The sequence below is a fragment of the Cibotium barometz genome, chromosome 47, assembly GCF_041138505.1.
Source record: "Cibotium barometz isolate CiBa-2024 chromosome 47, ASM4113850v1, whole genome shotgun sequence".
Taxonomy (NCBI): domain Eukaryota; kingdom Viridiplantae; phylum Streptophyta; class Polypodiopsida; order Cyatheales; family Cibotiaceae; genus Cibotium; species Cibotium barometz.
Genome location: NC_141092.1, coordinates 44,938,079 through 45,010,167, shown reverse-complemented (window position 1 = coordinate 45,010,167; position 72,089 = coordinate 44,938,079). Strand labels below are relative to the sequence as shown.

Genomic DNA, 72,089 nt, shown 5'->3' with positions numbered 1-72,089 from the left:
ATGCAGCCTGCTCCGTTCTAGATCCAGATGGTTGATCAAAGAAGGGTTTGGCTAGTGGAATCATCAGGGGAGAGCAAATTGAGGTGGCAAGATGTCTGTTCACTACCATGTTTATAGCCCTGAAGATGACTGAGATTGTAGGTGCATATTCCATGTTGTTGGGAAGATTGTGGCTCAGAAGTGGAAGAATCAAACACAACTAGGAAACGAACAGGATTACAATCTGGAGAGGAAAAAAGAAGGTATGCATCTCGGTTGCAAGAAAGGACAAGTTAAATCTGGCTAGCCAACCGTTGCATGTAGATGGCCTAAACTACTTGTTGGAAGGAGTGGAAGATGACGAGGAAGAGTAGGTCCTAAGAGAGAATTCAAACCTGCTTTCACTCTTCAAAGTAAACATAGAGCAGATTGTCGAGAGGTATGATCCAGAATTCCTGGTCACACAACCTGAGGTGATAATGAATGAAGCAAATAAAAAAGAGGACGAAGAAGATAATCAAGATAGGATAGAAGAGATGCAGGCAAAGCAAGAGAATGCCATGTTTACTCTGTAGGAAGAAGACAAATTGAAAAGGCATAATGTTAGAGTGCAGGAAGATGAGCTTGAGGAGATAAACCTAGGAGATGATCAAGAGCCTAGAATAGTCAAGGTCAGGGAAAAACTGAGTCAAGAATTCAGAGAAAAAATCTTGGAGCTGTTGAGATCCTACAAGGATATATTTTCATGGAACTACTTTGACATGAAAGGGATTGATCTCAACTTTTATCAGCACAAGATCAATTTGAAGGAGGATGCAATTCCTATAAGGCAGAGTAGGTACATGATGAATCCTAACTACGCCAAGCAGGTCAAAGAAGAAATAGATAAGCTATTGAGAGTGGGATTCATCTATTCGATTGACAGAGTAGAATGGCTATCACCCATAGTCATTGTCCCCAAGAAGAATGGGAAGCTCAGCGTCTGTATAGACTATAGAAAGCTGAATGCCTCCACCATATTGGATCCATTTCCTCTGCCATTCATAGATTCTCTACTGGATGGATTCAATGTGTACAACCAAGTGCGCATGGCTCTAGAGGATAAGAAGAAAACAACCTTTGTGATGACCTTCGGGTTGAAGAATGCTCTAGCCACATTTCAAAGAATGGTGCGAGAAATATTCTATGAATATTTTACCACCTTCATGAGGGTTTTCATAGACAAATTCAGTGTGTTTGGAAGAACAGAAGACCATATAAAGCACATGATAATGTGTCTGGAGAAATGGAGAACAGCCAAGCCGAGTCTCAACCTAGCTAAGTGTGCCTTTGTAGTCAGCGGATCTCTATTAGGGCACATAGTGTCCGTAGAAGGACTAGCAGGTGGATCCGGTAAAAGTCGAGATCATAGTAAAGCTGCAATCGTCTAAGAATACCAAGGAGTTAGCTAGATTCTTGGGATTGATCAAGTGGTACAGCAGGTTCATGAGGTTCTTGGCAAACGTGGCAATATGTAGAATATGTCTGGTCAGGAGTCTGTCATGAGGTTCCTGGCAAATGTGGCAATATGTAGAATATGTCTGGTCAAGAGCATGTCAGGAAGAATTCTGGAAATTGAAATGGATGCTGTCTTCGGCACCAATTCTCTAGCAGCCAAATTTTGAGCTAGTATTCCATGTGTTTGTGGATGCTTCTAACTTTTCCATAGGAAGTGCTTTGATGTAGGAGTCACATGAACGCTAGTTCAGACCAATATATTATGTAAGAAAAAGATAGTCTCAAAGCTAGAGAGGAATTATTCCACCACGAAAAAGGAATCACTGGGGATGATCTATTCAATTAAAAAAATCCAGGCATTATCTATTGGGTAATGTTTTTGAATTTCATGTGGACCATAAAGCACTCTTGTACCTGGTGAACAAGCCAAACTTGGCAAGAAAGTTAGCCAAATGGATGCTGTTTTGTGCAAGAGTTTGAGTTCACCATTAAGCACACCCAAGGAAACAAATATGTAGTGGCAGATTTCCTATCTAGATTGGAGTCAGGAGAAACTCTAGATGGGGTGGAGGATGATTTCCTAGATGCTCACCTCTTTATCATAGATGGAGAGAGACCAAGTTGGTATGATAAGATGCTGTAGTTCCTTTTCAACTTGTCTTTTCTGGAGTACATGTCCAAAGATTAGAGGAAAAAGCCAACTCTCCGGAGAAAGCCGTTCATGGTGGTGATAGGATAATTATATAAGACGAAAATAGACCAAATTTTGAGAAGGTGTGTTCCTGAGCATGAATAGCAAGCTATGATGACAGAGACAAATCAAGGGATTAGTGGAGGCCACTTTTTTGGAGAAATCACGGGAAGAAAAATGTTCCAGGTAGGACTATGGTGGCCAACAGCATTGAAAGATGCCCACAAGTTTGTAAAGGAGTGTGACATATGCCAAAGCAAAATGATTTAGACAGAATGCCTCACACCCTGATACTACCACTCGAGCCAATCCAGAAATGGGGTTTGGACTTTGTAGGGACATTCAGGCTAGTAGCTCAAAGAGCAGGAAACAAGTATATATTGGTGGCTATAGATTACTGCACAAAGTGGGTAGAAGTAAAAGCTTTGGAGGATTGTAGGGCATCGTCAGTGGGTGGTAAAGTTTCTATATGAAACTATCATAACAAGATTCGGATGTCCGATTGAGATAGTCAGTGATCAAGGAAGCCACTTCCTTAATGAAGTGATCAAGAAGTTGATAGAGAAACACATGATTACACACAAGAAATTGACGGCTAACCACCACAGGCCGATGGTCAGGCAGAATCCATGAACAAAATCCTAAAAGGAATTCTAGTCATCAAGATAGTCAATGAAACTAGGATAGATTGGGACACAAAATTGTATTTTACACTTTGGGCATTTAGGACAGCTTACAAGAATACAACGGGATTTATGCCATTTAGAATGGTGTATGGACTGGAAACAGTTTGTGTCCATGGAATTCCTCAGGCAAAGTCTTAGGATAACCGCAGAGACATTATCTCTGGAAAAGTCAGGAGTGCACAGAATTGAGAAACTCCTTCAATTGGATGAAAAGAGGCTACATACTGCATGGACAATTGTGATCATGTAGAAAAGAAGAAAGATCTAGGTGGATAGGAACACAAAATTCAAAATCTTTGAGGAAGGAGATGCAGTCATGTTATTCTCATCGAGAATGGGACCTCACCTAGGAAAGCTGAAGATGAGATAGACATGCCCATTCAGAATTGTTAGGAAAATAGGAACAAGAATCTTCGAAATGGTAAGCATGGATGGAGAAAGGTTAAAGAAATTGGTGAATGGATATAGGCTGAAGCCTTATAATGGAAGGATGCTAGAATGGGAAGAGACCCAAGCAGGACAAGCGCGTCTAGATTCGGAAAGTGTCCAAGGAGAAGAATCTGAATCCAGTGAGGATCAGGAATGGGAAGTGGGACAGGATTCTGGAAAGAGAAAAAAGGAAAAAACATAATAAAAAAATAGAAACTGTAGGTGTAAATATGATTTCAATATGTATAGAAAGCAAGGAGCTAGTTGGCAACTGGATGGAGGTGGACGGAAAATCGATGTTGCCGCTCCGTAAGCGGGTGCATGGATGGAAAGGGAATGGCATCACATCAAGTTCGCCCCACCACTCCCTGGCCATAAATGACCTCGTGGCTCATGCAATATAGTAGACACTAATAAACAAATTTGAAAAGGATTGGGGAAAATCATGGAAATATCAGGCAATTATAGTCGTACCAAGAGGAGGCATGCACCATGACAATGGCCGAGAGACACTTCACTTTCTCACTCGAACGCCTGGTTTGCATGTTTCTATTATGCAAAAACTATATTCCCTACTCTCTTCTTTGCTATGCTACCTTTCCTCTCCTTTGCTAAGCTTTGTTGTAATCCCTACCTTCTCTCAACCTAACCTAGCTATCTGTTGCTTGACAGGATGGAGGAGTTTAAATACATGTTTTCCACTCTGTACAAGGAAGTAGAAAAACATACAGAGTGGCTAGAAAAGATGGGCTTGAAGGAGTTCATAGAGTTGCCTTGGGTGGAGCTCCAGCATAACTTCAGAGTAGGAGAACAGCTCAAACAGCTCCAGCGTTCTAACATCATTACTTTACCCTCAGGAGAGAAGAGAAAGTTCAACCCCTTATACGTGGCAGAGGTATTTTGCCTTCTAGTAGAAGGTGAAGATGAAATCAAACCAGTAGAACATGATGACCTCAAGGTAGAATTCGGTCCGCTCTGGAAGGAAAATCCAAGGAATACAATATAACTGGAACTGGCAAAATGAGGACAGGCAGAAGAAAATGAGGTTTGTGGTGGAGATGATAAACCTCACCCACAAACCCTACTGCATGTCTAGAAAGATGTTTGGCATGGTGAAGACTGTAGAAGCAAGCACAAGGGTGGCATGGGCAGAAGTACTCTACCACAATCTCAAGGACCAGATTGGGAAGCTCACCATACTAAACACAATGACAAAAATTGGGCCATACCTTGATGCACTTTTCAAACAAAAGGTTCAACTAGGAGCAGAGAAGGAAAAGGAGGAGGTCTCAAAGGAAAATTCCTGACGAGGAAAATTTGAAAGCACAAAGCCCTCCAGAAGGACTTAGGAACCGGCCACCTCGGAACAGGACAAGAAGAGGTTATTTGAATTTGGGGAGAAGAAAATCAGCACCAAGAAGGGAAAAACCTCCAAAAGGAGGATTCCAGGGGAGAAGCGGAGGCACCAAGCGGGTAGTAGATGAAGGGCCGCACTAGTCAGATCTGTGTTGCTATCCCAGAAGCTGGAATTGCTGGAGGCAACCCCCCACTGCAACACTACACTTTGCACCTAGAATTCTCGGTGCCCATATCAGCCCCAATGGTGCCAAGACAGTCTAGTTTTTTGGAATCTATAAAGATGGACTAGGTGTAGGGGTCCTTGAACTACGTGCAACGGTGCATGAATGATGGGCTCAAAGAAATAACAAAGCTGCGATCTATCATCAAGGATAAGGATGCTACATGTGCTTAGAGAACAAAAGCATTGCAAGAACTTAAAAGCTAACAAAAGCCACTGTAGGTAGAGCTGTGCAAAAGGAGAGAGGAAGTTAGTCAGGTACAAGACCTGCGAAGGAAAATTAAGGAGCTACAATAGGCTAACAAAGGAGTGTTAAATTTGCAGCAATGTGATGAGCTATGGTGGATCAAATGCTAGAATCAACATCATTAGCAAAGAGATTAAATAATAATTAAGACTTAATTAGTGAGCAATTAACTGATAGCTTAATGTAGGCATGGATAATAAAAAACCAGTAAATTCTCATTAGGACAATGCCTCAATTTATAGAGTTTACATCCAAGCATCTAATCCCACTGATCTCTCCTTGATTCACTCCACCTCTTTTGCTTGATTCACTCCACCTCTTTTGCTTGATTCTCTCCACCTCTTCCCAGAATATCTCCACACCTCCTAAATCTTCTCATGCTACCCTTTATTCCTCCACCTCTTCCCAGAATATCTCCACACCTCCTAAATCTTCTCATGCTACCCTTTATTCTCTCCCAGTAGATACTTCTCACCTTTTCACAGCTTCTCACTCATTTACAAATTCTCTTTTACATCCTCTTGCTAAGGGCTTGTTCCCGCACACACCCTATTCACTTGTATATTTCAACACCTCCCCTCAAGTGAATAATCCTAGCACACCTGGACCCTATACCAAGTTTCCCTCTTACTTGGTAGTCCGCGACCAGTGCCTCAAGTCCCTAAACTCATAGTCCTTGACACTCTCTCTCTCTATGTGTCCAAGGCTACTACAAGTGCCCGTGACCTTGACTAAAGTGCTCACACATACATCTACCACATGGCCTACATCATCGGTGGCTCAGAGGGGGTTTTACTCTATTGGGGCAGGTTACATTGGGTTGTGGGGTTTCTCTCTCTCTCTCTCTCTCTCTCTCTCAGAAAAGACTCTCTCTCTCTCAGAAAAGATGATCTGACTCCACTTCCTTAGGAGCCTTCATGAAGTTTGCTGATGTCATTCCTTCTCCACTAGGTTTGCTGTAGAAACGCAGTCTCTTGCCATGTGTCCTGCCCTTCCACAGTTGTGGAAGGGCAAGTGAAGGTCCTTCCTCCTAGTCTGCCTCTTCCTCGTCCTCGTCCTTGTCCTCAAGAGATTCCTTCTCAGGTGAAGAATGCATTTTCTTCTCCAGTTGTTGAGTCCAGCCATTTCTTCTCTTTGACCCTCGTCTCTTGCTCTAGTAGAGCTCCTTCTATCTCGTACAGCTTCAATTCAGGTACATTCTTTAATGTTGCTATAATGTTTTCATATTCACCTTTATCCACACTGTTCAGAAGCACTGCTAGTGCCTCATCATCTTCTACTTTTTTGCTAATGGCTGCCAGTTGTTGCTTAATGCTTTTATATTTGTTCAAGTGTGTGATTAAAGGTTCACTTTCCTTCATATCCAATTTATAGAATTGCATTAACAGATTTATCTTTGAATTTTTTGCTTGAGTGCCAAATAATTTATTGAGTTCATCCCATGCATCTTTTGCCGATTGTATCCCTGTGTGATGTGATGAATGATTTCATCATTTAAACTGAGTGCGATAAGTCCTAATGCTTTCTCATTCTTGCTCTTCCGCTCATTTTTCCCACTCACCTCTGGACATTCATCTCTTCCCTCAACTAGTCCCCACAGATTAATCTAGTGTTTAGGTGATGATTACAACAGATTTATCAGTATAAATTCACCAAAAAGTTACATTAAACCAAGGGTAACAAATCTGTACTAAATAGTTGGAGTATCAAACCATCTCTGAATTACAATATGAAGTTATAGGGATGTGTATCAGATACCCAATGGTTAATTTAAGCCCTCAATTGCACCAAAATATAGTGATTAGTACTAATTAATCATCATTGATTAGCAAAATAATCCTCTATTTTGTGTACAAAAAACAGAGTATGCGGGGAGTCCAGATTTCAGGCCTTAGAGTTCAAATGAGCTCAACCCCTTTCAAGGCCATCAATAGCAGTTAGTCTAGTAGAGGATTAAGCCAAGAAACATAAGATTTGACCAAACATTGTATGCTTAATCTCTATTTTACCAAAGTCACCTATAGATTTAATGGAGAGCTTGGATCTCACTGTAGACTTGATGAAATCAAAAACTGTCCACCAGCTTGTAGAGCACCCTTGAAAACCCCTAGGGCCAAGAGGAATTAGAGCAATGTCTTCTGTGGAGGAGTAGATCTACAGTTCTCTGTAGAAAACTGGCACTAGCAAATTTGCGATTTGCAGCTCTGCAGCACTTGGAGGTTTGACAAATTGCGTTGATGGGCTGGAGCATAGGGCTTGAATCTTATTTGATTTATAGATCTTTTGTGGTGCTTACCTCTTATAGTTTATTGCCTCATGTCATGAGATACCCAGGTGATAACCCGAAGGTGCAAAGGTGGATTATGACTCTTCAAGTGCTTGATGTGAGTTTCATCAAAGAGTATAGCATGAGATCTCACATGGCTGATATGCTCACCTATAGGGAAGTTCAGGTAAAGCCCCAGTCTATCAAGGATGTTGAGAAGCATGTTGTACCTAGTCTTAACTTGCATAAGGATGGTATATTGTTTTTTGATGGAGCTTTTAAGAGAAGTGTCAAAAAAGGAGGATTGGGATTTGTTTTTGTTGATGAGAAATGGAAAGAGCTATGTTATGGTTGTCAAGAGATAGGGGTAAATAGAAACAATGAGGCTGAATATTTTAGCTTATGTTTGGGTCTTGAAGAGTGTAAAAGAAGAGAGGTCAGGAGGCTGATCATAAAAGGTGATGCCATGCTCATCATAAGGCAAGTACAAGGCACTTGGAAGGTAAAAAAGATGAGATGAACGGCTCTTTTTTAAAGGTAAGAAAACTTCTTAAAAATTTTCAAGCTTTCCAAATATGGCATGTATCTACTAGGGATGACAACAAGAGATCCCATGGATTGGCAGAGCAAGTCTTTACTAAAGATGTGCATGTTATAAAGGTCCAAGAGCCTTTGTATCAAGGTAGAGAGTCTCTTCATGAGGAAATCATGTTCTTCTTTTATAGGTTTTGCAAGAAAGAACTTGGGTTCTTCAAAGAGGAAAGGGATTGTCAAGAGAGCCATGAGGTATGTTTTGATTGGTGATTATCTTTATCACAAAGGGACTGATGGTGTTATGCGAAGAGTTTTATGTCATGATGAGATTTGGCATTGTTTAAAGGCTTGCCATGAGGAGGGATGTGGAGGCCATTATGGAGTTGACATCACAAAGAGGAAGATCTTGACAGTCAAGTTTATGTGGCCAAGCATGAACCATGATATTAATCATTGGTGCAGGAGTTGTCTCATGAGTGCCAGGCTTTCCAAAAAAGGGTGCTGATTCCATAGCCTATGCATCATATCTTGAGTTAAGGAGATTTTGAAAAGTGGGGTATGGATGTTATAGGACCTCTTCCAAGGACCAGAAACAAGAAACACTGTATTATCTCTGTGGACCATCTGACTAGGTGCTTAGAAGTCGAGGCAACAAGCAGTGCTACAATAAAACAGGTGTGTAAGTTCCTTTATAAGATGATTTGTTGTCATTTTGGAGTCCCTTTAGAGCTAGTTATTGATCAAGGAAGAGAGTTGAGGGCTTATGTGATGAAGGATCTTGCCAAGATACTGAGCATAAAGCACATGTTTACTACTCCTTATTATCCGCAGTGTGCAATGGGCTTGTGGAGAGTTTTAATGGTATATTGCAGAAGTTGTTTTCAAGCTTGTGGAAGAACATCCAAGGGATTGGGATATGTATTTAGATAGGGCTTTATGGGCATATAGGGTGTCAAAAAAGAATGCTATAGGATTCACTCCCTATCATCTGGTCTATGGTGATGAGTGTGTGTCACCTATTAATATCATGCTTCCTTCACTTGATTTTATCTTGTAGCATGATTTACCAGAGGGGGAACAAGAGAAGAAGAGATGGACCAGCTTGAACTCTCTTCTTTTGGATAGGTATGAAGCCACCAAGTGGTATGAGAAGACTAGTCAGAAGAGAATTAAAGCATTCAATGAGAAGCTGGGTAGCAAGGATTTGGAAAAAGGTATGCTTGTGTTGAGAAGAGACTAGTCAGAAGAGAATTAAAGCATTTAATGAGAAGCTGGGTAGTAAGGATTTGGAAAAAGGTATGCTTGCGTTGAGATATAATAGCGCTCTTCATACCACTTTCTAGACCAAATTTAGAGTGAAGTGGGAAGGTCCTTATGTTGTGCATGAAGCTTTTTATGATGGAAGCTACCAGTTGAAGAATGTTGATGGTAGGATGCATCCAAGCAGGGTCAATGGCTTTCGGTTGAAGCCATACCACATCAGAGTCATGTAGAGCAAAGAAGATAGGGTGAAACACATAAAAGTGTTTCACAATGGGGTTGGGGCAAATATGTGACAGGTTTTTTGCACCTATGCAGTTAAGATATGGAAAAACTTAAAGGAGGAAAATGCAGATTGAACAATGGTAGGGACAAGTAGATGCAAAGGTAATTGTGGTTGGCCTCTATGATGCAGTTTTTTGGAAACCTATTTTCTTTTTAGATAGTATCGAGGAGGTACAAGGCCATATACCTGCTAAAAAGGGAAGTTGTTCATGAAGATGGGTGGGGAGAGATCCAGAAGAGAAAAGGTGTCGAAATAGGAAAGTGAATGGGGGATTTGAAGGTATCGGGCGCGGCAAATTCTTTTTAAGAAGAAAGGAAGAAAAAGTCTTCTTTTGGGTTCCATAAAGCAAGTTTTGGGAGAAGGACATGAGAGAATGAGAGGAGAAAGAGAAGAGAGGAAGAAGAGGTTAGAGCAGTGTGAGTAATGAGTGTGAATCAGAGGATTAGCTAAGGGTTACAAGAGGTAAGCTTAGTATCTTTGTTTAAATCGCTGTTAGAACTTGGTGCTACCCACCATGACATGCTTAACTACAGTTTGTGTTTGAAGAAAAAGACAGAGAAAGTGAGTGAAAGAGAGAGAGAAATCTGTAGAAGATGATTGCAAAATCCAACAAAAAAAGAGAGAGAAATATATAGAAGATGGCTGCAAAATCCAACAAAAAGATTTGAAGCTGTAGAGATGAAGACAAAGACTTAGAGAGCTGCCAGACGGAGCTACATGTATAGGTTCCCTTTGTTTTTTTTATGTTTTTTTCTTGTTTGAGCCTAGAGTCTTAGGGCTGTTGAGACTGGTTTTGATTTTGCAAATATGAAGAAAACAGAGTGCTTGGGTTTGAACTTGCTATGAGTGGATGGTTGAGTTTTGTTATATCTGATTTTGCAAATATGAAGAAAACAGAGTGCTTGGGTTTGAACTTGCTATGAGTGGATGGTTGAGTTTTGTTATATGGTGTTTTAGTTGTGGTGGGTATGATGTTTTGATAGAGATTGCTGAGAAAATCAATTGTGAGTGATATCTAAGTTAGTGTTGAAAGTTGGCTGATTGGAGACAAGGTCAACTAAAGGTCAACAGTGATTAAATAGTGTCAGTTGAGTGTCAAGATAAGTTAGTTGAAGGTGTAGAAGGGTAGAAATAATCTTTTTGGGCTGAGAGGAAGCCAAATCTGATAGCCAAAATTTTGTCAGAGTTAGGTAGACTTTTGTGAGCTATAGGATGTCAAAAAGAGTCAGCTAGAGGTCAATCGATGTCAGTTAAGGGTTTGTAATTGTTGGATGGAAGATGCTATGCACAAACTCACATACAAAACATGCACACGAGCTCAGAGAGCAGCAGAGATGATAGCGATAGCTGGAATGTACTTGAATGAGATAATGAGTGAGTGGATACAACTCTAGTAGCCCTAGCACTAGGACTAACATGGCTAATAACACACTAAGGGTGTGTTCTCATGGGAAAAAGCCCTTGCCAGCATAGGGTAAAAAGTGCTCATGATTAACTCAGTTCACACTTGAACTTCTCGAAGGAAAAAGGCTAACAAGCCCCCCTGAAGTGAATGGCATGAACGGATATAGGGTGTAGTAGACTATCTTGGTCGAGGTAATAAGTTCAGAGCTTGTAGGAAAGCTTCAAACATCTCCCTTGAAAGTCACATTGGCATGTGTCGGCACGTAGGTCAAGGCTATTTCTCCAGCATGGAGCCATTCCTTGACATAGTGATGTAGTATCTTTAAGATAGCGGAAGACACGCTTCTTTGCTTGCTAATGCATAGTGCTGAGTACCTTTAAGATAGTGGAAGACACGCTTCACTGCTTGCCAATGCCGAGTGCCGAGACAATGCATAAACTTGCACAATTGTGACACTGCATACTGAACATCTAGACGGGTATTGCACAAATATATAAGGCATATGATAGCTTACTGATAGGTGGATACATCAAAGGGATCAGAAGAGTCCTCAATTGTGACACTGCATACTGAACATCTAGACGGGTATTGCACAAATATATAAGGCATATGATAGCTTACTGATAGGTGGATACATCAAAGGGATCAGAAGAGTCCTCAATTGATAGCTGGAGATAGGGTTCCATAGGAGTAGAAACAGGTTTGCAATCTGTCATTTGAAAGCGTTCCAAGAGCTAATGTATCTTCGTTGAGATAACATGATGCCCTCCTTAGTTGAAACAAGCTGGATACCCAAATAATAATGCAGAAGACCCATGTTGGAAACATCAAATGTATTCTATAGGTCAGCGATGAAAGCTACAATGTGCCCCTCGTCAGGGCCTGTCACAAGCAGATCGTCCACATAAAGATTGAGGATAAGGAGATGATCCCTTTCCTTGCAAACATAAAGAGTGCTTTCAGTGTGGTACTATTCTAAAATAGGCAAGAGAGTAAGTATGCATGTATCTTTTGATTCTAAGCACAAGGAGCTTGTTTAAGGCATGATGCTCTGCACCCTGTTGAACAAAGCTAAGAGGTTGTGTTACATAAACCTCTTCCTACAGATCACCATTTAGAATTGCAGTTTTGACATCCAACTGATGCACATTCCAACCTTTATGTGCAGCCAATGCAAGTCCAAATGGTTGTCATACATGATGGAGGTGCAAAAGTCTCATCATAGTCAATGCCTTCCCTTTAGGATGGTATGGGTACTGGAGCCATTACTTGGATCTTTTTAGCTTCAAGGGTTGTGCAGACGATAATGTTTTTGGGACCCAATTGGGATGGTGTGATAGGTTTTTGCGACCTATGCAGTTAGGACAAGTTTTTGGGGCTCAATTGGGGATGGTGTGACAGGTTTTTTGCGACCTATGCAGTCAAGACATGGACAAACTTAAAGGAGGAAAACACAGATTGAACAATGGCAGGGACAAGTAGATGCAAAAGTAATTGTGGTTGCTCTCTATGATGCAGTTTTTTGAAAACCTATTTTCTTTTTAGATAGTGTCTAGGAGGTACAAGGCCTTATACGTGCTACTAAAAAGGGAAGTTGTTCGTGGAAGATGTGTAGAGAGAGATCCAGAAGAGCAAAGGAGTCGAAAAAGGAAAGCCATTGGGGAATTCAAAGGTATCAAGCGACAATTTCTTTTTAGGAAGAATGGAAGAAAAAGTCTTCTTTTGGGTTCCATAAGCAGGTTTTGGGAGAAGGACACGAGAGAGGGAGAGGAGAAAGAACAGAGAGGAAGAAGAGCTCAAAGCAGTGTGAAGTAGGTGTGGGTTGTGGGCCAGAGCAGAGAGAGTGACTGTGAATAAGAGGGTCAACTGAGGGTCAGTAGTGATCAGTTAGTGTCAGAGCTGAGTGTCAGGATAAGTCAGTTGAAGGTGTAGAAGTGTAGAAATAATATTTTGAGATTGAGAGGAAGCCAATTGGGGTCAATCTGATAGCCAGATGTCTATCAGAGCTAGACAGTTTTATGAGCTAGAGGATGTCAAACATAGTCAGCTGGAGGATGTCAAACATAGTCAGCTGGAGGATGTCAAACATAGTCAGCTGGAGGTCCAGTTGATGTCAGATAAGGGGTTGTAATGCTAAATCATTGTGGGATCTACGGTGTTTGAGGGTTTGTAAGTGTCAGAGGACACATAAGTGAGAAGGTCTGAAGTTAGTCGAGTCAGGGGTGAATTAAACAGGAGTCAACAACAGTCAGCTGGAGTCAAACAGGAGTCAACAACAGTCAGCTGGAGTCAAATAGGAGTCATCAGCAGGTTAGCTGGGGTAAGAGGAGGTCAACTGAGGTGTCAAGACTAAAGATCAGGGTTGTTGAGAGTCAGATCTGACCCAGACAGACATTTTGGTGGGTCACCTGATTTTGGCTGAGGGAGTTTAGGTGTCTGACTACATCAGTAGAGGGTCATAAGATGTTGCAAAGCTGCTGAATGTCTTGAGCTAGGTGTTTTGAGTGATTTAGATGTGCTGTAGAGGCTGGAGTCTTTTCGCTCTTCCCAACGGGTTCCCTTCGTAGAAGCCCTAGGCTTCTAGCAACTTGACAGGGATCTAACGGGGCCCCGGGTTTGGATAGAGCATTGTGGCATGGATCTCCCATTTGGCAAATATCTGCTCAGGGTTGAGTTTTGGGCCAAATATTTTCCTAAAGAGTTATTGAGGTTGAGGTTTGGGGGGTTCGGGCAGTCTTGTTTTGTCAGGCCAACCGCCGCTGCCTCGAGGTGTGCCCTCCAGTTTTCAGTGTAAGCCTCCCATTTCTCCTCTTTTTTCTTATGGATTTGGAAAAGCATGTCCTAGGTGAGAGGTCCATAGTAACGCTTCAGCTTGCTACTACCATTGAAGTATCCTTTTATCTCAATCCCATTCAAGGTCTGTATCTTTATTGTGCCTTGAGGAGCAACCTCTGTCACTCGGTAGGGATGTTGGCCTATGTACTTAAATTCCCGTTCGGTATTCTTGACATTGCACATTAGCACCATGTCTCATATTTCCATACACTTATCCTTGAGTTGGTCGTCAAACCACTTCTTGCGCAGTAGTTTTTCAACTATCATCAATCCATAAGTGGATTGCATTCTTTGCTCACTAGCTTGCTCTAAGGCAACCAACCTCTCTATGAGAGGGTTTCCCTTACGGTTATGTCTGGACACAATTCGGAGGCTTGGAACCAAGTGCTCCAATGGTATGACTATGTCAAGCCCGAGTGCAAGTTGGAAAGGCATGTCATTGACAACCACCTTGTATGTCGAGTAATAGGCCCATAGAGCAGAGTGCAACTTGTGCTCCCAATCGCTCCTCGATGCTTAGTGGTGAGAATGGTGCACAAGGTCTTGTTTGTGCTTTCGACTAGCCGTACTCTTATGGTGGGGGAGTAAGGTGTCAAGTTTTCATGCACCACAAGGAACTCTTTGAGCAAGAAATCTCTTACTTCATTTAATAAAATGTGTAACACGATCCCGTACTATTTCTAGTGGGAAATTGAAACGAGTAATCACATTTTTATAGTAATCACGTGCTCCTAGAGGGTAGGCTGGCGGATCGTCCACAGTCGGAACGTCCAATCCGCAACCGGATCATTCGCCGTTGCCTGACTTTCGGCCTATCGTCTTCGGTTCTGGATCTTGATCCGCCAGCCCGGATGCCGGAAGAACCACCGCCGCCAGACTTCAATTGGCTCCTCTGTCCACGCTCCGGTTAGTCAAATAGACAGATTGTGACGATCGGAGTGTCCACCGAATCTGCATCGTGATCTCCGACAAGATTCACGTGCATGCCTCCATCGACACAGAAAATCAATAACCCGTCTTCATTACCAAAAAAAGGGAATACCACTTATTTCCTTGCCCTTTGTCGTGGTCTAAAGTGTTAGAACTTAGGGACGACACAGCCCTAACAAGGAATTATTTGCAAAGAAAACAGAAAGAAAGAGGGAGATTTCCATTAAAGCTTCCTGCTCCCAGAATCCAGATTCATTCATGTGATATGCAAGGGTACTAGGAATGCGAAAAGGCCTACTAGGAATGCGAAAAGGCCTACTAGGAATGCTAAAAGGCCTAAGGTAAGTCAAGGGTTATGGCGATTAAGGCTGAGTTCACATGGAGTGTGTGTACACACGGGCCAACACATATAAAGCAACCTTACCATGTGCTTAATGTCAAATAGAGAGTCTACAAACTTACTGAACATAGTTGATTTATACTGAAAACTAGTCATGTGTATATAAGTCATTTTTTACAATAAGCAATACACAATCATTCCCTTGTACTAGTTTTCTTGTGAGCTCTCCTTCTTTCATGTTCTTGCTTACTTGCATGCTGTTAGGTTCTTACATGCTTGATGAATGCTTGTTTGAATACGTGTGATTATAGGTTTCCCTCTTCAAGTAGGTTCTTCTTTCCCCACCTTTTATGATAGAGAACCATTGTGAAGGACCATCTCTTCTTGTCTCTATCAAGACATCGAGAGCTCTCACTTCTCCCCTTTGGCAAAAGGAGCATTCTGGTCTAACGCCGTGAGACGGATGAGCTAGTGTACCCATATTGGGAAGTTTTTTTGGTGATTTGCATGAAATTGGAGCTCAAGAGGCTTAGATTGCATTGCTTTGATCCAAGGATTAGCTTATCTATTGGTAGGGAAAAACCTTGCTTTTAAGGTGATTTACATGAAATTGAGCCCAAGAGGCTTTGATGTCATTGTTATGATCTAAGGATTAGCTTAGCAATTGTGATTAGAAGTGGAATCCACTTCGAAAACATGAGCATTGTGCTCCATTAGGTTGAATTATAGTAGGATTGTCAATTTTTGTTCATGCATTTAATATTTTTTTCATGATTTATTCATGTAATGTTAGAATTGGTAGACGAAGCATACTAAACCGTCAAAAAACAATTAAAAACACTTAAGTTGTTGCATCACAATAACTAGGATTATGATCATTGATCACATCCCAAAAAGTCTAAAATCTCACAAAACCATCAAAAACTTGGCTAAACCAGCTCTTGGGTAGGGGACGCAACGAGAACAGTTCCACGTAAAAAGATGTGAGTCTGGAGATATGAGCCTAGAACCTGTATACATAAGTCCAGAGAGACGTGATTCTAGAGGTGTGAAAAACCTAGAGACGTGAATCTAGACAAGTGAGCCTACCAGTAACTGTGAAACACATAATTTAAAAAAAAAGATGTTTGAAATCATTTTCAGACCTGCACCAGAGATACAAGGGACCTTTAATGCGAACCAGAGATGGACTAATTATTGGAAATGAGAATATAGTCAATTGTAGCACATCAAACCACACTTCTTCAAATCCACAAAGCCTTCGATCCCAGTAAACAACCATCACTTAGCAAAGCGCTCCCTTGTTAAGAAGGCTAGACTTCTTCGAATCCACCTCCAGCGAAGCGCTTTGGGAAGAAATGAGCCAATGAAACACATATATGAGTGGAGGACTAATAGAACAGGAGCCTCCTCCAAGATTCGGATTCAACAAATGACTTTAATACCTTTAATTTTATGAGGCATTCCACTGATCTTTGGGTGCAATTCTAGTGAAGGACCAGGAACCTTATGGTTCGTTCCCACCACCACAGGAAGCGATTAAACCGTGTTAGATGCCACAATGTTTCAAACATTTAATGTCGATCATCATGAGCTAGGCTTATCATCACAAGCCAGCCATGACCAGCAAAAACAGCCCAACAAATGCAGTTACGACAGTCAGGACATGTCTATTTTACTATATCACCAGGGACAAATGGCCCACAATACACACAACAATAAGCACACACAATGCAAAAGTAGGAGTTCCGTGGACACGGGGATGGGTAAGGAGACAATGTGAGAGACTATCTCATCACAAAGGGATCCACGAGAACAACCTCATAACGTGTCCCTAGTCACAACTGCTATAGCCTCAAGGACACACTGGCGGAGGACAAGTGCCATTGAAAACCGTGCAGTCCAACCCCATAGGGCAAGAGATCTTGTACCCTAAAATAGAGGGTTTTGTCCAACCACCTCCTTACATTTTGCTACCACATGAATACACAGAGAAGACATGCTGAGGATAGCGTTTGAAATGGGAAAGGGGATTACAACCAATATAGCACCTATATAAGCTTAGAGTTTGGGAAAAACCAAGCCAATCCACATCTCAAGGATGATCACCAAATTTGATGAAACTAGAGATCCCATTCAATACCTAGAGAAGTTCGACCGAATTTGCGAGGCTATGGGGTGGATTAATGATCCCACCAAGATCTACTCATTCTAACTTTACCTTGAAGGCAAAGCATGCTAGTGGTTTAGGTCTCTAAACCCACTAGGCCAACTATGAGGCCTTGAGACACACTTTTATAGTGGGATTCTTGTGCCCAGTGGAGCTAGATGGAGTCCCATCACATAGATCTATAACCTTGAATAAGAGGAGGGAGAATCCATACGGGACTAGATTACTAGAACCAAGTATATTCTCCACATGAGATGCATCACTCACAAAGATTGGATGATTTATTGCTCATCGTCTCAATCAATTTATGATCGAGAGGTTGCACGACAATCTCTATAGGTCTAGGCACTACATCTTTGATGTGTGATGTTATGCCCGTGAGACAATAGACGTAGTGGATAACCTATTAGACAAGGATGTAGAAGTCATCCGCCCGAACCAAGAGATAGAGGATGCATCATCCAAAGCCTCATCGTCGGCCAGAGCCCTAGTTAAGGACATGAGCTTGGACAAGTTGGTGCCCCCGGTACCACCAAGGCAACCATTGGCCTTACTAGCCCCAATAGTCACTCCTCAATAGGCACAAGCTCTAGTGTCTACATATCAAAACCCTTTACCCGTGAGGTATGTATAGAAACTCTCTTAATTGCCATATCCACCTCTAGTACTACTACTCCATCCAAAAACTGCACAAGTATAACAATACTCAGTGATTCTACCCATAGAGACTAAAACCCAAGATGACCAATAAGACCCATATGAGTAGCAACAACATGATCCCTACGCATATCACGAACATGCTTCGCTCATAGACTACACCTTTGTTTGAACCTATGGTGCAACAAAGAGTGAGAGACCTCAATAATATGGTACGTAGGCCACCGATGCACTGTTTCTAATGCAAAGGTCAACACCGTGTTGCAGAGTGGCCCCACAAATACCCTGTACCAAATCCCCCGAGTGCTCCAAGCATTGCGAATCCTATGCCCAATCCCAACGTAATTCCATATGGAGGTACATGCTATAAGTGCGAATTCGACTATGCTTACAAGGATTTTCCCAACAGAGAGACAATGGCCCCCATGGTAGAAGCATCTGCTTCCACTTCGATGAGCCTTAACTTGTTAAGTGTACAAGGATTCACGCACTTCCCCTTAATACCATCACAAGGCTTTAAGCCAAGACAAGAGCAGAAATAGCCCAAGGAATAGGCTACCAATAAGCAGAAAGCCCATGCTTCAACTTTGAAGCAAGTAGCCAAAGAGTCAGAGGCACAAGCCGCAAAGACTACAGTAGCCCCTAAAAAGGCTAATGAACTAGAACCAGAGGTCTAGAAGAAGACCTTGAAGAGCACGCGTAAACGTAATGCACGATCAATTGTCAAACTTAACACACAATCAGTTGAAAGAAATGGCATCATTACCATTAAAAGTGGTTCACGCTAGAGCTCCGAAGCTTCCTCCCTTGTGGAGATAGCTGGCGATCTCTTGCTCAAGCCCGCCACTCTTCCCAAAGAAAAGAAAGGGAACCTCAAAGTTTAACCAAGGCCTCTGCCTCTAGAACTAATCCATCCAAATATTTCCAAATGCATTGAGGGAGGACTGAGGGAGGACTCAGTGGGAGGTGAAAGTTGGCCTTCCATGGGTCACCATAGCCAGACATTAGTAGGACCTAGCCCACCTCAGAGTGTGTATGAACCTAGTGAGCATGAGTATTGCCCGCGGGACATAGTAGGCCTCACAACCTTCTTGTCCTCGGAGGTCCGAGTTCCGATAAGTTCTCTTCTACAAGGGAATTCAAAACTTTGAAAAGACTTATTGGATTGGATGAATGGGAATTTAAGAGCCCATACACTTGAACCCGAACCTGAGGAGAAAGAGGATGAACCATGCTCGACTGAGCACCCTCCCTCTATAGCCAAAACCAAAGGATAGCCAAAAGTGCCCATGAACAAGCTAGGACACTATTTTGAAATCGATGAAATGCTGTGTTAAGTGTCATGTACAAGGGACTTATGGTCTCTACGATCTTAGATGGTGTTGCTGGTGTCAGCATAATCACCAAGGATTGTTGGGAGGCTTGGGGAAGCCCGCCACTAGGCACAAGCCTCTTCGTAAAGCTTATCAATGGGAACACAACCAAACCTTTATATGTCCCCTACAAGATGCAAAGATCAAGACCTTTGGACTAAGTTTCCACCACTCATTCAAAGTGATGGAGTTTCAAAGAAGAGGGCCATATATTGTCAAAACGGGCTCTAGCCCGAGTGGTCTACTAACCCGGGCCATTCTACCCTACACAAACGAATGGACCCGGCCTCAAACCCTGACATCCGTGGTGTTGTGAGTGGTGCAATGCTTGCATTGCATCCCTTGAAAAGGCATATACAATGATCCTCAGAAAACCTTACATGAGAGAAGAAAGAATGGTTTATGATTGGGAAACCAATCACATCTATATACGCAAAGGTAAAGTCCTTGAAGATAAACTTGACGACAGGAAAGACTCATCCCATCGGTAGAAGCATTCTTGCCATGTGTAAATGTCGCAACAAGGTGTTGGATAGTGAAGATGAGAACCAGGACTACGAAACTCTCCTAGAGCCTGACAACTGTGAGGATTGGATCCATAATTTGGCAACCATGGACACTCTTCCACAAAATCTTTGCACGACTGGACATGACAAAAATCACTTCCTTGCTCCACCCCCTTGATGAGTCCAAAGTTTTTCAACATGCTATAGCATTAGTGTGATGGGCCGGAAGCAGTGCCAGTTCTTTGGCAGTAAGGAGCATTGGTCTAGTGAATGTGTGACCTGCAGGCATTGCGGCTAACATGACCATGAAACCAAGGATTGCTTGTACCATGTATGTGAACAATGCAGATTCCAGGGTCACAACTCATGTGTGCCCAAAGGTCTTCCTAAAGCAGTTTGATGATGTGCGTTGCATGTTTCTCAAGCGTAGGAAATCCAAGGATGTTGATCGTCTGTTGAAGGGCAAGAAGGAGCTTCAGAAGTTTATCAAATATGCGAGGCCTGCTTCAGTGTGGCATGTCCAACATTCTCAATGGGGAGATTCTTTGCAGGATGTTGAATGGGCAACATTTGTAGCTAGCCAACTCTTGTTCGATGTGAAGCATGAGATTCAAAATCTGGATGATGAGGACAGTAGTTCAGAGAGCAACTCAGAGAGTTACTCCAAAGCTTCCGATGCAGATCCGAAAGATACTTATGGCTGCCATGATAATGGAGTAGACCAGGCTGTGATTGTAGGTGCAAAGGAGGGGCTATTACACAGAGTTTGGCAAGGGAATTCCTTAGATGTACTTGACGATGTGCTAGATGGTCCCAACGTTTTGGCAGCTCGTCGTGTTTCTGATGCTTCTACTGGGTCTGCTCCTAGAATACTCTATGATTTTTTGGCACTAAGGAAGACTTTGTCTGACATTGGATGTGTGGAAAGTGTTTCTCCTGATGCTCCAGCTGTAAATGATGATGCACATCAGCTTGATTATGTCTTGCATGTCAGTGATGGTAGATGGCATACAGGGAATGAGAAACCCATACCTCTTGCAGAAGAGGATGATGATGCATCAGATGAGGTAGTAAATGAAAGCTTTGTTGAGCCAAATGTGTGGCACAAGTTCTCACCCGAATGGGCAGTGCAGGTTATGGTCAACTTTACAAAGATGTTTCCATCTGCAACTTTGATACCTCCCTCATTTCGACATCCTTATGATCACTCTGGTTTGGGGTACCAATCAGCTCCAATGGAGGTGTTTTTAGGCTACCATTCCTCAAGTGTTCAGTATGAAGACCAGGTGCAGAATGACGGCCAATGGCCTGCTGTGTGATGAAGAGAATCCATGGGGAGTATCCAGCCTATGCGCAGTTCATGGACGATTTGCTAGGTGATCCAGAAGAGGAGGCACTTGTTGCATATGCACAGGATGTGTATGAGAATCATGGTAAACTTGACGTGCCTATTTGTACTTCACCAGTAGTTGTAGCTATGAAGGCTGATGTAGATCTTCTTTGTGGTCAACAGGAATGTGCCTTTGAAAGTTTGATTTCTTAGATGATGAGATGTATGGTGGGCAGGTTGTATGTGCATGGAAGGGAGAGAAGGATGGGGTATCCAAGTGGATTCCCTAGGTGTGCATTACCTTGAAACACCAATTCCTCATGGCTTTGTTTATGGGTAGGATGCTAAGGATGATGTTGCGTATGGTTCATGTTTCTCTGTTCATGAGCGGCGATGTCTTCAAGCCTCATGTTAGGGTTGTTGTGGATCAAGATGATGAGCATGATGTTAATGCCCAGGCTGCTCTGTCACACAAGGGGATAAAGCTATGGAAGTTTGGAGAGGACAACTTGCCATAAAAGATCATGATTTGCCTATTTGGGATCCTGAGCCCGATGATGATGAGGTAGGTCTTTTCGATGTTGAGGATGATGTAGTTCTTGCCACAACATCTCTTCATGGTTCTATGGGAGATGGGGTAGTTTTGGATGAAACCATGGGCAGTTTGTAGATTCTTCCGTCAGTGGATAATGACTTGTAGGAGGAACAACTCGAGCAAAGGTGGCTGGATAGCCATATGGTGCTCAAGATGCAGATGTGCTGTGTACACAACAAAGTCCAACGAATAGCTTTGGATTATAAGCAGATGAGGCATGTTGCCTCTAAGATTGCCATGTGGCAGAGACAAGAAAAAGGACAAAGACACACGCGGGAGAGAGTTCCAAGATGCTTGGATGGATAAGCGGCTGGATCACCAGTATGCAATTATCACGACAAACAAGGTGCAGTTTTGCTCTTGGTTTATCGTTCAGTGCATGAGGGGCCTTAAGCTTTCCAGCCAGTAGTGCTTCATGTGCAATTTGGGATTGGTATATGCATTCATATTGCTTTCTTCTACCATGGATGTGGTGAGGAGAAGAGGGCTTATTAGAGTGTTTCTGTATTGGAATGAGGAAAAGATACCAAAGCATTTGGTTGGAGTGGTGAGATCTATTGCTGATGGGATAGATGCAGTCACAGATGGTTATGGCATGAAGATCGAGGTTGGCAATGTGTGCCAAGAGATATCCTCGACGTCAAATGCCTTTTGATGTTCCCACAAAGTACCACAGCTATGAGGCAGAGAGCTTTCTAGAATTTGCTTTGGTTAGGCAAGTTCCAGTTTATACTATGATGCTGGTGAGAGCTTATGTGGTGATGCATAAGGAGCAGCATGTAGCATATGTTGGTGATTCTTCATTGACATACTTCTTTGATGATAGGCTAGTCTTGGCCTATGATGCAGTTGCTGGAGGCTACATCAACATATTTACATGCCGATATCTTTATGATGGTGTCCAGATGCTGGATACATGGTTTGCTCCATGCTCTTGGAGTGTGGACATTCTAATTCATACATGGTTTTATGTTTTCATTTTATATGATCATGTGTGGATGGCATTGTATTTGATGGGTTCCCAACACTGGCATATTGCCATGAAATGGTTGCATTGTACTTACACTATGATATATATTATGTGCACGACACTGGCAAGACCCTATGCTTGTGGGTTTGAGTCATTGGATTTGCTATCCAACCTACAGGGTGTGCCAAGTGTTAGCCCATGTGTGCACACTCGATGTGAACTCAACCTTAACCGCCATAACCCTTCAACCTTAACTCAATTCTGGGTGCAGGAAGCTTTAATGGAACTCTCTTTCTTTCTGTTTTCCTTGCAAATAATTCCCTATTAGAGCTATAGCCCTAACAATATGTTGCAACACCATCTTATAAAAGTTAAGTGCCCGTTTGAGTGGGTAAGATAGCAAAGTGTCTTACGGCGGTTGGTCGAGCAGATGAAATCATGTTAACCTACGAAGTAGTTCACACAAAGAAAACATGGTTACATCGACAATGGAAAGAAGGATAGGAAAACACGGTTGACGAAAACTTGTTTTATCATAATCATATCATCATGATTGTGAAGATCAATCAATGTATGTTGTTTTATGGTGTGTAGTGTAACAACTCCTTTGCATGCGTCACAAAGTACTTCACACCCTTGAAAGTGATACTTGGATTGCCCCTACGTATCCAATGTAAAATATGGTGTCATAAGAAGGAAAGGTAACCAAGTTTTTATAATAAACGGAATTTTTAGGGAAGCTAGAAAAAAGATTCAAACCTTCCAAGCAATTTCTTTTAAAAGGCCTTGAAAGAGTTCACCTACTATTAAAGCCATCTTATGCCATAAATCAACCCCCACGAGTAAGGTGGAGAGAGAGAGAACTAGGATGATGATATTAACGTCCAAGGGAATCCATATATGGCCTATGGGACCAATTCAAGCCCAATATACCAATTATGCATTGAGAGTCCAAGAAAAGCCACAAGGCTTCAGAAAGAAGAACAAAACGTAGAGTGACATCAATTAGGCACCCATGGGCGAGAAAAAAGAGCATGTCATTTTTGAAGTGTAATACTCATGAATAATAGCTCTTGCAAAAAATCGCCCATTATCCCACTTTGCATGCCATCCACACCTCTATTTCTAATCCCTTATCCTTGAGTTGTGGATTCCCAAAGCTTGGTGCCTTTCCATTTCTTTAGTATTGCCCTTTGGGGAGAGAGAGAGAGACAGAGCGTTCATATGAGTACACAACCCAGCATCAAGATACAAATAATGAACAGTTAAGAAAAGTGGTCGCTAAAATACGTAGATTTAAGTACAAACATCCCAATCATATGTTCATGCATGTGTATGTGTGTGTGTGTGTGAGAGAGAGAGAGAGAGAGAGGTAAGAGCATATCACACATCCAAAAATAAAAGGCTACTTCACCAAAAAGTAGGTTTCAAAATGTACCATCCAAAATATTAATGCCACTTCAAGCAAAGGCCTGAGTTCTGTTGCCATACTACAACCAGTTTTCTTACTTTGGGCAAGACACTGCTAAGACTTGTTTATTTGCCTTTCTAACTTTTCTTGCTCAATTTTGCATTCCTCTAACAACAACTGCAATTTCAGTGAAGTCAGCTTCAGCTCCTCTAAGCGCTGCTGCTGCCATTTTTCTTGTAGACTTCCAAAAGCCTCAGGCTTGTTGGCACCTTGAGGCCTTGTCGCAGCTAAAAACTCATCAACAAAACTGTCCCCCGAAACTGGGGGCTGCATGATGTCCAATTGAGGGATACACCTACCACCCCCCATCCAAGGTGGTGGAGGAGCATGCCTTCCTCTTGCTTCCGTGACAGCATTGTTAATCATGGTCAAGAACTTGGCTTGCAGTTCTTCAAGCACTGCCTCACAACTCTTTTGTAGCTCTTTAAGGAGGGCTTGATGTTCGGCATGAAACACTCCGAAGGTTCTTTGGGTGTCCCCTTTCATGGTATGAGTTCTTTGGGTGTCCCCTTCCATTGCATGAGTTCTCAATTTTGATGCTAAGTCTCCGGCAGTCTTCTCTATTTGCTCTTCAGAGGTTTCACCGGCAGCATTCTCTTCATGCCCTTGAGAAGATGGCACTCCAGGATGAGAAGGATGGTTTAGAGCTTCACTAGCTGCAGTCTCTCCTTCCATGTTGAGCTCAGGGATTTCACCTTCAAGACCTTGCTGTGAATCATCCTCATGACTGCCAACATCATCTCTAAATCTTCTCTCCAGTTTACCAGGTAGCAAGTCATGTTCTTCCTCTTCTAAATGTAACCTTAAAGCTCCACAGTTTCCCCAAATTTTTTGGGACAAATTATAGATTTTTTCCTCATCAGCATTCTTGAAAGGATTGAGCTTCCCTTCACTTATTTTTTGGTCTACAGTTGAGTACCTTTCCTTCAGGCGCCTTGCTTTCTCGTACATCTGAGTACGTGTGAGATCACAATCCAACCTCTTTCCAACTGTTTCAGCTAGCTGCTCCCAATGAATGTTCTTATTATCCACAGATTGGCCAGCATCCACCATAAGCAATTTGGCCAGCTCAGAAAGAGCAATGATTTCTTGAACCGAACTCCAGCTGAAAGGTTTTTTTGCACCTGAATCCCCGGATGGTCCACTTTGCAAACTCTTTTCTGCCTTAGACTTGCGTGCAGCTTCCTTACCAGCCAAACGATTCGCTCCTCGTCTACCTTTACCAACCTTCAAAACTGCACCAGGGTCTGTCACAGCTTTCTTCTGTACCAAATCTATTGCTCCAACTTTGCCATTTCCAGAATGTTTGCCATTGATAAGAGAAGATGAGGCAATAAATACTTCTTTTATTTTTCTCATATGGCCTTTTTTCTTGGTAGAAGTCTTAACAGTATCGTCTGTGCCTTTATCCCCTACAGGGTCTGACACCTCTTCTACGGCATGGATTTCCTGCAGCCTTTTCCTCTTCCCCATTTGTAACTGTTTCTTGGTTCTCAAACTTAGTACATCAGCTCTGTAACATCTACGAACATAAAATAATGTCAGCATGTGTTACCATAAAATTTGTTCCAAAATGTCACTAAATTCAACCCAAAAATCCTGTTGTAACCGTAGTTGATCAATTTTTTTACACACATGATTCAGTTAATTATTAATTTCTTTTCTGACAAATTCTGGTTATTACAATGTGCCCAAACTTCGTTCCCCACCAGAGATGAGGTGGTTTGTGATGGCAGTATACGAGTCAGCAATGGGCTTTCAGATGAGATAAGTGGCACCATTGGGGTCAAAAAAGGCTGCCTACTCTCTCCAACATTATTTGTGTGGTATATTAAAGAGATCTCCGATTTCATCAATAGTTTGGGAGGCACAGGCTCAAGACTCGCCCAATAATGGTACTATTCTTTGATTTGCAGTTGGTAGTCCTCTCCTAGACTTGGCCACGGGATTGTAGAGACGCTTGGATGCTTTACAAAACTTTTTTGATGAGAGAGGCCTTGTGACAAATCTTGGTAAAACCAAGATCATTCTCTTTAATACCTCATATCAGGTTCCAGCCAAGACAATCCTTACATTCAGAGGTGACAAGGTTGAGCTTGTCATGTGTGTACACACCTCCGGGTTCCTTTCATTGGCCCAATTTTCACCATGCGTCCAGCCGTCTGGACCCACTTGGGGAGAGAATATGGAGCCCCCAGCTTTCCCACTGGAGGTGTGCACCGTATTGTTATAAGCAAACTCCACAAGAGGCAAGTACTTCTCCCAATCTGATTTCCACTCAGCCACATAGCATTTGAGCAAATCAAGTACAGCTGAATTTGCAATTTCACTCTACCCATCTGTCTGAGGATGATAAGCTGATGAAAAATTCAGCTTTGTGCCCATATTATCAAATAAAGCCCGCCAAAACAAACTTGTGGTTCTCGGATCCCAATCTCCCACAATAGTCTTAGGCATACCATGATGTTTGAAAATCTGGCCCAAGAATATTCTCGCCATGTGCTCATGCTTAATATTCTTTCGCACAGGAATGAAATGAGCTTGGTTGCTAAACCTGTCAATGATGGTCCATATGGCGTCATTTCCTTGCTGCGTTTTAGGCAAATCCATGATAAAGTCCATGGCTGATGCGGAATAGGCAATGGTTGAAGCAAACCAGGTGCCTTATGCCTGTCAAACTTCACTTTCTGGAAAACCATACATTCGTGCACATAAACATCTCTTTCTTTTTGCACATGTTTGGCCATAAAAAGTACCTGTCTAAAGCTTGTGTAGTGGCAAGAATTCCTCTTTGCCCTACATACAGCAGTGCATGGCATTCATCCATCACCTTAACTCGTAAATCCTTATGCACACACAAGCGATTTTGCATCATGAAATATCCATCTCGTATACAATAGTTCGGGGCTGAAATGCCCTGCTGTAAATCAGCCCATACACGCTGAAAATCATCATCCGAATCATCTGAATTTTGCATATCGGAAAGATCTTGATGATAAGCAACAATGATAGCATGTACCTGTGGCCTTCTAGAAAGAGCATCTGCCACTACATTCTTTTTACCAGGTGTATGCAAAATCTGAATATGAAACATAGAGAAAATGCGAGAGAACATCAACAAGTTGCAGGCTCTTCAGCAGGAAATTGTCCAGGCTGGGAAAGAGATCATTGGAGGATATAGCCATCACGTTGCTGTCACATCTGCCCTCTCAGTACTCAGCATTTTACTCTTCGTTGATTACCAATGGTGGCAGGCTCAGCACCATCACATGGGAGGAGCTTGTGCCCATGGTCTTGGACCAGGAGGAAAGATTCACGAACCCTCCGCAGGGCAGAGGTTCGGAGGCCTTAACTGGCCAACGATCGAAAGGCCGTAACAACAAGGGCAAAGGGAAGGCTTCACTAGAGAAGTCTTCTGAGAAGAAGTCCGACGCAGACCGCGAGAAACTGAAGGCAGAGAGGACCTGTAATGATTGTGGCGAGAAAGGCCACTATTGGAGGCAGTGTCCCAAGCGGAGCATCGAGAAGGGTGCAGAATCCTCAGCAGCAACCGTGAAGACTCCAGCTTTTGTGCACCTGGAGGTTATGGACACCGATGTTTCATTTTCTTCGTGAAGGGAGGAGGTTGGAGGACTCTCCGCTATGGATACTCGGGAGTGGATTCTAGACAGTGGTGCTTCTAGGCACATGACTCCTTCCCGTTCGGCTTTACAGGATCTCTGCAAGTATTCTGGTCACATTCTTACTGGGGATACATCCACTATCCTAGTTCACAGTGAGGGCAGGTTGGAGATAGTTCCCAAAGGCAAAGGGGAGAAGCATTCCTCCCAGGTGTTGTATGTTCCATCACTTGGTTTTCATCTGTTGTCAGTGCATCAGGTTTGCAAGGCTGGCATATGGGTGGAGTTTGATGAGCATTTTGTTGCTCTTTGGGACAAGGCAACATGCCAGGTAGTTTAGAAAGACGGGGTGGAGAATGGAGTTTACAAACTTTCAGCACTCTCTCTCCTAGGTCCTCAGTTTTGTGATGAGTGGTAGTCAGGTAATGGCCACTTAAGTGTGGACTCCAAAACGCAGCCACCAAGGGAGCAGAGGAGAAAAAAAAAATGCAAGTTGAAAACTCTTCTTGCTGATCTGTGGAAGCACAAGATCTTTGATACCATGTGAAAAAAAGAGAATATGAAGCGGAAACAAATAGAGATCACACGAGAGAGTAGATAGCCAAGAGAGATCCAACACTCGAGTCAAAAACTGAAAAGTATTGAATTAATTATAAAGGCACAATGGCCATGCTTATATACATTTCATGGAGAGCAATTGGCTAGTAGCAAAAGGCACACGACTGTAGAAAAAGTGATAAATGCCTAAAAATAAGCTATAAAATAGTGGAAAAAACCCTAATGACATCAAATAAATATTGGATAAAAAGGGACATAAAATGGAGTAAAAGAGAGCTCGAGATGACATGTCCAACAGTTCTAAAGGTATCAAAGCTTTGCCTTTTGGTAAAGAGATTCAACCAAGATTTTTTTTATTTTTTTATTTTTTTTATTTTTTTGCGCTTGTGTGGTTGGTTTTCAGACACCAGTTGCACTCACACTTTGGTGTGACTCCTGTCCCTTAGTAGAAGTTAGCATTTGCATTCATCATCATTCACATTTTGAAGAAGTTAGAAGTTAGAAGAAGCATGTAGAAGGCCAAAGGTCATCCCTATGGGCTAGACTAAGGGCCTTGAAGAGATAGCTATGTTTATGTTTTCTTTCTGTTTTATTTTCCATTCCATGATGAGATATGCCATGGACATTATTGTATCACTTTGGTCTCATAGGCCCATTTGGGTTTTAGTAGACGCTTAATATATCTTTCTTTCTCTCGTCTCTCCTATGAGTTCGTGGTCATGCCTTTTGGATTAACAAATGCTCCAGGCTCCAGCTGCGTTTAACGCGGGTTTTCAGGGAGTTGATAGGAAAGTGTCTTCATCTTTTTGAATGACATATTGATTTTTTCAACTACAGAAGAGCGGCACGACATTGACGTCGAACAAGTGATGAAATTGCTAAAAAGCAGCGAGCTTTATGTCAATGAGAAGAAATCGAAATTTTATTTATATAAGGTTCACTATCTCGGATATATAATCAGTGTCGAAGGCATCCGAAGGTGGCAAAAATCCTTAATTGGGAGATTTTGGAAATAGCATATGACATTAGGTCGTTTGTGGGTATTTGCCATGCATATTCCACCCACATCGACAAGTTTTCCAACGTCTTGGCAACTTTGATTGATATGCTTAAAGGTGTCAAGACTCGGAGACAACGGATTAAGATGCCCCCTAGGGGTTTAATGGGTTTCAAGGACCTCAAGGTTGCATTATTTGAGTCTCCTTGTTTAGTGTTAGCCTCTTGGGATGACCCATTTCACGTGATCACCGATGCGAGTAACATCACTATTGAAGCAGTCTTGCAACATAATGGGTGTCTAGTAGCTTACATGTTCGTAAGCTAATCCCTACAAAGAAGAACTACTCGGTTTATGACCGAGAACTCCTTGCGGCGATATAGGCCCTCAAGCATTGGAAACATTCTCTTTATAGGCGCGACTTTTAGGTTTGCACAGATCACCAGGCTTTGCGTTGGCTTCAGACGTGCCAAGCACAAAGAGAAAAAAAAAAGCCTTTTATAACTCGGGGCAAACACACATAGATACAATCAAATTTTACGGGGACTACCTAGAGCAAAGAACCCTTATTGACACACACACACACATAAAGGCAGCTAGAATGCCCACTCATCGTCTACCTCATTGAGGGAGACTTGGGCCGTTGCTGCAAATATGTTCTCCTCTTGAGCAGGTTTCTCTTCATCTTCAGCACCAAGATTTGCGTGGTGTTTCTCTTGCACTTTCTATAGCTTTTTGAAGCAGTTGGCCTCCTTATGCCCCATTCTCTTGCAGTACCTGCACTGAATCTTCTTGTTGGTCCTCCACTTCTGTTCTCCTAGAAAAGCTTCGTCATAGGTCACAGTGCTCCTTGCTTGATTTTCTTTGTTTCTTCTGTCTTTTTCAAGTAGCAAGGCTACCATATCTTCAAATGATGTTGAAGCTATGTGCATGACTTCGATGGTTTACTGAAATCGGGTAACATCTTGCATACTTTTGGTGAGAACTACCACCTTGTCCTCATCATCAGACTCACACTTGAGGCTAGTGAGCTGTTGAACTAGTGAGTAGAACTTGGCAAGGTGATCACTTAATTCTTCAATATCTAGCAGTTTCAAATCATAGAACTTCAACTTCAAGAAAACCTTAGAATTCGTGATTTTGTTACTGAAGAGTCTCCAATTTGTCCAAAATTTGCTTGGTGGTTCGCGTGACGTCTATGTGATGAACGAGAGTGTATACCAAACTGCGACCGATTAGTGCAATAGCTCTCTCATTGCGTTGTCGCCACAACTGGCTTGTTGGCTCTTGGGTATTCGTCGTCTCCAGAGATTATGCTCTAGACACCCATCCTCATCAAGAGAAGTTGCATCTTGGTTTGCCAGGTAGGGAACCCAACACCAGAGAACCTGTCGATTGCGGTGGTTGATAGAGCCATAATGCTGAGAGCCATAATGTTGTTGTTGCAAGGGCTTCAATGTTGATGTAGAGGGCCGATTTTTACAAAAACCCTAATTTTTCCGGCTATTGCAAGCTTTAATTAGGTCAATTTCTCTGGTTTTTAGAGAAACCCCCAATTTTTATAAAGTGCAGGAACTTCAATTTTTACCAATTTTGCTGATTTTGTTGAAAATAAAAAATGCCCCAATTTTTTGTAATTGCAAGATGCTGATTTTTACCTTATTTCATGAAAACCCCAAATTTGTGACAGTCAAGCAGCACAAGTAGAAGATTCACCTTGGACACGGCATTGGTGCTTGCTCATGTGGCCAAGATGCGATGGCGATGATGATGCTGGACATGGCCAAGACGCTGATGATGCTGGCTAATGCAAGCTTACAGGAGAGGCGGATGGCGGCTCGTTGTTGGTGGAAGGCTGCAATAAGGTTTTTTAAGCCTTAGTCTAAGGCTTAGGCTATTTATCATCTCCAGATGGTCTACATGAACCCTAGCATGCTTGTACTGGTCATTTCTATGAGGCCCTTGTGTGAAAATATACCCAAAAGGGTATTTTACCCAGCCCAAAAAGGGCTATTTGGTCATTTGACTTCACTTTTATCTGTTGGCCGACCAGCACCCTCCCTTTCTATATAAATATGAGGCGCATCTTTATTGAACGCAACAGACAAGTGCACCTTCTCTACTGGTCGCCAACATCTGGATCCCCATCAACACACAATCTGCCTTCTCTGCTACTGGTGCAGGTCCCTACGACAGGTGCAGGCTGCCATCTCTGCTGCTGGTGCAGGTCGCCTACGACTGGCACAAACTACCTATCTCTTCTGCTAGACTCATCGCCTATATCAGGGCTGTCTACAGTGTTTCTCCATCGCCTACATCAGGGGCGTGTTCTGCGTTTGTCATCGCCTACATCAGGGCTGATCTCAACATTTTCGCCATCAAGTATACTTCTATGTTTGTCTTCAGCACACCATCAGGCTGACTTTAGCATTTCTTCATAAGGAGTACTTCAGTGTCTACATCAGCCCTACATCAGGGATTTATTTTTTTTATTTTTTATTTTTTCAGAAAGAGACTTCTATTAAGTATGAGAAGAACATACAACAATTACAACTACAAGCCAGAAAAGAATAGAATCACCCCAATATGTAAGGTGATTTCAACCATTGAGGAGCATCATGATGCCATGTAAGACCTATGGTACTAGAGGAAAAGAAGATGCCATGGTCCCACTCCCGCATAAATATCACACGCTTTGCCTGTGCAGAATCAGAGGGCCCTGAATCGGCGCTTACGTCAAGCTTACTACGGCACTGTTATCTGCGTTTTTGGGACAGCAGCCCTCTCTGCTCCTTCGGAGTCTCATATAGAGCTCTTGTACTGGATTTCATCATTTCTATATACATCCCCATTTCATGCTGTGTGATTTGCTCTGATCTCTCGTATATTTGTCCTTTGGTCTCTTTTGCCCTCACATGGTATCAAAGCTATCGTGAGCAAAAGGATTGAAGACCTTGAGAGCACACAGCATGGATCGTCTACCCATGATTCCGGAGGATCAGACTTTCTTACCAGATATTGATTCTCCTTATTCAGATATAGATCACACAAAGGATGGGACTCCTCATTCACACTAGAACCCTGGCATGTCACGTGCGTGCCACGTGGACATGCTTCTTCTAAGCTGGACAAGCAGTAGGACAAAGTCAGACACCTTTTTAGGGCTGTAGCCAATGACCAGCAGCAGTAGATGAGAAGGCATGGACCAGGCGGCAGCCTCACAAGACTGTGAAGGGCAGCGTGGAGCATTCAGTAGTGCAGCCCGCAGTCGGTAGGCAGCCAGCAGCAGCCCGACAGGAGGAAGCACACCAGGAATGTGCTGGTCGGCAGCATTAAATGCTGGTCGGCCAGATTTATAAGGGCCTATATAAAGAGGGCCAAGTCTTTGTCATTCATTCAAGTACCCACTTGGGACTTGGGTCATAGGTAGAAGTACAAGTTACCTTTTCAAGGGAAGCTCAGCTTCCATCATGGCATTGTAATAGACAAGCATATAAATACGATTTTGAGTAGTTTAGGAAACTTCTTTCTCTCTTGCGTTTTCTCCAGTTCTTTGTGAATCAAGCATCCAGTGGGAGTGCTGTGTTTTCCATTGAGTAATGATCTGGCCACAGAAGCTTCCGCATGTGACATTGGTATCAAAGCGCCAGCACTCAGCAGGATTTCCAGTACTCCAAGAGAAGTCCCAAGAGAAGGTGCACAGTCCAAGGCAAGGAACACCGCTAAGGGTAGATCTCCAAAGGAGGATGGTCGGTGTTCAACAGAACCAGGAAAAGGCAGTCCGTGGGTGGATGCCAAAGGGCAGACCAGTGAGCCCATAGGAATACTGGTTCCAAGGGATGGTAGTCATCCAAAGGTAGAGCGAAGATGCCAGTGATCAGCCTCAAGGGAAGGACACCAGGACCCCGTGTTCAAGGGACAGGGCATAAAGGCAGGGGGACTCTGGATCAGGATGCAAGTTCTTCAAGTGGAGCAGTTGCGGAGGATAGCAATGTTTCCAAGTCAAGTCAAGTTGCCAGAGGTCCAAGGATGACAGTGGGGAGACACGGCAGGGAATGAGGGATGATGACAGTCATCCAAAGAGGCAGGTTGGATCCCCGTCATCAAGTTTAGCAGGGGGGGATGTCACATGCGTGCCGGGTGGACATGCTTCTTCTGAGCTGGACAGGCAGTAGGACAGAGTCAGACACCTTTTTAGGGTTGTAGCCAATGACCAGCAGCAGTAGATGAGAAGGCATGGACCAGGCGGCAGCCTCACAAGACTGTGAAGGGCAACGTGGAGCATTCAGTAGTGCAGCCCGCAGTCGGTAGGCAGCCAGCAGCAGCCCGACAGGAGGAAGCATGCCAGGAATGTGCTGGTCGGCAGCATTAAATGTTGATCGGCCAGATTTGGTGCAATCGGCCAGATTTATAAGGGCCTATATAAAGAGGGCCAGGTCTTTTAGTCATTCATTCAAGTACCCACTTGGGACTTGGGTCATAGGTTGTGAAGTACAAGTTACCTTTTCAAGGGAAGCTCAGCTTCCATCATGGCATTGTAACAAACAAGCATATAAATAAGATTTTGAGTAGTTTAGGAAACTGCTTTCTCTCTTGCGTTTTCTCCAGTTCTTTGTGCATCAAGCATCCAATGGGAGTGCTGTGTTTTCCATTGAGTAATGATCTGGCCACAGAAGCTTCCACATGTGACATTTGGTATCACATGAGGAAGGGCATTCACACCTGAGGAAGGGCATGCCACTGGTCAAGTTGCTCAAGCCCCACCCTCCCAGTCAGTTCTTTCACCACCCCGGAAGAGATGTCTGACTGGTCTTCTCCCTTACACTTCATCCCGGCCCCTCGGCCAATATCACTCAGGTCACATTTAAGGTTGACTCTGGCCACTCCTCCAGAAAGAAGAAGAAACAAAGGCCTAGACAAGGCCATCCGTGGGGGAAAGCCTCTGCCTTCATTCAAATCTGTCAATTACCTGAAAATCCTTATGTGCCCATCATTGAGGCCCATCCAACTCTCCCTGTGGTCATCCGGTCACTTGGGTAGTTGACAGTGGAGCTACTCACCATATGGCACGCAATGCTAACATTTTCATCTCTCAGCGTCCCGCTAAGGGAGAAGCTCGATGTGGCAACAACACAATGATGCCCATCAAATCTGTTGGCACCGTCTTATTTGACACCAACACTGGCCCCAACCAGGCTACCTTGGACAATGTCTATCTTGTCCCTAATTTAGGTCTCAACTTACTTTCTGTATCCCAGCTAACCCAACTCGATCATGGAGTTTACTTCAAACACGGTACACCACACTGAGCGGGGAACAGGCCCCGCCCACTCTTCAGGAATTTATTTCAAGAACAATCCATGGGCTTTTCCAAGCCAGGACCAATACAACAAATGAATACAATATCAAACAAAGGTGTCGATGTCAAGATCAGGCCGGGGTCGATGTCGAGGCACAAGATAACTGATGCCGAGCTCACCACGAGGATGACCCACAAGAGGCTTATACCAGGCTAGTACCAAAATCCAAAGAATCCAATTGATGTTCTCAAGTATCCACAAAAAAACTCTCTTCCCAATCCAATCCTTTCACTAATAGAGGTGGCGATTCTTCAAACAGAAGCTACCAACATGTGACAGAAAGTCCAGCAAACAGGAGGCAAAAACTCTATTTTTGGAGCGGCGGAGATGCCGACAGCAGGTAGCTCTGGGGCGGCAGAGACGCTAGCGGCGTTGGCGAAAATAGCCCTAGGCGGCGGCGGCGGCGGCTTTGGGCGGCAGGTGGCGGCAAGCAGCTCTGGGCAGCGACGCTTCTTCACAGGGGGTGGAGAGGTGGTGGTTGGTGTTGCAAAAGGTTGTAGAAGTAGCACACAAGAGGGTTGATGATGTTCTTGCTTTTCCCAACGAGTTCTCCACGCGTTTCTTCTATGAGTCTTCAAGATTTCTTCAATGCTCCACCAAGAGGGTGCTTGGTTCTTTAAATACTTGAGGGGAGGCCTACTTTTACCATGCTTTGCTTTTTGTTTTTACCACTTGGCTTTTGCTTTTATTTTAATAATAATCAAAGTTCTTGGTTCTTTTTTTTTTCCGAGAAAATATCCTTTCATTAGTTAAAAGAAAACGCCCACTGGGCTACAAAAAAAAACTCTCCTGCTCATAAGAAGGCAGAGCAGAGATCCAATCAAGGCAGCTAGGGAGACTCTCCCTAGGTGCAAAAAGGTACAAAGATCAGTACAAATAACTGAGAGCTATATCATACAATAGGAGGGGGGAAAAGCCAAATAGGTGGCCTGTAATGCCAGCGGGGGTACCCGCGTGTAGTGTATAGAAGGGGCCGCTGCGCCAAGTGGTGGGGAAGGCCTCGCGCCGCAAGATCGCCGCATCCGAGTCGCCCCGGATGCGGTCATACTGGCCGCGCAGGGTGTGGATCAGCTCCTGCCAAATCCCCCGAACAGTCTCTGCTGGTGGCTCCAGTCTCCCCTCAAAGGCCCTGAAACACCGGGCTCTCCAGGTGAACCAGATGGTGAGGCTGTTGAGGAGCTCCCATCATAAATCGCTCTCCTGCGTCCAGACGGCGGTCGAGAAATCCGGTGAAGGAACAAGGCGAGGCTGGCCCCTAATGAATCTGATGGCCTGGCTATCCTGCTCCGTCTCGTATCCCAGAGCAGGCCCTGACGATGTCGACCAAGCAGCATCCTCAGTCAAATTTGCTGCGCCTGTGGACAGTCACATAGGCACTGTCTCTGTGTCTCCAATGGGTGGCCGCATCGGACACATGCCGCCGGAAGACCACTGTAGACAAGCCAGGTGCCAACTGCAGAGCCCTTGTGGGCAACCAGCCACTGAAAAGTCGAGATCCTGTGTGCCTGTCGACTAGCCCAGAGCCTGGCCCAAAAATCCTCCAAGAACTCTTGTGAGAGTCCCTGTAGCCGCCAATGCTCCGCTGCGGCTGGAGAGACCATCCTCCTCGCAGTCAAAATATGCCTCCCCAACCGAACAGTGTACTAATCTCTGTGGCCTCGGGGGACGCATAAGGATCATGCCACTCGTACTCGCCAGGGTCCCACTCGAGCCGGGCCAAGGGACGCGCAGCATATACCCAAATGCGCCAATCAGAGTCCACATCTGCAAGGTCTGGATCAATATGCCACTTCTGGGAAGCGGTGGCCACTACCCGTATCCTCTGAAAGATGCACTCTGCAACCAAAGGCGACTCCGCCTCCACTCTCTGAAGTCTGCCCTCATCTTGGATCTCATAGTAGAGGCATCTACCATCCTCAGTGTAAGCTCTGACAGCAATCATGATCTCCATCTGTGTAAAGGCTCCCATCCACCGTGGGGCCGCTGGCTCGAAAGGCATGAACCACTCCTCAGTGAGTGCCTCCTGAATGTCATCCCTCATAATCAGCCCCCCTCTGAAGTGACTCAGCCTCTCCACCTGGACCTCCTCTGGGAGACTGCAGAAGGCCTGCCAGTCTCCAAAACTGCGTGCTGGGCCTGCCGCCAATGGTCCCCAGGCTATACGAGGGCGAGAACCCAGCATATGACCCTGCTCAGTGCGTACCGCGGGGCTCTAGATGAGCGGCTGTCTGGCCCGCTCCTCATCACAAGTAGGAGGTCTCTGAGAAAGCCCCGGTCTCAGCAGCTCGCAGGATGCTCAAGGCAAATCTGTCCTCCCATCCTCTACTGAGGCCTGTCCTCCTCATCTCTATGAAGATCCATCGTGTCTCTGGTGCCCAAGTGCCCCTTGCTGGAGGAGCCCTAGCCTGCAGTCGTTGAAAAAGAAGCTCCTTCCAAGGCTCAGCGCCTAGAAGCAGCCCCCGAACAATAAGCTTCCCCAATAAGGCTCTACTCTGATCAACTGGATCTATAATGCCCAAGCCTCCCTGGGCCAGCGGAAGAGTAATAACTGCCCAAGCAACCTTAGCCCGGGTTGGCTGACCGTCTCGCCCAGACCAAAGAAAGTTCTTGATCAGCCTCTGTACCTGGCTGATGCAAGAGCTCGAGAAGATCCAGCAAGACGTGATGTACCACATGGTCGCTAAAAGCACCTGATTTGTCACCACCACCCTCCCAGCCAAGGATAGCCGAGCTGTACTCCAATACAAAAGCTTCTTCCGAATGCTCAGAAGAAGCGAATCAAGTCCAATCTGGCATCCCAAATACCACACTGCTGTGCCAGGAGGAATCCATCTAAAACCCGGGTCTGGGCTCCATGCCGGAGTGGGAGCGCTACTGATCCAAAAGGCCAGTGTCTTGCGCCAATTGATCAATGTCATGGCCCTGTGAAAATGGAGCAGGACAAGTGTGGGCATGGTGGTTGCAGGGTCAGAATATTTTATGATTCACATGGGGGGTGCCCGGACAGTGTTTAAAGATGTGTGGACAACCCTAGGTGTGAAGGGGGAACATTAAAACATTAACTTTTAATGTTTATAAAAGTTGCCCCTAGGCCTTAGTGGCCCTAGGGAACTTATTAAGTTGGGCCCTAGGGATTAACTTGGGAAGGAGGTTTTCTCTCTCTTCACTCTCTCTCCTCCCTTTTTGGGGAGTCGTGTAGCAAAAGTGGAGCCTCTCTCATGCGCTTGTGATTCCTAGCGTGGAAAAGCTGAAGGAGGAGGAGGCGACTGCTGTACAACAGTTTGGCTGCTGTTTTTCAGAGTGGATCCAGCCGTACAGCACTGTACGGCCAGAGCAGGACACTCTCTCTCTCTCTCTCTTTCTCCTCTGTTGCTGGCGGCGCACAGAGCTGCTGCTGGTGGCTGCGCAGAAGCTCTGTTCAGGCTGTGTATTGTGTTTTCCAGCAAGTACACACTGTACGGCTGCCGTACAGTGTACGGGCAGCCAGGTACAGAAGGTACAGTTGCTGCAGAAGAGTTCACAGGTGCTGGACAGACTTGTGCAGGCTGATTCAGACAGGTACAGAAGTGGACAGCAGGCTGTTTTTGCAAGTACAACGCCTGGCACGCATCCCGAGGCGGTACAATCAAGTACAGTGCTGATTTTCAGATCTGTATTTTCAAGGACAGCATAGGAGTGAGCATCAGGAGGAAGATACAGGCAAGTGCAAGCACATGTGTGAAGCAGGATTGTGGGTTCAAGTGCCTGCAGGCACAGATTGGTGCTGTTGCTTCCTCCAGAGTTGTTTCACGAGCTGAACTTGGTAAGCCTTGACTCTGTTCATCCATCTCTCTTTCTATTGCTTGATGTCTGCTACAGGTATGTGTTATCTGGCTCCTTGTGAGAGGAGGAGTATAGCAGATTGACAAGAGATTAAGACAGGGAATGAACAGCACATGTATGTTGAGCTGAGAATATGTATCATGCTTATGAGTTATGCCAGATGTATGCCCATGGCTGGCCTGCTTTGTGATCTTGGCTGATCAGAGGGAGACACAGTGTGTTGCTTGAAGACACAGATCTGTGTGCATAGATCCTCTGTGCTGAGAAGGATTTGTGGGCAGTCAGATTGGACTACAGGTGTAAACTCTTGGCTGGTTTTTGTATTGTACTCAGCCATACATACTATTTTAATGGAATAAAGAAATACCGCAAGGGGCGCCAAGCTTTGGGGCCAACAGGTGTCGTTGTGTATTCAGATTTGGGCACTCTAGCTCCAATCTGTGTTTGGTTTTTCATCTAGACTACAAGTGGACGGGTGTTAGCTCTTACCGCACTCTGGTTTTCTATCAGAGGCCGGTTTCAAGGTTCCGTTGCCGGGACCTTTCATCAACTTTCTAAAGGGGGTGAGCTCGTGGTTGCTTTGGAGAAAGCCATCGCTGAAAATTCAGCAATCATGTCTGATACAGAGGAAGAGTACTTCTATCAAGAAGAAGAAGAGCAAGAGTCTTCACCTGAAAGAGATGTATCTGAGGATATTTTTGCAGGAGAACAGGCTGCAGATGTTGAGCCTTATGAGGATGTAACACAGCCAGAAGATGTGCATAGTAAAGAGGATGATGATGCTCGGTTCAAAGATCGCTTGGCTGGTGTTATGGATACCTTTATGCAGCTTACACAGAGTGAGAGATTTGCTGAATTTATGAGATCTCGCACAGAGCCCCGCACAGAGCCCCAGAAAAAGAAGAAGAAGGTTCGTTCGAAGAATCTTTCTCATGGTCATAGTGGTACCACTCCACAGGATCCATCTCCTGCACAGTTTCCGAACATGCAGCATGCTTTTGGTGCTAACCCACAGAGTTCCTTCTATGGACAGCCACCTATTCCTCAGCAGAACATGCATCCAGGGTACTTTGGTGGTGGCTCAGTGTTTCAATCCATGACTGGGGGTTATCCTCAGGGAGGCATGGGTATGTATGGGCCTTTTGGAGCCAATTTTCAGCCTGGCATGCAAGGGAATATGTATGGTGGTATGCAGTCCGGTATGCAAGGAAATGTGTTTGGAAGCATGCAACCTGGGATGCAAGGCAATATGTTTGGTGGCATGCAGCCAGGTATGCAGCATGGAATGTATGGAAACATGGCTGGGATGTATGGTATGCCTGGTGTTGGAATGGGAAATGTTGACCCAATGATGGGTATGAATGTTGGGGGCAGCAATCTCACGAAACCACCTCCATATGATAATCTCACGCCTATGGGAAAGGCGAAGGATTACAAGGAAGGGGGAGCTGCAGTGAAGTTTGACACTTTCAGTGGGGCCAAGGATAAATTGAAGGCACTTACCTTTTTACAGCAGTTTGATGCTGCTTTTTCTGGTGGGAATTACACAGAGTCCTCGAAGGTGAGGAAAGCTGCCACTTTTCTCAAGGGCAATGCTTTGCAGTGGTGGTCTACTCTTCTTTTGCAGGGCATAGCACCTACTACATGGGTCCAATTCAAACAGGTTTTCTCTTCCGTATGGCTCACATCTACATTTGAGGTGGATGTTATGACAGCATGGCACAAGCTGGATGCTTCAAAGTGTGATAGTTTGGAGGATTATAACAAGAAGTTTTGGGAAGCTCTACTCCCAGTGACTTCTTATCGTGCCGTGCCATTATCTGAGCAGGTAGAGAAGTATTGTTGTGGGCTGCCCAAGGAGGTACGAGATTACTGTATAAAGACAAGAGTAACGAACATGTCACAGATGATTGAAAATGCTATGACAGCATTGGATCAATGCTCCCGAAGCTGCACCGAAAACCTGTAGCGACTGCTCTGCCCTCTGAAGATTGGCCTCCTGGCCATGCAAAATAATCCCGTGTCATCAGCAAACTCAGAATCGAGCAGGTCCTCACCCCGGACTGGGAGCTGGAGTCCTCTCAAACCAACCTCCTCTGCTGTCAGATACATGCTCATAGCCTCAGCAAAGAAGAGAATAAGAAACGGGGCGAGAGGGCACCCTTGACGGACTGATCTGGTCAACTCAAAACTCGGCCCCCGTCCTCCTGCCATCAGCACCTGGCTACGAGCTGTGGAATATAGAGCTGCCACCCCTCGAATCCAGACTGGCTCAAAACCCAGGCGAAGCATAGTGCCCTCTAGGAAACCCCAATCGACTCTATCGTATGCCTTCTCAAAATCGAGAAGCATAACGACCAAGAAGAGAATAAGAAACGGGGGCGAGAGGGCACCCTTGACGGACTGATCTGGTCAACTCAAAACTCGGCCCTCGTCCTCCTGCCATCAGCACCTGGCTACGAGCTGTGGAATATAGAGCCGCCACCCCTCGAATCCAGACTGGCTCAAAACCCAGGCGAAGCATAGTGCCCTCTAGGAAACCCCAATCGACTCTATCGTATGCCTTCTCAAAATCGAGAAGCATAACGACCAAGTCCTCTCGCCGAGAAATCTAGCTCGGGCCGTCGCCTCCCAGAAGGTGAAAATGTTGTCAAGGATACTGCGCCCCTTGACGAATCCTATCTGGGTAGCATGAATCAACTCCCCAAGGAAGGGCTGGATCCTCAAACTCAAGGCCTTGGCCAGGACCTTGTAGACAATATTGAGGATCGTAATAGGTCTCCACTGCCGAATATCATCACACCCCCCCTCCCCCTTGGGGATAAGAAAGATCAAGCCCTCTGAAAAGCTCTGTGGCTCACCCCAGTGTCCAAAACATACTGAAAGCCCCTGCGGAGGCCTGGCCCCAAAATGTCCCAATAGCGCATAAAAAAGGTAGGCGTCAATCCGTCCTCCCCAGGGCAACTATGGCGCGGAAGGACCCTTAAAGCCTCAACAAGCTCATCCTCTAAAAGAGGCTCACCCAGAACTGTGCGCATACGATCGGTGACCCTCCTCTTTACATGGGCCCACATAGTCTGTCTGCAAGCATCACGTGCCTCCGTGGCTAGCTCCGCTGAGAGCAGGTCTCTATAGAACTCAGTGGCAATGGCTCTAATCTCCCCGGGCTCAGTGGCTAACGAGCCGTCCTGTCTCCTGAGCTGGCGTACTCCTGCTCGAACATGACGGGGTCCGGTAATCTCAAAGAACTCCCCAGTCACCCAAGCTACGTCCACTGTGAGGCCTGGCGATGATAGTAGAACTCATGTCTCTGCTCCTCTGCCTCTCTAACCTCCTGGCGTGCCTGGCTCAGCTGGGATGCCACCCACTCACATGTAGGCTGCTGCTCCTGAAGGCGCTGGAGCAAAGCAAGGCTACGTCTCAAGCGGCGCTCCCGCTCTCGTGTCGCTCCCAGCCGTGTCAAGGCTACAGCGTGCAAAAAAGAGCTGAGCTCGATGAGTCCCTTTGCAGGTTGCATCCAGGTCAGAGCTCTGGCTATCATGCCATATCCTCTCAATGTCCTTAGAAAGACTGGAATCTGTAAGTATCCTCTCTGGGATCCTCAACTGCAAGCTGGTCTCCCGTGTCCCCTCCTCAAGTGTCAAAATAACTGGCGCATGGTCTGAAAAAGAAATGCTAGCGAGAATGCCAACGGAGCCCCCACGCTCCCCGAACCTATCGCCCACATAGAAGCGATCAATCCGAGATAGATTAGTCCCTCCCTGCCCCGGCGATCCGACTTGAGAAAAACTAAGACTGTCCTGAGAGCGGGAGAAAGCCTCATGCCGCCATGCATCAGTGATCCGCAATGTCATACAAAATTGCTCCCAAGCTGCAAGCTTCGTGCCGTGCACTGTAACATGACTGCCTCCCACCCTATCGGCCGGGTCCTCAAGCATGTTGAAGTCTCCTCCTTGGACTTCCCCCTTGATACCATTTGCCATGATTAGTATCAAAGCCTAGGGTTCCTACTAGCCGCCCTTAGTAACCATAACAATCTTGCTCGAGGCCCAAAGGACTCCAAATTTCAACTTGACAACTAAATTGATCACAAGAAGGTAGGAACAATTGGAGCATATTCCATTGGCCCAAACTACTTCAGACCCCGAGGTGCCATCCACATACAAGGTACACATTGTTCACTTGTGCTAAAAATACTGTGTGCGGGGATGGACATATGCATTTGAAGAAGTGACAAGCAGACCTTTATAAAGATGAGTTGTTTGAATAATTGTAGATTTTCAACGTCTTTATCCACCACAACAGAGTACCATTGAAAACTTGCGGAGGTACCGGATAAGGCCGAAGCGTCAATGGCCACACTACACACACTTGATTCAAGATAATAAGCACGAGGGGATGTCACATGCATCACATCGGATGCATGTGTCAAGACAATCAATGGCCAGGTACAGGATAGACACAGGGAAATCCCATACCATTGTGGACGGACCCTCATTTAGGGCCGTTAGGGTTTGTTTGCATAAGGATAGAATGGGATAGACTAGGTGCACACCATGCTGGGTTAATCACTACCCAAGGACAAAAGGCCTATAAGAAAGAGCAGGCTGGGCACCCTAAGGACAACACAAAACCGGGCAGATGGACATCGTGGCCTTTATGGTACATGGTGTGGTGGGCACTGATGTTTTGGTAAAAATCAGTATAAAACCAGCAAGAAAAGGTGGGGAGATATGGAGGATCGGTACTTCAAAACTCAGAAATCAGCACACTCTTTTCGTGACGGAATTAACGCACAAACTGAAAGGAGATGTGCAGAAAATAGAGAGAGAAGGGGGAGATGGAGAGGACACAGTATTGGGTCCCAATTACTCTCTGTAGGGCCCCCACCACAGATGGTGTATTTGCTTTATTAGAATGATGTAAATCTGAAAACAAATACACGAAACTTGACCTTTTCTTGGCTGGAAAATCCTGCCCTTGACCTTCAGAAGTCCACCCCTTTGCTTGGCAATCTCCTTGGCTTGACTGGCCCTTGATTGGCTTGAGCACTTGGTGAAAACTGAGATGAATGATGGGATTATGGCCTCCACTATTTATACTCCTCCTCAGGAGCAGTCGGCCAGCTGAAAAACAGGCTATGTCCCACGACTGGTGGAAATTCAGCAATAAATGCTGAATTAAACCCCAAAAAATACTGCCTTTTTTTCCTAACAGGCTGAAAGTGATGCGCCTGCTTCTGATTGGCTGGACACCACTTTTGTCCACAATTCCCAAGGCTGGGCAGCCTGTATGGGCTGCCCCATACACGCCCTACAGCCATCTAAAGGCTGTATGCTCCTGAAAATAGCCTCATCTTTGCCCTAGGGCTGTCCCACAGCCCTTCCATGGCTGGTGGGTCCAGCCTGGGCCTTCCTGGCCCTAATGGGGATGGTTTTCACACCATTCCCATGCCCATACTAAGCTCCAGGGTAGCCCTATGGGCTGGCCCCTTGTCCTAAACATAATCTACTCAGTGATCTGGCATCCGGTACCATACCAGATACACAGAACCACTGACATCATTCTAGAGGGAGACTCACAGCGCGGACTGGCACTGTTTCATGTGCAAGACAGTGCACACCTGACCTTAGACTCCTGTGCAGGACAATGCACACCTGACCTCGGACATCTGAGATGGATCCCTGGCTGACTCGTCCCGGACTGGGCTCACATGGGACCAGTTCACCATCCCAGGTCCTGCACCTTCTGTACAGAAATGTCCACGTGGCATCCAAGTGCGGGATGCACGTGACATCCCCTTCTGCTTAACTTGACGGAAGCTGCATAGCCTCCAAATAATCCGTCAATAATGCCGGACAGTCTTCGAAAAATTCTTTGTCGAGCCATATCGCTTCATGAGTTCCTCGGTCCTGAAACTTCGTGAGGAACTGTCGTAGTCTTCGGCATGAGCCATGCTTTAAACGGTGCAGAAGGATCTGTTCTCGAACCATTACTTCTGCTTCATCAACAATGTCTGGTTCCGCTTCAACAACCCTATCTTCTTTCCACGAGGAGCTTTCACCTTTTGACAAATGTCACAGCGTTGTACATATGTAAACACATCACGCCTCATCTTTGGCCAATAGTATTGCCGTTCTAATTTCTCCAGAGTCGAATTCATGCCCCTATGACCACCTGTAATGGCGTCATGGGCATCATGGAGAAGAGCTGCCCGGAATGATTTCATGACACATAGTCGGCCTTTGTAGAAAAGCCAACCATCACGTATCAGAAAATGGCATGGTCCTGTGGCATCCAATGCTTGTTCCCACTGAGTACCGAATTCCTCGGAATCCGCGTACGTGTGCTTCATGTCTTCTAGTCCTGTACCAACAAGGTCAAGTCTAGTGGTCTGAATCGCAGATACTTGTCCCTTCCTGCTCAAAGCATCGGCCACTGGATTGGCCTTTCCTGGAAGGTACTCAATCATACCACCGAACTGCTGGAATATCTGACTCGAGCGGTGTTGTCGATCACTCCACTGCACACTTGGCATCGTCTGAATCCAGCGCAATGCCTGATGGTCAGTGCGAACCTCAAAGTCATGGCCATACAGGAAATGTTTCCAATGTTTCAAGGCCTGTATAACTGCTAGGAGTTCACGATCATAGACTGAGTAGTTCTTTTCGGCGGGCAGTAACTTACAAGACATGTAAGTTACTGGATGACCATTCTGTTGCAATACACCTCCAATTGCGATGTTACTCGCATCGGTGATCACTTGAAATGGTTCGTCCCACATGGCAAGGGCTAAACAAGGCGCTTCTGACAAAGCCACCTTGAGGTTCTGGAATGCCTCCAACGCTCGTGGAGTCATTCGAATCTTTTGCCTTCTTGTTTTCACTCTCTTTAGCAGATCGGTGAGGTCTGCCGAGAGGTCGGAAAACTTGTCAATGTAGGTGGAATATGCCTGGCATATACCCACAAATGATCTAATGTCATAAGCTCTCTGTGGTACTTCCCAGTTAACAATCTCGGCCACTTTAGCCGGATCCAGTCGAATGCCTTCAGCACTAATTATATATCCCAAGTAATGTACCTGGAACAGATAAAATTCTGACTTCTTTTCATTGACGTAGAGCTCGTTGCGTTCCAGCAACTTAACGACTTTCTCCACATCAATGTCATGCTGCTCAACTGTAGTTGAAAATATGAGTATGTCGTCCAAAAATATGAACACACACTCTCTAATCAACTCCCGAAAAACACGCATCATCATGCGGTTAAATGTAGTTGGGGCGTTCGTCAAACCAAATGGCATGACATCAAATTCATAATGGGCCCGTTCTGTACGGAAGGTTGTTTTGGGGATGTCCCCCTCTACAATCCGTACCTGGTGGTACCCACTCTTTAAAGCCAGTTTGGAGAACACCTTAGCTCCATTCAGCCTCTCGAGAATATAGTCAATTCGAGGCATCGGGAATATGCTCTTGATAGTGTCACGTAGGCTGTAACGCCTGTGGACCGACGGCAAACCGGATGGCCATGTCCGGGGTTCAGTGGGAGAGGACGCCCATGCGGAGTCATGGGCGGCCAGGCTAGTGTGGACGGCAGGCCACACACTATATAGCCTGGGGGGGTGAGGTGCAATCCTTATTCTTCCTCTATGGCTGGGTGGTGAGCCAGAGGCCGTCCCCTCCTGTGGTAACGCCCGTAGCGGCGTTATGAGTATCTAACAGATAGTCAGCTTGTTGAGTGCACAATAATCGACACACAACCGAGAAGACCCATCTTTCTTCTTGACAAACAAGATCGGTGCTGCAAATGGCGACACGCTGGGGCGGATGAAGCCAGCTTGCAACAATCCTTGGAGTTGGCGGTCCAACTCCGATTTCATTGCCTTAGAAAGGCGATACGGAAACTTGCTGGGGGGTTCCAAGCCTGGGAGGAGGTCAATCCTGTGATCCTCCGGTCTGGACGGGGGGAGCTGGGGAGGGAGACTGTCCCGAAGAAAAATGTTCTGGAACTTTTCATGGAGGACCGAGTACTTCTCGGAAGCACTGGCCACCCTCTGGGCTGTCTGGATGTAAATCATCGCACACTGTGCGTCTTTTCTGACTGCTCGCTTAGCCTGCAAGTGGCTTATGAGCAGAAAGTTTGGAATACTTGGCTCACACTTAATGGTCACCGGGGTGTTCGACACATTCCGATTGATTTGAAATGTGTGCTTGTCCCACTTGACATCAGGAAGAAACTTGTGAAACCACTCGATACCCAAAATTATGTCTGCTCCTACAAGAGGGGCAACCATGAAGTCACGCACAAACCCCTGAATCACTAACTTAGCACCTAGAGCTTCATACTTGACGTTCGTTGTCATATCTTTGCTAAAACCCTCCACCTGTTTGTCCACTGGAGTCAACTCGAAACGGGCACGCCTAGCGGCCTGTTCCGTGACCACATCCTCCGTGCTGCCGCTGTCAAACAAGACGATGACTCTCTGGCCACCTATGTAGCCAAAGGACTTGAGCAATTCGTTGCGCTCATACTCCTGGTCATGGGCGCCCTTCTGCTTATCTTCGAGCTCCCGCCTAATAATTGCTCCAACTGAAGCACCAGGGGTTAAAGAACTAGGAATAGCCGCTGGGGTCTGTGTGGGAGCTGTGCTCACCACGGAAGCTGTGGAGGCGGCGGCGGCCTTTGGAGGCTTCTTCGGACAATCCCAAGAAGTATGTCCTTTTGTGTGACAAAAGAAACATCTACCCTCCTTGTACTGAGAAAGCTCCTCAGCACTCAACTTGCCACCTGTCTTGCGTGCCTCCGCTTTCAGGTTTGGAGTAAGCTTAGACGCATTGTTCGAGTTCTTGGAGCCAGAGGCTCCCGGGCTCTGTCATGGGGAAGACCCCGTCTGGTTCTGGCTTTTGCCCCCCGAGGTGTTAGCCCTGGGAGAAGCCGGCTGGGAAGTCTTGGGCTTGCCACCATTGTGTTTCATTGCTGCACTCTGCGCAAGCGAGAGTGCGTCCTCAAAGGTGGCTGGCCTAAACATACACACCTCCCATTGGATTTGCGTGTCCAGGCCATACAAAAACTGCCCTTTCTTGTCCGTATCAGTTAAGCCTAATTGCAGACACAAGGTCGAAATTTTATTGGCAAATTGAAGGATTGGTTGCGCGTTCTGACGCGCTCCCCTGAACTCGTCTTCGAGTCGCTCAAGGTAGTGGGGGCGTAGAAACCGCTGCTTAAGGTCGCAGACGAATTCGTCCCACCCATAAGCTGCCATACCTGCTCTGGTGTGGGCATGAGCCCACTGAGTCCACCAAGGAATGGCCTCACCTTCCAAGTACCAACTAGCTAAGATCACTTTGTCAGTATCTGTTTTCCTAACTGTGGCAAAGTAAGCTTCAAATTGATGCAACCATGAATAAAGAGTTGTGGGATCGAGTTTACCATTATACTTACTGAAATTCATTTTCTCGCGAAAATGATTCGAGGGCGCCGCCGGTGTCAATCTGGCATCCAAAGCTCTGAGGTAACGCTCGTGTTCCACGCGTCGCATGGCGTCGTCTTCTCGTTGTCGAATCTCCAATGCACGCATCTGCAACTCAAGCAAGGAGCTTGGCTGCAGCTGTGACCCCGCGAGAGGGTCCCAGTGACGAGGATCTGGTATCTGGGATACGGAAGGAGAGGGAGGAGGAGATGGAAAACGCGACGCTGGAGAGCGAGAACGCTCCTCCAGAGCCAAGATCCGCGCCTTCTGCTCATCCAACTTGGCTGTCTGGTCTGCGATTGCTCGCATCATCTGCTGGAACATGTCTATGACACTCAAGCCTGGTGCCCTAGCTGGGCTGCCTGGTGCACTCTGGTCCCATGGTTCTGGTTCTCTCTCGTCGCCGAAGCTCGCCATAGCGGAAAAATGCAATTCCTTTCCGGAACGCAATCTGACCATCCACTATCTGTGTGGGAGACTTCCGGAGGCTTCTGGAGGCTAAAAACCAACCGTCCTTCGAGGGACAAGAGACACTCCGAAAGGGGTAGTCCACCGGCGTCTAAAAACCAACCACACGAGCGAAATTTTTTTTTGGTTTTCTTTGCTGAATCTTTGTCCTTGAAGTAGGCTTTGATACCACTGTAGTATGCAGAAGCTTCGAAGAAGGATCGGTACTTCAAAACTCAGAAATCAGCACTCTTTTCGCAACGGAATTAACGCACAAACTGAAAGGAGATGTGCAAAAAATAGAGAGAGAAGGGGGAGATGGAGAGGACACAGTATTGGGTCCCAATTACCCTCTGTAGGGCCCCCACCACGAATGGTGTATTTGCTTTATTAGAATGATGTAAATCTGAAAACAAATACAGGAAACTTGACCTTTTCTTGGCTGGAAAATCCTGCCCTTGACCTTCAAAAGTCCACCCCTTTGCTTGGCAATCTCCTTGGCTTGACTGGCCCTTGATTGGCTTGAGCACTTGGTGAAAACTGAGATGAATGATGGGATTATGGCCTCCACTATTTATACTCCTCCTCAGGAGCAGTCGGCAAGCTGAAAAACAGGCTATGTCCCACGACTGGTGGAAATTCAGCAATAAATGCTGAATTAAATCCCAAAAAAAACTGCCTTTTTTTCCTAACAGGCTGAAAGTGATGCGCCTGCTTCTGATTGGCTGGACACCACTTTTGTCCACAACCCCAAGGCTGGGCAGCCTGTATGGGCTGCCCCATACATGCCCTACAGCCATCTAAAGGCTGTATGCTCCTGAAAATAGCCTTATCTTTGCCCTAGGGCTGTCCCACAGCCCTTCCATGGCTGGTGGGTCCAGCCTGGGCCTTCCTGGCCCTCATGGGGATGGTTTTCACACCATTCCCATGCCCATACTAAGCTCCGGGGTAGCCGTATGGGCTGGCCCCTTGTCCTAAACATAATCTACTCAGTGATCTGGCATCCGGTACCATACCAGATGATACACAGAACCACTGACATCATTCTAGAGGGAGACTCACAACGCGGACTGGCACTGTTTCATGTGCAGGACAGTGCACACCTAACCTTAGACTCCTGTGCAGGACAATGCACACCTGACCTCGGACATCTGAGATGGATCCTTGGCTGACTCGTCCCAGACTGGGCTCACATGGGACCAGTTCACCATCTGTACAAAAATGTCTATGTGGCATCCAAGTGCGGGATGCACGTGACATCAGGTTTGAGGGCTGAGCATGGCCAGGCACCCAAGGGGCCAACACAACCACATTATAAGGGGCAAAGGGGGGAAAACCCAAATTTTTGGGCCCACAACTGCTGGTCAACCAGCAGAAGAAGGGGGGTTGTTATCTTAATCCCTTGGTATTCATTCAACTGCACTCCAACCTCCAAGGAAGCAAAACACAACCACATGTGTGCGATTGATCCCAGAGAGAAGCGGAAAGATCAAGCACCTCTCAGGAGCCCAGCGATTTCAGCCGCAGAATGCTAGAGGGTACAGCTGATTGCTCAGGTCCCGGTTTGGTAATGCATAGAGAGCACAAATGATGTGACTTTTGCAGTTTTTCAGCTTATACCTTCAGGGGTGGAAGGGGGAACATCCTGCCTGCCCAACATAGTGTGCAAGTGTAACAATGAGTCAACTGCCTCTGCCAGACACACTGACATGGTGCCTAGGGGATTTCACCCCCCATTACCAGGACAGCACAGGACTGCTGCTTCACTTGTCCTATACCACGGGACGATTGTCACCATGGCCAGCAAGGTGCACGTGACACAGTGGGCTGTAGTAGCTGTAGTATTCCTGCTGGGAGATGATCAGCAACCTATCAACGTGACCAATGCTCCCACTAGACCATGCAACTCCTCACTCAAAGTGTTTTAACTCCATGTGGCCGCACTCACCATGGCTGCTTGGAGTGCTTGCAGGACACAGCTCAAGGGCTACGCAAGTATGGAGAGCAGATTTTATGCACATCTGGAAATATGGTTGTTTGACTCCTGGGTATTCATACCCATGAGCACCCATAAGTATAGTGCTGGGCTGCCTTTCGTGACAATAGGGGATATTTGGCTAGACTACATACAGGTTTAAGAGTTGTATCATTCAGAGCCACTCACCGGACCACAGCTTCCCTGGCTCTTCCTGCAGCCCCACACGTTCTGATCCCAGCCATGGAGTCTGCTTTCCTCGTCTCTCTGCCCCATGTGTGGAATGCCTTTCTAAGTTGGGTGACCCCGCCCAGAACCCCGTCTTTTGTGAAGACGAAAGATGAACCCCATCAGGTGAAGACAAAACCCTAGATGCATACCTCAGGTGCGGACGAAACCTTAGCAGCATACTTCGAGTCCAGCAGGAGATGTGTATAGTTGGGGCTTTCTTGATGTTATTTGTGAAGGGCAGCTTCACGATACTATTTAGTCTGTGAGGCTTTTTAAGGTCGCTACAAATCCCTGGTTAGGGATCGATCACAGGAAAAAATGTGCTAACATGCATGTTATGTACCTGATTAACAATTTAACCCCCGGTTTAGCCTCAGCTACACAACAAGCGTCAATTCTTTGATGGTGAAAGAAACCTACAAAAATCTTACATGCAAATTTTCCTACTCTGAAACTGTTCAGGAACCTTGAGAAAAATCAGCAAATGTCGATAAAAATATGCAAGTGAAGGTTTGAGCTTTCTAAGCCTGAAGCGTCTCTCTCTCTCTCTCTCTCTCTCTCTCTCTCTCTCATGGAGACACACACACATACAAAAACGAGAACACCTACCTTAGAGCTGCAGATCAATTTTGGCAGACCTTCCTCGCCTTTGCACACTCTCCCCCTCTGTGGTGTCTGTGTGTGTGCGCGCGCATGCATGACAATCGAAAGTGAACGAACATGGATTTTTCACTCTGGAAACTTCGGAATGTTATCGCCCGTCACTTGTCAGGTAAGGTAGAACTTCATTTTTATTTTAAGCGCTTATTTACATGATCAAAATTACATTGGCACGTGGAAAGATGCTATTGGTTGCACTTCAACATGGACACGTGGGTTATGTAGAGAGATGCTATTGGTTGTAGGGAATCCATGTAAAAATGTTAGTGCCACGCCATCATAGGTTGCCCTCCCCTATAAGTCCCACGAGATGACGAACAGAGGCGCACTGTAGGGCCGTGAAGCGGCTGGCCGGGCTGGTAGTGTAGGGCCGTGAAGAACACTCGCGCAGGAGGTTCAAACAGCCGCCTTAATCCAGGTTTTGCCTGTGGTCTCTCTCTCTCCCTCTCTCTCTCTCTCTCTCTCTCTCTTTCTTTTTTTTTTTAGGCCTTCTTCCATTTTGAGATTGTTGCAAAGCAGGTAATTGTACTCTGTACTCTCGTAGAAATTTAGTTTTTGTGGATGCTAGGCAGCGCACACAATACTTGCGTTGCTCACATGTGGGTTTATAACCATAGTGCTAACGATAGTACAGAGGAGATGGGGTAGAGCAGAAGATGATAGGTTCCCACCAGGCCCATTTGCATGGCATATAATGCACTCTTCTCTGTGGTGAACTCCGCAAACGCGTAGCCCTTGTGACGCTTAGTCTCTTAGTCACGAGGCATTCACAGGATCCATACGTGCCCACCAAAGCATTGCTCGCATAAGGTTGTTCTGCCGCAATCCTTGCCTCACTCTATTGTCATGAGAGATCCCCCTTTTATTTATTGGCAGCTCCATAGGCTAGGTGGACAGAGAAGGAGTCAAAGCGAGACACAGAGAGAGAGAGAGAGAGAGAGACCTCTTCATGCTACCCAATTCGACACAGAGAGAGAGAGAGAGAGAGAGAGAGAGAGAGAGAGAGAGAGAATAGGAGTGTGCGCTCTGGCTTCCATTCACAGGGAGAGAGCGAGAGAGAGGGAGTTGCAGCCTCTGGAAAACAATTCGGAAAAGAGAGAAAGAAGAAAACAAGCTTAGTTCGCGTTGTGTGCACGAGAATAGAGCACTTGGGCAGCGGGAACTTCCTTCTACTGGAGCTTGCTCTCTCTCTCTCTCTCTCTCTCTCTCTCTCTCTTTAACTAGTTTTCTTAAAAATGTTTATGTCTGTGGGCAGTCCATTCTTGTTTGGAGCTTGGAAACTATAGTCTCTCTTATCTCTTTTTTTTTCTCTCTCTTATACAACTAGAGAGATTAATCACTAAATGTAACTCATTAGGGTTGCTCTCTCAATAAACACTCTTTATGAAATTGCCAAGTTTTAATTATCCGTGAGCAAGTATCTATACTTGTTGATAAATTTCTTGTATATAACTTCTTGAAAGGGCTAAGCAAATGAGCATGTGTATCAAGAGTTTCTCTCTTATCTTCTCATGATGCATGCATATAGGGCCGTGGAAGCAAGGTCGAAGCAAGGAAGAAAGATTAATTTGCGCACGGACGGATTAATTTGTGATTGAATATGTAAGTGCTCTTACATGATTATCTAAAATCTGTCCTTCCAATGCATGATATTCTTGTTTCTAGTACTCAATGTGTGATTAAATATGTAATGCGATTACCCTATGTGAAGGATGTTGTCCTCATGTCTTGTCCACAAGGATGTTGTCATCATGTCTTGTCAACATATATGTTGTCATCGAAGTAATAATGGCAATACGTAGGTGGGTCTCTAGCAATACGTAGGTGGGTCTCTAGCAACAATGGCAATACGTAGGTGGGTCTCTAGCAACAATGGCAATATATATTTGTAGGTGGGCTTAGCTAATGTCCCACATCCCTCATCCCTCATCATGGTTTTTGACAATTGAACCATTTGTAGGTGGGCTTAGCTAATGTCCCACATCCCTCATCATGGTTTTTGACAATTGAACCATTTGTAGTGCATTCTATAATTATCTTTGCATGTCTCTATGCAATATACCTATGCTCATTAATGCTTTTGCGTACCCTCTATGAAGTTGACAAGCTTGACATGCGAGCTCAAAATACAATCACTTGGTAGCCTCAAAGCACAATCACTTGGGTATTGAGATGGAGGTTAGATTTTCTTGTTTGAAATAGTTGAGACGTTTACTTTCAATAATTTGTCTTTATAGTAAGATTAATTTGCATGTTATATTATAGGAACAATGCAAATTTGATCAAGACGATAATGGTAAATGGTGGCGATATTGCCTTGCCTCCCAAGAATGCATAGATAAAAGCCAACGCTTTGAGAAAAGAGCGGACATGAAACGCCATCTCGAAATAAAACATAAATGCGCAAATGTAGTAGTTCCGTCTCTTCCAATGGGCCGACCCAAAGCCATCGAGAGACCTCCTAAACCGGTTTCTCATAGATCTTGTCTCCAAAGCAAGACACGCTTTCTTGATGTCAACTTAAAATATAAAAATGCTAGAAAGGCACATGAAAGAGCCAAAAAAACGGACGCTCAACGGAGGTGGGAGCGTCGTTTGCCCAAAGAGAAGAAGAAGGAATCAAAAGAGCTTTGGATACAAAATTTTGTTAAAGAGAAGATGACACAATGGGAATCAAGGAGTTCATCGCGCAAGAAGTTAATACTTGATCGGATTGCAGATGGGTACGAAAAATCGGTAGGTTTATCACACACATTAGTTTGTGTTTAAAATAAACTACTTGTGTAAATTTTAACACACGTATTGTATATGATAGAGACGTAAATGCACTACGAATGAAGATGCGGCTGAGAATAAAGAGGGGTCAATACCTCGACAGTCCAAAGAAGAGCAAGACACGCCTGTAAGTCAATGGATGTCACCATTGCTCTCTTGTCTCTCTTTATGCAATCGGTATATATGTTAACTTTGTTGTCCTAAAATTATAGCTTGCGGGTACAAGCGAAGCCACGCACCCACCACTGGCTCCTCAAAAGCTAAGGATTAAAAGGAAGCGTGCTCCAGAGGCACCTTTCCCATCTCATCCTCATCGATCAAAAAAGGATATTATACATGATTGTCGCCAGGTACCTATAACTATGTTTTTAATGTACACATATTAGTTAGAAGTTACATATGATTTATGTTGTATATGATTGTTACCAGCTTGTTTTTAATAATGACAATTCTCAAAAGCGTGATATTCATGTGGACATAGAAGTCCACTCTGGCACCTTTTGACTGTAAAAGTCCTGTACCTCCAAGTCCAACAGCTATGGTGAAGAGGTTTGCTATCTATATTGTTAAATATGTTCTAATATTCAAGTTATGGTTTAGACGCCAGGTCTCATTATATTACAATGGTTTAGACGCCAGGTCTCATTATATTACAATGGTTCTTTCAGTGGGGGAGTAGTATTTCACATGAAGTCTACTCGCTTCAAGTTGACTGTGGATCTACATGCCTCAATTAATAGTGATACAATTAATGTAGAGGCATCGACAAATACTATGAATGTATTTGCATTGTAAGTATCTAATGTGCTTGATAGATATTAATATTATGAATGTATTTGCATTGTAAGTATCTAATGTGCTTGATAGATATTAATATTATGAATGCATTTGCGTTGTAAGTATCTAATGTAAGTATTAATATTATGGCATAGATGGATGGAGCATACATTACCTACCAATGTGCTTGATCGTATATGGTTTGTGGATAGTCTATGGCTAGCATTTCTTCGTCGAAAAAAAGCAAATAAGAGTACCATGACGAATTTTTTTGGCACGCCCGATCTTGGGCGTAACATCTTTACCTTCTTTCCCGTCGTGGATAGGTAATGTGTTATATACCCTCAAGTAGGTTAGTACTAGAATTATTTTTCTAACAAATTGATGTTTTTAGGTCGCAACCTACACATTTCAAACATTGAGTTGATATCGTCTTTAGTATATAACAATGCTTAATCATGTAGGTCTCAAAACAATCATTATTGGTACCTTATTTTGGTGTTTCAAAGCCAAAGCCTCCATGTACATTGACATCCAATCGTCATTGGACACATTAGCTGCATTGTATGTCTATTTAAAAACTAGACAATTATTGCATCTTCTTATATGTAAAAGCAAAAGGAAGAGAATAGTACCTTGAAGCCGTACTTGATATGATAAAAAAGAAATTTCTTGGGGAATCATGAAGAACCTATAGATAATGCAATCCAGAGGAGAAGCTTTCGACATATGAAGTCTCTCTTTAGACATGGACATTTGTGCAACATGTCTAGAGCTTCCAACATCAAATAAATCTTCTACACAACACTCAATCACTGATGGATGAACAGGAAGGTTATATAGGTCACTTCTTGTCCCCGGTGTATGACCCTTATGAAAAGGATGCACAAATAAATGTACTTTGTCTATACCCTCTATGTACTCCACTTGCACTTTGAATGTGCAATCACACTTCTTGGATGTCCGCAACCTCTTCTTCCTTCCATGGCGTTGGGGCTTGCCTCCTCTATGACATATGTAGTCAACTATGGTCTTTTGAGGACCATAAGTCTTTGATGAACGTGCTTGTATCAATCTAACCTTGTACTCAATCATTATGTTCTTGAGTTGCTCCTCTACATTAGCCTTGGTCGTAGCTACTACATTTGGTGTATCCTTGTTGAGATGCATGTTATGGTGCCACGAGTGTGGAAGTGTATGATTTCTTGGGCGTTTACATCCACATACATTTATGGACTCTTTAATGTAGGATAGGGGGATACCATGCTTTTGAGTACCAATATACCATGATGACTTGATTGTCTCTATTGTATCATTAACATTACGGTGAGCACTTATGCCCTCCTTAAGATGAGCTCCATAGACAATGCTCTCCCAATCCTCGATAGGAGCAATCCTTAGATTGGGTGCATCCTTGAGACAAAGACAAGGACTATTATCTTCTTTTGTTCCAAGAAGCATCTCATCTTTCAATCTCTGCCACTTTTTTAAATCAAGGGATGGGCTACACTTTTTGAGATGATCCAATGATATTGATAAATCTTCTTGCAATACTCTTATCATTAAGTTGTATGTATCTCTATTGAAGTAGAAATAAACACTTGATACATAAGCAAATGCATCAACAATAACTCTATGACCATTTGAACTACCATCAATGAGTGGGGGGTTTATGTAACTCATCACCACTTAAATCATTGCTTGAGTCATCAGTAGAATAGGGAAGGGACATATCACTAGCTTCCTCACAACATAGATCATCCATGTCCTCTATGAACCTAATACAAAAAGATATAACATGAAGTGAAGTACCTTAAGAGCAAATGGAGATAAAAGGCTCCATTGTTGTGATTCACATTAACCCCATGGAGATTGATGAAACATGAAAGCAAAGGAATGGAGAAGGAAGTCATCAAAAAAGATTTCGTTTTTTGACTGTAAATATTAATCTCGGGATCCCGAGATTAACTATTTTCCTCGAGATTAATTTGGTAATTGGCATCATTTACTCAATGAAGGTACTAAATTTAATGTGAATATTCTCTTAAGAGAATAATATCTTACAAATAATCTAAACTTTTAATGATGACAACCACATTCTCTCCCCGCTATTCCACGTCATCAAAGATTAATCTCGGGATAAAAAATAAATCTCGGGATCCCGAGATTAATTCTCGGGATCCCGAGATTAATTTTTTATCCCGAGATTAATTTTTCGGATCAACGATCCCGATTAGCCGACGGGCCGCCTTTTCATAGGGACCCTTGATCCCATGCCTCCCATCCCGTGGGACTTATAGGGGAGGGGAGGGACTGGCTTTTCCCTAGGACGTACGCCCAGGTCCAGAGAAGTCAGTGTCCATTATAACTCCACTCACATGAAATGTGTCAGGTCTTTTGGGAGCAGCAGTACCAATAAATTCCTCTACGACACGTGTGTATTGAACATGGAACTTTCTCTCTAATGATATATGTATTAATGAACAATGAATGAAGTGATTACCTTATGGATGCATTCAAAGTGTTTTTTCTTTTCGAAATTCGGTTGAAAGGATGTTCGAATTGGTTTTTCTGTTTTGTTTTCAAAGAAAAGGCTCTTATATTAGGAAATAGCTCCTGAATTGAACTTATCACTCTGTCATCCTTCTTAGTATGTGCCTTCTTGTGCAATTGTGATATCTTGGAGAGGAGGATAAAGGATTTGGATGTTCGAATTCGTTTTGAAAGCCTTACGATTCACTCTCATCAACCTAGCTAGTTATACTCGGGGGGTGCGCCTTTAAGAAACCCTGCATTCAAGGGGTATTAAAAAAACCCATTTATTTACATATTCTGAGGTAATAAAATGACCCCTCTTTCTTAAGAAACTTACAGGTTTTTTCCCAAAGTGCAATAAGAAATCCCCTTTTCTAAATGTAATCCTGTAAATTTACCCAAATTTTATCAAATAAAATACCCCTCCTGGTGAACCCATGTGATACACTTACAATTTTGGAGGTGTACCCCTCGAGTACCTATATTAACTATAACTAGTTATACTTTTTTTTTTGGGGTTCGAAAGCTCCCTTTTACAAAAGCATGCAACCAAGCTAGAGGCTGCACCACTTACACACACACAACCCTATGATGTCCGGGCTCAAACCCACATCCTCTTCGTTAGGGTGGGTCATGATGAGCTGAGCCACTTGGGCTAGCCTAGCCCACTAACATAACTAGTTATACTTTTATTGAATCTTACAACAAAAAGGCATGGAAAAAGAGAAGGATTTAAATGACTTTGCTTCATTACAGGAAAAATGGAAGATAAGATTTAAGCAACTCCATGATTACCTTATGGATGGCGTTGGAAGTGTTTTTTTCCCTATTTATGGAAATGAAACATGAATGTGTTTGAAAGTGTAATGAAGTTACACACTTTCTTTACGTCTAGTTAATAAATGACTATCTATATGAGAGAAACTTGTATACTACAAAATTATCAAATTATGTGAGTCCTTAAGCCTAACACATAATCAAGTGCTCACCCTCTTTAAGTAGTTTTGCCTTCACTGTGTAACACTACTCTATTCTTTATCTATACATAAACAGTTCCCCTAGAAGATGCTATTCTAAGAACCGTATGATATTTGAGAAGCAACGAAGATCGAGCAACCTGATCTCAAGGGGGATAATTCTCTTGTTAGTGTACAAATCCTTAACGCTGTGCATGAATTGGATATGCTAATGTTATGCTAAACCACACCTCCAAGAGGGAACTCTACACAATCACCTAATGGATGAGCAATGAAACACAACCGTCGTGGGGTACTTACCAATGCTTCAAGCTCATGTCTTCTTGAAGCCTCCAAGTTCACATATATGCTCCAAACTCCAAGCTCCACCTTCTCACTGTCACCGTGGAGTTGCTCACACCATCACATAGGCCAATCACTCTCTCTCTCACTCTCTCATCATACAAGCATAAACACACAAGCATGAGAGAGGCACAATGCTAGAATGCTCTCACTCCTCACTCTCTCACAAGTACAAAAAGGAAGAGCTCTCAATAGCACAAAGGGGATTGTGTCCTTTCATTATGAGAAAATACCTTATATACAATTGGCCCTTATTCACACTTGGGCGCCGATAACTTACTAACTAGGCCTTGGTGGGTGCCCAATGTCTCATAATAATGTACAACCTTTATAGTGCCTTTACATAACACTTATTAATGTCCTCAATTGAGGATCATGGTGTTAATCCAAATGGGATTAACATTTTTCCTTTCCTGAAGTAGGTTCTGTCCTCAGAACCTGTTACCGAAGTCTGAAGACCTGGTCACCGAATTCATGGCAATAGAAATTGCGGCAAGACTGGAGTTTCCTGAGTGTGCGCCGAAATGCCGAATGGGACTTCCAGAACCCGGTGGTGTCAATCATGTCTTCAAATGTTATGTGCATATAACCTGAAAGACATCTTAGACGATGGTCATATATCATTATACCTCTGTCTGTTGGCCCTTGGTTCATGTCGAACTGTAGATGCTGAGCCTCGTAGTAGAAGCCATCATAAGATTCTCTAGGTTGGTCTATCAAAACCACTAATAACTTCATGAACCTGACATTGACTACAATTGCAAGATCTGGTATATTTCACCAAGTTCTGATCCAATTGAGTAGTTGTTGTCTTTGTGCCTGAATACTAGCAAATGTTGCTGGGTTAAATATTGGAAAAGTGTAGCAGATATGAGAATCCTTCTCTTTTGCTGCTTGAAACTCCAACGGTGTCCACCTCCTCTCTTGATAGGCATATAGAGTGGATCCACTCGTAATCTGGGTGGCGCACTCATGTAAATGCTATTGTATTTAGTGACTGTTAGAAATTCCTTTCTCCATGAATGTTACACTCCAAAATCCTACAGTTGTGGTGCCTCGTCACATTTGTGTGTGTATGGTAGTGTATCCACGTTTGGTGTGCACTAGATGTTTCCTCCTCCATCTTCTGTAAGAATAACTGACCATAAAAGTGACCAGGCAAATTTCCAACAAGTCTGAGAGATGGGGGTTTGCCAGCTTCGTGTGTTTAGCCACATTGGACCATAATGTTCCTTCTCTAGCCAATGGCAGTAATTCCTGTAATTCTAGACGAGTGGCCTGGAGAGGGTATGGCACATAATGTTGCCGAGTGGGGGTGACCGCAGAATATGCCACTGGGAGAATCTTGCTTGTAGGATTGAACGAGGTAATCTACATCAGGGCATTGAATATAAGCTCTGGCTTTAAGAGTGGATTGCCTCGTTGTATGAATTCTTCATATTCTGCAGCTGTCACATGGAAACCAAAACATTATTGTTAGTGTAAGGTGTAATATTATCAACTGGAGGCAGATTACGTACCTCCTGGTTGCCTTAGTGGAGATGGAACAGGTGCCAATATCTCCTCCGGGGGGGGGGGGGGGCGAGAGTGTTAGTGGGAAATTCTAACTCTAGTGGGGAGAAGGAAGAGTAAATGCATCTAGCTTGTGAAGAAGTAGTAGGAGGCATGCTTGGATAGGGATCAAGAAGCCTACTGGCGATATTAGTATACACAAGGTAGGTGTTTTTGAAAAAAGAAGATGGATCCTCATCCTCACCGTGACCCCGAACTAGGGGGTGGGTGGCTAGGTTTGTGAGCTTGAAAAAGGGTTTGAATTTCAGGGATTTCTTCATTATCCACATCTGGGTAATTTATGTGAGTTGCATAAAAATTATTGCTTACAGTGGTAAGCATAGCTTCTAAATGCTTATGGATATTAGTATATAGCTTAAGGATGCCCACTGGGTGATATAAGGTAGACTCACAAAGATTTAAATGCAAGTGGATATTATATAAGCTTAAGGATGCCCACTGGGTGATATAAGGTAGACTCACAAAGATTTAAATGCAAGTGGATATTATATAAGGTAGACTCACAAAGATTTAAATGCAAGTGGATATTATATACTTCTAACCACCCGTGACTAGTTACCCATTGATTTAAATGCAAGTGGATATTATATACTTCTAACCACCCGTGACTAGTTACCCATTGAAAAGTATTAGCCACAACCTCGTAGTTAGCTGGTGTTGCTGGTATGTCATCTGGAACAAACAGGTCGAGTTTGTGGACCCTATTGTCCAGAATTTCTGAATTTTATAAGACACGACACCAACTACAAAGGTTGAGGACTATTGGATGAAAAGGATAAAAGAAGATATCTTGTGGGTTAGTTAATATCAGATGCCCAGCGCTGGATGCTGAATGGATGATGAGAGAAACAACCATTTCTACAGAGCTCAGCAATGTTGATATCCACATGTAAGAACTGGCCCACCACAACTAGCCACACAGGAAAGGAGTCAAAGACCAGAGCCCATAGATGACTTACGTACCCTCCTTGAGCAGCGCGCCTCGGAATTGGGACAATTGCCAGTAACTCCTCGGGCCCCTTCTCAAACTCTTACCTTGTTTTTGTCTACACTAACACTCTCATTACTTCAATACGACATTAACTTAGTGCTGAAGATATAGGTTTAGGAGAATTAACTCTTATTAAATAAAATACCGAGAGTGATGTTGACCCAATCATCATTACGCCTGGAACTTTCCTTCAAATTACAAACCTCTCCAAACACAAGACTTCACAACACATTGATATCTAATCCTTGGTGAAAATATCTAAATTAGCCTTGCAATTTGACGTACTTATTTAATGCCTTGCCAATAAGGGACTACTTCAACAAGCAACAGCAGCTCAATCAGAGTCCAATTGACTCCTTTAATGTATTTCATGTCTATCTACTTCATAGAGCATTTAAATAAATATAAAAGCATAAAAAGAACATGGGAAGAAGCATACAACAACATTTCCTACTCAACAACATTTGACAAGAATCCTATCACAAAAAGAGACATCATCGAAATGTTGCCACTTCTTGTGCTCTTCTGGCAGTAGCTTCTCTTTGATTGGCATCAGTAATTTGAACTACTTGTTGTTTTGCCAATCTTTGTGCATCCTATAATTGGTTTTCTAGTTGTGATATTGTTTCTTGGCTTCTTTACGCGCCGCTGTTTGGTTCATGATTATTTCATTGAGAGCCTTTAGTTTTTCTGCACGTGCTTTGTTAACCTACTCTCATTCCTGTTGCAGTCCTTGTACTCTTTCTTGTTATTCTTTGAGGTTGGTTGTGAGGAGCTCTATCTGTTGTCGAAGCATATCTCCAATATGCTTTGTGCTCTCTTCGTACTCCTTCATTTCCTTCGCATGCCTAGGTGTGAGCTATCTCCTTTTGTATTATCTGCTCCTTTGCTTGCTCCAGAGCCTTGCATTCAAGCCAGTATTCTCATTTATTTTTTGTACAATGGTTTGACTCAAAACCAAGTTGTTGCTCTCTAATTCGATGTATCTTGTTTCAAGTTGTTGCTCTCTAATTCGATGTATCTTGTTTCAAGTTATTGCTCTCTAACTCGCTGTATCTTGTTTCATGTTGTTCTGCAGCTTATAAACTCCTCATGATTACTTCTTTATTACGAGTTTCCTTTGCTGCCGCCAAGGTATCTTTCACACTTTGTGTTTGGGCATTGGCCTCTTGTAGCTGATTCCATAGGCTGGCGTTCCTGTCATGCAGCATGTGTGTTGTCAACAAATGGCAATGCAATACCTTCTGTTCCTGTTCCCAGTGTGTCGAGGTCTTCCAAGGTATCCTGGAGGAATTGTTGAGAATCCATCTCCTTGAAGGAACCAAGATGTGACAGCGGCTCGTCTTCATCCAATCTTCTTTGTTTGCTTGGCATGGACATTTTTGGGGAGTGTGGCCTCTTACTAGATTCTGTTGGCATTACTAAATCTTGTTGTGCAGCTGATGCCTCCTCGTGTACTGGTCCTTCAAAAGTATGATCTTTCAGTGTTTGTTCTCCAGCTTCCTCTGTGTGCATCTCTGCTAGTTGTGAATCCTTTAGCGGGGAGAGGTCTTTGAATATTTGTTGTGCAGGGCTCCCGAAGGAAGAGCTATTGGTGTTATTCCTGCATATAGTAGGGCTTTGTAGTTTTTCGTGGAGAGCCTCTTGGTATGTCTTGATCTCTGATGCCACAACCGCTTCCAATTGTTGAGATTCTGTGGTGACATCCACTAGTAGTCCTCTCATCCTTTTGTCAGTCTTCTTCTTTCAATCTTTCTTGATTGACTTTATGAGTTGTTTTGTCTCCATTAACACTACTTGTCCTTCATCCACCCTTCCAGTAGCTTTGGTAGGTTGATAGGGGATTAGGGCTAGCGAGACAGGTTTTCCTCTAGCTCATCTTTTACTGGCCATTGTGCAACATGGTTAAGTATTTGTGTTAACAAGTATGGGTTGCTGACCTTGGACTGATGTGCCTTGAGATAATTTTCCATTTCTTTGTGCATAAAAAAGGCCCAATCATCCTCTTTTTCTTCATGTGCTTTGGCAATTCTGTTAAGGCTGACCCTGTTATCGTCAACTAGTTTGATTTGCATCATCAAAGACATTGCCCTGCAAGCTTTCTCAGTGGCTTCATCCTTGATGTTCTCGTACTCTGTCCCATTGGAGTTATGATAATCTCTCTTTAGCATCTCCTTGATGGGCATTGTATCTATTGTGTGTCTGTGGGCTGTGTGACTGCCCCCGCGGGGAGCTGTAAGGCATCTCTGATAAGGTCTTCTGTTATGAGCAGTTCTTCCGTGATACCATTTGCCTTTTTAAATTTTCCTCTCTTTGTCTGCTTGTCATATGTATAGAGATATTCTACGCAGAGGTCTGTGTCAATCCCTCTGGGTAACACTGTGCAGCCATTCTACCAAGGCTGACTTTTTCCAGCTTATCCTTTACTTTTGCATCTTCCAACAACAGATGGAGGCATTCCCTACTGTGGAACTGCAGAGTGATTTTCCCATGTGATGTAATGACCTGTCTTTTGATGAGTTTTCCCTGGAAGGACTGGGCGTAAGGGCCCAAGAAGTTGCTCCTCTGAGCTTGCTGGCACTCTGGGACCCTGTGTGGCACAGCTGGCTTGTGTTGGAGGTGGTTGCTCCCAGGACTTAGATTCTGACATAGACATCTGTACAAGCATATATTGTCAGTCGAATGACTGGTGGAAGACACCTCTCCTTTTTTTTGGGTGTTAGTATGTTAGTGAAATATTCTTGATGGCCTTCCCATATAGTAAAATGTGTGAATTTGAAGGTGTGAAAAGTTTCCATGAAGTTGCAGAGTCTGGGACGTGAAGTTCTCCCGTGAAGTTCCTGCATGAAGTTCCCTCGTGAAGTTGCAGACTTGTAGACGTGAAGTTCCCCCATGAAGTTCCCCTGTGAAGGTCTCCCGTGAAGTTCTCCTGTGAAGTTCCCTCGTGAAGTTGTAGACTTGTGGACGTGAAGTCCCCTCGTGAAGGTATCCCGTGAAGTTCTGGGACGTGAAGGTCTCCCGTGAAGTTCCCTCGTGAAGGTCTCTCGTGAAGTTCCCTCGTGAAGGTCTCCCGTGAAGTTCTAGGACGTGAAGTACTCCCATGAAGTTCCCCTGTGAAGGTCTCCCGTGAAGTTCTGGGACATGAAGTACTCCCGTGAAGCAGTCTTGGGGACGTGAAGTTTCCCCGTGAAGTTCTAGGACATGAAGTACTCCCATGAAGTTCCCCTGTGAAGGTCTCCCATGAAGTTCTGGGACATGAAGTACTCCCGTGAAGCAGTCTTGGGGACATGAAGTTCCCCCATGAAGACTTGGAAACGTGAAGTACTCCCGTGAAGTTGCACATTTTTACATATTTGCATGACAATGAAGCTTGTTTTCATTTGTTTTCTATACCTTATGTTTTCATGCAGTTTTTTCGTGGAAGGCAGATTTGCATTTTACGTTTTCATTTGTTTACCAGTCCATGAATCGACAATCAAAAGAGATATACTTTAAACACCCGTCCCAAAAACTTTATACATTCAAAAGAAACAACAACGAAAACAAAGGATAAAAAAGGAAGGATATAGCTCCCACCTTGAGAATTCACGAAGGCGATGTCAGGAGCAAAGAGTCAAAGGCGTGAAAGGAATTGATGAAAGAGTGCGAAATCACAAGTGAAAGTGATGAAATTAAGATAACAATCACTTTTATAGCATAGCCGTCGAACAAGGCGGCTACGTTAAATGATCATTCCACGTGTCAGTTTGTGATTGGTTTCGCATTTTTACCGTTTCATGGCATGAACTTCTTGTACTTTTATAGCATAGCCGTCGAACAAGGCGGCTACGTTAAATGATCATTCCACATGTCAGTTTGTGATTGGTTTCGCATTTTTACCGTTTCATGGCATGAACTTCTTGTACTTTTTCACAGCATTTTTTCACGGCATGAAACACTAAAATGGTTCACATCGTGAAACAGTTTGGGGTTCTTCATGGCATGAAACAGTTTGGGGTTCTTCATGGCATGAAACATAAAAAATAGTTCACATCGTGAAATATTTTGGGTACTTCACGTCGTGAAGTATTTTTCTGTTATTTCACGTGAAGTTTATAAAATAGAATTTTTGCACTCAAACACACCCGCATGCACATGATGATGCATTGATTTTTTTCTTTTAATTTTACCATGGAAACCAAAGGTTTTCTCTGTTATTTGTAAGAATTGTTTGATGAATTTTTTTTCAATTCTAATTGGGAGATTTTTAGTGTTCCTTCCACCCAATTAAATATTTTTGTTGCGGTGTCTGGTTGTGTATTGCTTATACTGGGGACACCCTTGTTTTTTCCTTCACACATATTGTTCAATTCTTTATTTAGTGTGGGGTATTGTTGTTGCTCAAGTCATTCTCAACTCAGGTTGCTGAATTTGCTTTCTTCTCCACACAAGTGCAGGTGGGGGGTTTGTCCTTTTGGGGAGTTGATGCTGAAAGCTCTTACCTTCTTTTGTATATTAATCCAAACCTATTGTGGCATGTCTCATCGATTCTCTTTTAGGTAACCATATTGTTGTATTGCCTTGATAGTAGCCTTGTGCTCGTAGGGTCCTTTCGGATCCACTGTTGACAGTAGTCATCATGAGGCTTCCGCAAGTTCTTCACCTTCTGCCACTTTGTAGGCGGTGCCAATGGTTGACTTTTGAACTGGGTTCTCTTATGAGAATGTTCATCATTCATTGGTTCCTTCCTCTCAGGTTCACCCTTTGGGTGAATCTTGGGTACCCATTTGTATGTACTCTTGTATGTTGGGATTTGTGTAAGCAATTCGAACACGATGGGTGTAGATTCTGGTTTTTGAAGTACCACCTCCTCAGCGATTTATTTGCCGTGATTTGCCGAGGTCCATATAATGGTATGGACAGTACTTTTGTACAGATGGTTAGCGATGTTGTTATGTCTTCCCATTGGATATTGCACTTGTTAGCACAGATCCAGGATCATCTTAATATCATTTCCTCTTCCATTGTACTGTAGGCATTACAAACACCTTTCCAACCAAGGGATTATTACTGATGAAAATGTTAACATTTAAATACCCAACGGCCTTTGTGGTTGTTGTTAAGTGCACACTACGAACTTTTGCATCCGTGTGTTCCAGGTTTGGTTTGCCTAAGGCTACCCAAGTATCATATGATGAGATTAAGTTGTGGCTCGATCCCGTATCTATCAATGCAACACTTGTTGCAATGCCCTCATTTGTTGTGAGTCGTCCCACCAACTTGAGTCTTGCTAGTTCAATGTTTAGATCCTCTTCGTCCACCACGGTTATGGACGTGAATCAGGTCCTTCTTCATTTTAGTTTTTGCCTGCCTAGCTTTAGCCTCGTCTTGCATTGCTGGATCTTTTCTTTTGCTAATTGTTTCATTTTTTTTAATAGGTGTTCTTGGAAGAGCATCTCCTGGGTTAATGGTCCAAAGTATTTTTTTTGTTTACTCCCATTTACATAGCCCTCCATTTGGATGCCGTCACAATTGTCTCTATTCGCGCAAACCCTTGAGATGTGATTTCTGATATGCAGAATGGTCCCAAACCATGGTATTTTAGTTTCTTTTTCCTAGCACTTCTTCCCACACCATACATGAGGACAAGGTCCCCTGTTTTTAACTCTTCTTACTTGAGGTTTCTATCAAACCAATGTTTCTTGCGCAACTTTTCAACCATGAGTCCGTGTGATGCTATCAACCGGGTTTCCTCCAATTTTTCCAAGTCAATTAGCCTTTCAGCTAATGCAGTTTCAGTTAGACGTTCTTGTATAGCAATTCTTAAAAAACTGGGGACTAAATACTCCATGGGCATAACCGCTTCAACACCATAAGCTAGACAAAAAGGAGTATATCCTATTGCCACATTATAGGATGTGCGGTAGGCCCAAAGAGCTATTGTGTAAGCTTATGCGCCCAATCTGTTCGACTTGCTTCCACAGTTTTGGTCAGGATGGTACACAACATCTAATTGGTACTTTCTGCCTGACCATTTTGCTTGAGGGTAGTATGGTGACAATTTACGATGGATTACCAAGAATCCTACAAGCAATTGATTAATCACCTCATTAATGAAATGTGAGCCGCGGTCAATCACCAATTCCAATGGGCATCCGAATCGTGATATGATTTGCTCATATACAAATTTCACAGTTGTTCGTGCATCCGCTTTCTTTGAAGTTCTGGCCTCCTCCCACTTAGTGAAATAATCAATGGCTATGATTATGTAGCAGGTATGTAGCGGGCTTGTGATGGATGAGCCGTCGAACTTATAGGCCCCACAAAATCTATTCCCCATTTCTCAAATGGTTGCCCAATCTATTCCCCATTTCTCAAATGGTTGGGGTTAGTGGCATCTTGTCTCTTTTTTTTTACGGGATCACGAAACGTTGGCATTCCTTGCATCTTTTGTGGCGAACTCATTGGCATCCTCGAATAACGTGGGCCACCAGAGTCCAACTTGGAGCACCTTCCAGGCTGTAATTTCTCTGGCAAAATGCTCGCCTGCTATCCTGGAATGAGACTCTTCCAGTATGGTCATGATTTCATCCTCCCTTACGCATCATCTGAGCACATTGTCTTTGCCCAGTCTATACAACTCACCAGCAATCAATTCATATGCTGTTGCAAGCTTGATAAGCCTTCGCATCATATCCTTATTTAAGAGTACGTGTTCTGAGGGAAGCCATAAGCCAAATACTCTGAAATCTCTTCGCTCGACTTCGGTATCATATCTAATTTGAATAGACAAGCATCACGGAGGTCATCGTCTACACCTTCTCCATTTGGAACTTTGGACAGGTGGTCGGCCAACACATGTTGTTTTTCCTTCCTTACCGTGACAGTAAAGCCAAATTCCAACAACAATAGTAGCCAACGTGTGATTCTTCTCGCGGTGCAAGGTTTATTCACCAGATATAGCAAAGCTTGATGGTCCACAAAAAATATGAATTTGTTAGCCAAGAGATAATGTCGGTATTTCTTGACTGTGTAGACAATCCTTCTCTTTCGATAGTGGTGTAGCTCACCTCTGCATCATTCAAATTGACGACTAGCAAAGCAAACTGGATAGTCTAACTTGAATTTACCAGGTTCGCAACCAATGGCAAAATTTGACGCATCGATGTGTACGTGGAATATAAGATCCCAGTTGGGGGATCGCAATGGGTGTGCTTGCGAAGGCTTACTTTAGACGATCATAAGCCTCTTGACACTCCTTGGTCCACTCAAAGACAATGAGCAGTTTAAACAAGGGTCTGGCTATCTCTGCATAAAATATGATGAAGTGTCGATAATAACCCACATGATGAAGTGTCGATAATAACCCACATGACCCATAAACCTTTGCACACCTTTGTAGTTTGGTGGTGGGCGGTGGTAGTTCCAAGATCAACTTAACCTTGCTATCATCAGTGGATATGCCATTTTTTGAGACTATGTGTCCTAGTATCACACCATGCTTGACCCAGAACTAGCACTTCAAAGGGTTTAGTGATATCCAATATAATCGGCAACGTTCAAACAGTTCAAATGATCTTCCCATTGAGAATATGCACATAGATCATTAATAAACACTTCCAACCACTTTTGCAAGTAGTCCTTAAAAGCAGTGTACATCAATCTTTGAAAAGTTGCCAGGGCATTTGTACGACCGCACGACATAAACTTGTAAGCGAATGTTCCCCACATGGTATTGAAGGCAGTCTTATGTTGGTCTTCTCGTGCTATGGACACCTAACTGTACCCTGAAAACCCATCCAAGAAGCTGTATGCTTCCCTTTCGGCCACTCTTTCCAAGACATGCTCGGTATATGGCAATGGGGAATGGTCCTTCGAGTGGCTACATTTACTTTCTTAAGATTGACACATACTCTCAATTTTCCATTCTTTTTAGGCACTATCACAATGGGTGATAACCAATCCGTATGTTCGAACTCGTAGATAAAGGAGAGATAAAGTCAGCAGCCAGTAGCAACTTATCAATTTCCTCTTTTACAATTGCTGCATACTTTGGATTCATCTGGTATGGTTTCTGCCTGATAGGCTGTGATCATTCCATAATTGGAATCCTATGTTGTACCACCTCGAGCAGTACCCCTTTCATTTCCTTATAGTTCCAAGCAAAACAATCCTTGTATTCCTTGAGAAGAGCAATAAGCTCTACTTCTTCTGCACAGGTCAAATCTTTGGCAATATATACAGATCTTGCTTCTTCCCCTGATTCCACAATATCAACCTCCTTGACTTATGTCGGTGGGCCATCGTATGATGTCAACAGCCCGTCCTCTCTTAACCTAGTGGTGGCTGTTAAACAGGGCCACTCTTTGATCATCAATTGTATAGTTCTTGAAATGGTTAGGCATTGAGAGTACATATGTTTTGTCCTCATTGTCTTTTTTTGTTTCTTCCATGATTTTCTTGGCCTCACGTTTCTGCCTACTAAAGCTTTGTTACGTTTTCTGCGTCCTATTTTTGTAAGTTTGGGTATATCGGTTTTCTTAAGGGTGTTTTGCTCTAGATTCCTCCCTTCCATCAATATTTTACTCAACTCTTCGCCCCAATCCTTAGAGAATTCATCATGTACCCTTGTAGCCTCAAGGTATCTCAACCATTGGGCATCTGTTGGTTTGCTTCGCAGCAATGCGTTTCGTCGAGCCAGGTACCATTTTTGTTTCCACCATCGCGTGATGCGCTATCTACTTGTTCGAATTCGCACCATGGTACCTTCTATACTTGATATCTCCTCCATGGTTTGCCACAATCAACCATGTAGATAGAAGTCGTAGGGATGTTTCCAGAATGCAAATACTAGGTTCCCTTAGGTTGCATCACATCAATTATGGCCAACACATGCATCCAATTCTCACAGAAATCTAGGGGAGGTAGTGATGCATACATCTCCGTATCCTCCTCATCCTGGGCCTCCCCTTGTGTGAGCTGGCATATCTGTAGGGATGTGGTTTGCTCCATTGTGAGACCGAGTCATTACCGAACAATTGCCCTTCCATGGGGTGTGCCTTCCATGCTCTTAGATCAATCTTTAATGTTTGTGAGTCCTTGTGTACATATACATAATCCAAATCCCAATCATGCACCAATTTGGATTCCCTCATTAAAGGTCGTCCCAATATTATGTCATATGTATCAGGTTGGCGGCGTGCGAAGACCATGACCACAAATGTATGACGATATTGAAACGTAAAGATTCTGAACTTCACATTTTCCAAGAGCCTAATGGGTCTTGAAGATGTTCCATCAGCCATCTTAATGATTAGATCTACTCTTTTTAGATCCGACTTACCCCAATGTTCCCAGCAATGTTTGGTAATGATGCTAAAACCTATCTCACCATCTAGGATGGCTAATGCCCAGTATCCATTATGCTAAATCAAAATGCTTTGATAGGAAGTTTCTGGATGATTTGATGCACTATCGTCAAGCATGAGATCGTCTTCGTCGATGAGTTTTCTAGATCTTAAGTGCATGTAATTTGATACGATAGTATCCAACCCGATTGACACATTCCTTGTTCTATCGCTCTGTTCAGAAGGTGTGAATTAACAGAGAATATTTCACATTGTGAAATAGAAAAACTTAGCTCACGTCGCGAAACTGCAGAACAAATGGTTCACGTCATGAAACAAAAAATGTTTCACGGTGTGAACTACTTCAAAAGTGTTTCATATCGTGAACTACTCAAAAGGTGTTTCACGTCGTGAAAGTCCACTACACTTTCACGTGGTCCAATCTTTCTCCTTAAGATTAAATTCCTTCTTTATCCGAACCTCACAGCCTTAGTTTTGTCAATTCGTTGGTTTTGGTCTTCTCGTGAAACAGCAGGATTAAGTTCACGTCATGAAACAAAAAGTGTTTCACGCTGTGAACTACTTCGAAAATGGTTCATGTCGTGAAAGTCTACTGCACTTTCACGTGATCCAATTTTTGGCTGAATGAATTGTGTTAGAGGTGTTAGCATAAGGGTTTTTATTTTTGGAACGTAATCTCGTGATTTTCAGCTAAATTTTAGTGCTGATTTCGTGAGCGACTCGTGGCATGAAATTGCAAGAAAATGGTTCACGTCGTGAACAACTTTCTACACTTTCATATGAAGTTTTCCGCGTCGGTAATTTGTAGTCTTGGGTGCATAATATTTATCCAATTGATAAAAATTAGATTGTGCCAATGCTAGGGAATGGAATGCAAATTCGTGGCTAAATCAATGGTCCCTTATGTTTTTGATTTTGTTGAATTTCTGAAAAAAGAAGAAAACAACACATAATTTTGTTTTTGTGGTGGTGCTAACATCAAACTTATCAAGAGTAACCAATGAATCCTTTCCTAAACTACTTTCCACAATATTCACAGCATCAAAACTATAATTTTTTTTCTCAACCACACACACCTTATCCTTCCATTCCTCTGCACTAGAGCTTGTAAGAAGCCTATGCAAGATTTATACATGCTCTATGGATAAGCTTAATGCAAGTTGTATGCATAAGCTCTATGCATGAGCTTTTTGCACAAACTCTATCCACCAAGGTGGACATCGGTTTTTGAGTTCACAAGCGATGGGCACTGCGGGTAAGTTTCGATTCCCTGCACATAACTCTATTTTTGGAACTGTAGGAAGAGCGATTTGTTGTGCAGACACTGTGTGTACTACAAAGAGGTCTTAAAAGCTACCATTGGGTGTATGTATGAAAATTGAGGTCACTGGTTGTTGTGACAGTTTGGGTGCAGTATAGTACCGTTGTAGAGAACACAGCAGTTTGTGCAGGTCAAACAAGAGTGCTTATTTTGGTAAATTTGTGTTGCAAACAAGATGTCAAATGATGGAATAAACCATATTGTTGCAGAGAAGCTTGTCAAGAACAACTTCCATGCTTGGAGGTTTAGATTGACAAATTTCTTGATGGGAAAAGGT

At 44.0% G+C, this 72,089-nt stretch overlaps 1 protein-coding gene across 1 annotated transcript; it reads right to left on the bottom strand.

Annotated features, from left to right (window-relative positions):
- Nucleotides 1–23,825: 23,825 nt before the first annotated feature.
- On the bottom strand, nucleotides 23,826–51,284 carry LOC147611738 (uncharacterized). Its single transcript, XM_086784780.1, has 2 exons — nucleotides 51,125–51,284; nucleotides 23,826–25,558 (listed from the first exon to the last, which is right to left on the bottom strand). Exon 2 carries the CDS (start codon nucleotides 25,507–25,509, stop codon nucleotides 24,091–24,093), a length of 1,419 nt encoding a protein of 472 aa, XP_086640906.1. The 5' UTR covers nucleotides 25,510–25,558; nucleotides 51,125–51,284; the 3' UTR covers nucleotides 23,826–24,090.
- Nucleotides 51,285–72,089: the final 20,805 nt, after the last annotated feature.

Coding starts and splice junctions, on each gene's coding strand:
- LOC147611738 (XM_086784780.1), bottom strand. CDS start 25,509: ATGGGGAAGAGGAAAAGGCTGCAGGAAATCCATGCCGTAGAAGAGGTG.